At 35.8% G+C, this 72,089-nt stretch overlaps 2 protein-coding genes across 2 annotated transcripts; both read right to left on the minus strand.

Annotated features, from left to right (window-relative positions):
- Positions 1 to 1,498: 1,498 nt before the first annotated feature.
- Positions 1,499 to 10,413, minus strand: LOC110774931 (transcription factor UNE12). Its single transcript, XM_021979530.2, has 7 exons — positions 9,690 to 10,413; positions 6,481 to 6,579; positions 3,517 to 3,636; positions 3,173 to 3,238; positions 2,979 to 3,044; positions 2,224 to 2,301; positions 1,499 to 2,147 (listed from the first exon to the last, which is right to left on the minus strand). The coding sequence occupies exons 1-7, from the start codon at positions 10,026 to 10,028 to the stop codon at positions 1,917 to 1,919; spliced, it is 999 nt and encodes a 332-aa protein (XP_021835222.2). The 5' UTR covers positions 10,029 to 10,413; the 3' UTR covers positions 1,499 to 1,916.
- Positions 10,414 to 28,865: 18,452 nt separating this feature from the next.
- LOC110774930 (sec-independent protein translocase protein TATA, chloroplastic) lies at positions 28,866 to 34,333 on the minus strand. The gene is made up of 2 exons (XM_021979529.2): positions 33,903 to 34,333; positions 28,866 to 29,140 (listed from the first exon to the last, which is right to left on the minus strand). Exons 1-2 carry the CDS (start codon positions 34,224 to 34,226, stop codon positions 29,003 to 29,005), a joined length of 462 nt encoding a protein of 153 aa, XP_021835221.1. The 5' UTR covers positions 34,227 to 34,333; the 3' UTR covers positions 28,866 to 29,002.
- Between the last annotated feature and the right edge of the window lie 37,756 nt (positions 34,334 to 72,089).

Raw genomic sequence — 72,089 nt, forward strand, 5'->3', positions numbered from 1 at the left:
ACTGAGCCCTCTAACGATACACCATAACGCAACAATATCCGAGTTCATAAACATGCACCAATTATACATGCCTAAGGCCGGAGTTCATTTTTTTTGGGTGCAAAGCAAGGTGTTCCATCATGCAACATTGTATTATATATACAACATGTAGGCGTGTAGCTACCAGAAATTTTCAAGGACACATCTCAAGCCAGCTCAAATCCCTTTCCTTCATTCAACAATTTCATGAGTTGAGTATTCGGCCACACAAGGATTAGCCTTAGACATTTGCTATAATCTTGCAACTGTATTTTATAATGATCAACAGTGACGGTTGTGGAAGAGTGAGAACAACACACGATGATCGATTGACCGACTTTTTGACGTATAAAGATTAAAGAGCCAAATCTTGATACCATCGTAAACTGTTGTAATGAATTTGATCCCAAGTTTTAGAAATTCCCACCGCATTTTTTTATGAATCCTACACTACCATTTCCGGTCGTTCCCCCTACTTGCTTCATTATTTTTTTAGACTTAACTCTAATTTCTTAATATGTGTGCTGATCAACACGTGACTCCTAATAAAATACAGAGGGAGTACCACATTAAGACTTTATGAACTAAACAGTCACCCTAAAAAGAATAAAAAAGAAATTTGGTCCATATATATGATGTGGCCCAACAAGTTCTTCACGGAATTCATTGTGAACAATCATTGATCTCCTTTTTTCTCCCTCCCAAAATCAATCAAATTTCAGAGATATTTAAAAAAAAGAAAAAAGAAAAAACCAATCAACAAATTGACCCAAAAGCTCTTCGCAATTTTCAAAAGAAAAAAACACAGCTGCACAAGTTGCATCTTCCAGCTCATTTATTTATTTACTACTCTCTCAGTTTCTTTTTATTCTTTACGTTTTTCTTTTTTGGTGTCTTAAAATGTTTTTTACATTTTTTTTATAGTATCACATAAATGCTTTAATATTTTATCAAAATTTATGTCAAATGATTATTTTAACCAATTAAATTCATTTGGTCATTTAATCTCTCACACTTTTCTATTGGGACATAAATTTTTTCTCATTTTTCCAATATCATAATTTTCATAAAAGTGAAAACATTATAAATAAACGTAATTTTTTTTGTTTAAATAAAAAAATAGAGCAATCTCAATGCACATTATTAGTCGTTAGTAAACGTGTAAAATGCCGGAGGGAGTATTGTTTATGTATGTGTCATTTTATACCAATATTGTGATTTATAAAACAAAGGTATATAATGTATTAATGTGTATTGTAATCGGTTAGATGAATGGAGAAATAATATGTTTTTGTTTGAAATGGTATTTTAATATAAATAGATAATATTTAAAAAAAAAATAACAAACTTAATAGGAAGACCACATACTATAGTAAAATAAATCAAGAGTTCCTTTATGTATGACATTTATTTATTTATATATTTTTGTTAATGAAAAAACAAATAAAATTAAAATTGATACAAAAAGAAGCTTCCAAGGTTGCTTTCAAAAACAACAAACCATTATCAATTTATTTTTCATTTGAATTCTACTTAAACATGATACTATAAATTATGCTACAAATATTTTTCCAAAAGATTGGTCCCGCATATTTTTCCACTATACAGGAAAAACAAAAGAGCATTAGTCACAAATGTCTGGGTCATACCCCACTAATTTCCCCCCACCCATTGATTTAATGATTTACTTAGAAGATTTATAATGTCATCAAAAGATATATTTGACAAACTTTATACTTTATAGACTTGACCAACTTTTGCTTAGGAAAAACATGTTAGTGCCCACATTGCAGATCATCCCCTTGTTTGACAAAAACTGGGACAATGACTTGATCAAAAACGTACTAGTATCTCATCTTCGTCTACCAATGCCCTTGTTGATGATATCCTTATTGTTATTAGGGAGGCGGGTTTGCTTCGGGCTTAATCATTGATGGTGTATCCGGAGGTGGTGGATGTGACCGGAAAATAGCAGATGCGAGTGAGACAGGCATAATGCAAAGTGCCTTTGACTGAAGGAATTGCATAGCAGCTCCTATGTCTTGCTCCATCAGTTTAGCAACTTGCTGCTCTGTTCCATCACTTGACCATTTCTCCCATGCTGCTTGCGCCCCATCAACTGCTTCTCCCTTTGTATAATCATGTTAAATTTGTTTAGTCTATTTCATTAGAATGCATAATAACACTTTTAAGTTTTTATGTTACCTCAATAGATGATGGGGGCACATCGGCTACTAGTTGTGCCACAGCACCTGCTCCACCCAATCTACTCATGCTCAACACCTGATTCATGTCAATATCACATACGAAGTTTAGATGCTAGGAACTTGCAGGACAACAAAAGAATAGATACCAGCAAGAAAGCATATGATCTATGTTACTCCAACTCTTTATTTCCTTTGATGTACCCCATGTCAAGCTTGTTAGAATATGCTTTGAATCGGTCAAGCCCCTTACTGCAACGCCCCATCACGAGTTAGGGTATTCTGCACTAGGGTTATCTGTTTTGGGCCTATTTTTCTAGGTTTTTCCGCATTTGTCAAGAGAGTACTATACAAATTCTATAGGTCATAATCTAGTTGTGTTCTGTAATGTGTATTTCTCAAGATCAATAAAGTTTTCCTCTCCTCTGCCTATGGACGTAGCTAACACATTCTTAATGAACCACGTTAAATCTCTGTAAGGGTTGTCAGCTTATCGATAATCTAACACTTCATTTTGGATCAAAATAGTGAAATCTTTTTAGGTAAGCCCAACACTTGGACACGTTTCTGTATCCAACATGAGTACCTAAGTCTAACATAAAAATCATTGTTAATTGCCATTGAACGAGTAGCATGATAGCATCTGGATTATAAGAAGGATATATTTTAAAGCTCGATGTAGTTTCTATTGAATAGATAACAATATCCCTCAAATGTGGTGGAACCATCAACCATGATGAATATCAAAGAAGATACCTTGACTTGGAGCCTCAGAAATTTTACGTAATCAACAATTTCATCAAGCATAGCCGCCCTGTCTGTCTGTACAAGCAATAATATTATATAGAGAAAATACAACATCAGCTAACAGTCTTTGTTGGTTAAGAAACAGAGATAACAACAATTGACAAACAACATATCTGATTGAGGCCAAGAAACAAGATTCTGACCTTGTTACAGCTCGGAACCAGTTCTTGCAAAGCTTTCATTCTTTCAGCTATTCTTTCCCTACGCAACTACACGTGCAATGGACATGATCTCTATTAGTTTTGCAGATGTGAACAAACAGTATCCGTAAAAACAATAGTGCATCACCTAATTCAGTTTTAATCAGCAAAATATATATTTAATAATCTACAAAATCAGCTGTCCTCAGCTAAACCAGTACAGTCCAGCAGAAATCAGTTTGTGAGAACATAGGCTTAATTCCACTTCAAGATTCTTAGCGGTAACTTTAAAGCAAAAAGCATTCTCATAATGGAAAGAGCAAAGATTGGAGAAGTTAGGCTTTTACCCGTTCAGCAATACTGTGGGGATCAGTGGCTTGGCCACGCCTTGCTCGCACCCTTGGTCTGATTGCTGGAGGATGCGACATTGGTGGAGCTGGTCCTGGTGCTGAGTGACCCTGGAAAGTCTGCATAGCCATCCAGTAACTAGAATGAGTTTTATAACTGGAAAGTTTGCAAAAAGATTGATTAAGGAAAAACAGTAAATTTTCACCTACAATTTTTAACGTGTAATGTACAACAAGTATTTGCGCCAGGACAGACACAAATCGCTAGCTTCTCAGACTTACCAAGTGAAAAATGAATATATGGGGATACCAATTTCCATTATTTGTGCAAAAATTTCCAAATATATATGAAGATGAAGTAGGATGCAATAACAGAAAATAATCATGAAACATGCATAATGTTGCTTAGCCTAATTGCCTAAAATTATACACCATGTATGGAGTAATGAGTTTCCTACTGAAAAATATAAGCTATAATTAGACTTGCATACATTCAATCCTGGAGATCAAAGTATGGATTTCTCTTCATTATTCCTAGCTAGCAATATGAAGATAAGGGAGTATTGTGTTCTCTTCATTAGTTTAGGTATTGATAATCTCCTTTTATTTAACTCCCAATTACAAGACAATTTTACATGTACACAACACTTGTTTATAGGTTTAAAACATATTTCTTATGAAAGAATGGAATAGAATAACACAAGAAAATATATACCCCGTACACATATCTCTAAGAGTCGGTTTTTAGTCTACTCTCACAGGTATTTTGAAGTAATTTCTGGTATACTTAATGATGTTTTGTGTACACCCAGACTAAAATAGGGGGGGTTTTGTCTAGGAGGAAAAACCCCTAAGACTAATACAAGTGTTGTTATCATATATAGTCCACATTCCAATCTTTTTAAGACCATTGCAGAGGAAAAATAAGGGAAGAATATGCTTCTTTGACAATTTCCCCTAAACTTAAAATACAACCATTCGATGATTAACTTACGCCGCTAATCATGGACAAAAAGTTTTGGTTCTGCTTAATTAAGCAGCTAGAAATTCCTCATAAGAAACATGAAATAACAAAAAACTATGTCAAAAGAATAAGTATATAGAATAGATACATGAAACAATAAATGTATACTAAAAGGAATAAAGGGATCCTCCAAAACTTTTTTTATTTTATTTTCTAAGAAAGTTAAGATTGATATCAAAAAAAACAAAAGCATGAACTTTTTACTGAAAAAGCCATGGCTGTAAATTTGATATTCTTGAGACATTCCCAGTTTTTTCTTCTAACCTCAAATCTATCAATGTCAACTCTTGGGATACTGCTTAAAAAAACATGACTTTAAATTATTAATAATAAAAAAATAAAAATAAAGTAAGGAAAAAAAGAGATGAATTTTAGCACACGTGGGACCCACGCGCTTCTTTTGATGGGCTGAGTAGCGCGTCAAAGGAGGGGACAGTGGGATGAGTAGGATGCTTTTACTCCCTTCTTTGGTGACATCATTATTATCCCTGGAAAACGTTGGAAAGGACAATGTGGTCCCCACAATTTGTAAGGAAGTTGTTCTGCACGTGTGAAGGCCTACCACCTGTGTGAGGTTACAACTTACAAACATAGAACAACCCCACTCTCTTTCTTCACACGTGCAAGGAAGTCTCACAAAGTCATACGGAGTAACTATTTTCTTCATCATTTATGCTTAGAAATTGAGTATTTGATGATTTGATGTCTTAATCATCTCAGGTTCTATGTTAGTGGCCTACTTGGCCCTCTCTCAAGATTTAGTGAAGCACTCAATCATAGTTTCTTAACCAATTGGATAATATACCCTAATAATCATCATTCGGTATGCAATCCGTAATCAGAAAATAAGCTTTAGGTGAAACTGTTTGACACCATTTTACACACGATCTTGCTGGTTCACTCCCTAGTCGCCTTCAAACAAAGTTATCCTTGTGGCATTATGTCACACTAAGTTATTGTGAAGTCATTTCACACAATATTTTGGCGTACAAGAAAAAAAGAAATAGTTTTAGGAGAACAAAGATAAGGCAAGGTTGCAATGTCAACAACAATGAAAAGAGACCAAAATCGACAAAATTATACGGCTAAGAAAAACAGACGTGTTGGAGTAAAGCTATAGGACTTGTCACAAATGGAAACATAACAAGATGATAATTGACATTTAACCAATCTCAATAACTTTAATACATTTTCTACACATTAAACGACTTATAGCTAGTTTGTTTACTTTATTTTGGCTCAATTTAATACTTGATCTATTGCATCAATAATAGGCGACGTTTGATTTCAGATATTAAAATTTTAGAAATGCTCCGTATTTCTTGAAGTTTTATTGCAGTTCTTCTGTACTGATAATGTCATTTTTGTATTATTAGTAAAAACATATAATTAGATATAACATAAGAAAGTTTGAATTTTGATTAACTAAGGGTGACTTTATCTTTCAGACTCAACCCCAAATTCTGTCACATTTACTTTCAACTAACTTGTACTTACACAAGACTCCTCTATTTTATAACTTTATACCAGACTCACCTCAAACTCCTAAAAAAACAATTAAGTAGGATAAAGTGTAATGATGTGACATGATTTGATTTGGTTGGAGAAAAAAGTAGGTATTGAGTGAGCTTCAAACACACCCCAATAACATGTTGTAGTCTTTTACCACGTTATTCCAAGAATCTACCTTCAGTCTCCCCTCCAGACTAGGGATAAATTCACCCTAATCTAGAAAAAGGCATAAAATTTTGAGCCTCAGTGAAATGGAATTGACTTGTTATTTAGAAATGATCTAAGTAAAATTCTAACATGTAATCTGCAGATGTGGTGGCGTAATTTAACTAGCGACATAAAGTATAGGACTTATCCACTTACGAACAATAAACTCAAGTGATAGAAAGAAACGAAAACGAAGACAAAAGGATGCCGGAAAATGTAACCTGATGAACTTGAATCGAGGGAGGTGCAGGACGGAGTGATTGATGTTGTAACTGACCAAATGCTGGAAACAAATTTGTTAAGTGCATTGAGTCACTCTCCTGCAATAAAACCACGAAAACACTTGTTAAGATCCTTTCTACTTCCTTTCATCATATCTTAAGATGACAACAACCAAGGTATATAATCATAAATTCCCAAAAAATCCCCAATTTTATCCTTTCGTGCATTACCCGCCGTTGATCTAGAAAATGGAGAGGATCATAATTCGAAAACAGCTCAATAAAAACTTGAATAAATTTACAACAGATGAAAAGATGAGTTAAACTTTGACCACTTTCTGCAAACTATCTTTACTTGTATCAGCAAAATATGACACTGACAAAAAGCCACATCTATCACTTTTTGATTCACTTTGTAGATAGAAAATGATCTTGTGAGCCTTTAGTTTTGTTACGGAGTACTCCTTACTTCCTTAGTTGTTAGGACCTTGTTACCAACTAGACTATTCTTGGCACTCTTTAAAATGTAATCGGTAATTCTCTCTGAATAACAGAAACGTTGAAAGAAAAGCAAAGGAATCTTACTGGTTGTTTGGCTGACAAGAACGTCAAAAACCACGATAAAGTAAAAATTTCAAGGGGATTAACGTGAAGTTATTGGTAAGTGAAACTCTCCGAACTTGACATGGGAAATTCTAGTTCTAAATTTCAATCAAACAACAGCTTGCACTTCCACGAAAATTAAGCACCATACTCCGTACGATATATATTTCTTATGTTCAACCCATGAACGAGTACAAGTAATTTGAGGGTGTCTTAGCTTATGAACATGTGAAACAACAAAAAGAAAACGGCAGAAAGAGTAATATTTACTCAAATGTCTCCAAGATCATATGCAAAGGTTGCATAAAGGGTACATTGATGAGAATTTCAAATAATCCTTTATGTGATAAAAGAAGCACAAAAAAGATACCCTAGGATGAAGATGTAATTTTGTCAATGACCACTAACTCCAATCATCCAATAGCAAGGTTTTATTTATTACTGAGTACCTCATTGACTAATTTATCCTCATCAAGTACAACTTGTAAGTTGTAACAAGTTGAAAGTTGATCCTAAGTATTTCCTCATCTATTTGCAATTTTGCATTAGAATAAACAAATAAGCATTCCATCCAACTTTTAAATTATACGGTGTAATAAACTAAAAGAAAATACTGGCTGTATTTCTTGTGAAGTATTGTATGTAGTACTCCGTAGCAGATAATATTACAAGTACAATAAACATATCTTCTTGTTATTTTAAGTTGTAAAGTTGCAAACATTTGATCCTTCCTTAGTCTACACCCGTATAACAAGAGGGCCAGATGAGTAGGAGTGGAACATTTGGCTTTAGGAAGGTTATCATAATCCAACCAGGTGGACGTCCAAATTAAGGGTAGGGTAGTATAATATAATTAAGGCAAGAATGTCCAAATTAAAAAATTGATTCGGGACACATTTAGTTGAAACATTACCCTAGAATATAGAATTTATTTGTCCAAACTCCAAAGCTAGTTAGGTATATTTGGTTTTGGCGTTAGGAAACAAAGTTGGACCCCTTGGCCCTTAGAAGTTAGGGCACCCCTACTGCTAGGTTCAAATAACTACTCAAATAAACAATTCAAAACCAAAGAGTAAACACTACTATTATATAAATGGAAAATGGTACAACTTGGTTACTCTATAGTTTTAAGTAATGATTCTCAAGGACAGAATAATTCCCAACGCAAGCTGACAAATATTACCCTCATCCTTTATCAGATCCTAATTTACACATGCATTAAATAAATATAACAATTTGGATTAATGTAACTGGGTGCGCCTTATAAATAAAGGGCCTAAAGTTGCCTTTTATACTTTTTTTCGAGTAAATTTATCTAAACGTATCCGAACTTATTAAAAACTTATTTTAGTTAAACTTGGAAATAAGGTAATCACACGAGAGCTAACTATTAAAAAAGCTTATTTTATTTTACCTGAAATGTTATGAGAATAGGTTTTAATGTATATTTTAAAATAGTGTTTTTATAAACTTTTACTAATAGATAATTAAAGAAAGTAATGGTGAAAGATAAGCGTGCATCTATTGTGAAACAGGTGTAGTATTTTGCTTATGAGTATGGGAAATGATTTTGGCAACTCCCAATATGAGAGCACAATTTTCTTTGTCCTCTACAAGGAAGAGTGCCAAAATTGATTTCCATGAGGCCATGAGCACATGACAGTTTGGTTATTTACATATCTAATGAAAAATGTTATAAGTTCTAGGCTGATGATGCGAAATTTACTTATTTTTCATTTACAAATTATATCTAAGGGTACTTTTGTCACTTCATCACTTTATCATCAACTAAGAGTAATTTTCTAATGAGAAAAATTAAACTATTGGGTACATGAACAAGATAGAGGTTTGGTTCAAGTGGTTCAACAGGAACATTTTTCATTTTTCATATATTTTCGCACACAAATGAGAGTTTACGTTATTTAAAATAAAATAAAATTGTATTTTTTGGATAAAATAAGTTTAGATAAATTCAGATAATATATTTTAAATTTTAGATAAAATAATTCGAATTGGATGTGCCTAACTAAATAACTTCCTCACATTAAACACAAAAATGAAAAGAACTTCTAATGTAAAAATTATATTAGCTAAGTAAAATTAGCTTTAGAAGACCCTCCTAAGACGAGTGGACAACAAAAACACTACTACTCCCTCTGTCCCTTGATACTCGACCTGTTTTGATTTTTTGTCCTATTCACATAATTCACTTTGACCCTATTTTATTTCTAGTACATAAAAATTAATATTAGTATATAAAATACAGTTGGCTTCATCTTAACATATATTTTCAAAATATTAATATTTTTATAAGTTTTTATAATATTTAGTTAAATAAATTGGTAGTCAAAGTTGTCCATTGACACACATGTTCGGTCAAAACAGGTCGAGTATTAAGGGACGGGGGAGTATGACAGGAACATCTTGTAGTTGTACAAGTATACCTAGTACTCCGTGTAGTTGTATTTAATACCACAAGTAGTTTTTTTTTTTTTTTTTGATGGAATAATACCACAAGTAGTTTTCTAAGAAACATGTAATAAAAATACTTTGAACAAATTCCACACTTGAAAAAGAAAAAGAATAGTAATAAGATAAAGACTTACGTTAATTCTAGAAGATGAGGAAGCATTACCACCGTCACCGCCACCATGAGTGGAAGAACCACCATGATCCAAATTCAGACCCAAAGGCAAACCCAAGCCCATTCCACCTCTAAACCCACCAATACCAAGCCCAACATTGACACCTCCATGACCGGACCCATCTCCAGGGCCTAAACCCAACAAAATTGACGACCCATCACCACCGCCAGAACCACCACCTACATACCCACCGCCGTCACTTCCACCGCCAGTATTATAACCAGAAACTGATAATATTTGCTCAAAAAACTCATCTCCTAACCCTTCATGATGATGATGATGCGGTTGATTATTCGCCATTTTAACACCTTCAATTTCCAAGCCAAAAAAAACCGAAATTCTATTAATTTATTTAAATCAGTTGTAGGTACTTATTTTATATGAAAATTCTGATTTATTTATTTAATTACTATTATTACTATTTGAATAGCGGGTTTTAATTGTTGAAAATTGTATGTTTTGGTAATTTCGTGGGAGATTTTTGATGGGTTTATGGTTTATGAAGAGAAAAAAAAATGAGCAAATGTTGTGTTTGATGAATGATAGATATAGTGTTAGAAAAAGAGAGAAAAAGGGACAATTATTTTAATTTAATTTATTTTATATTTTTAAATATTTTATAATCAAGAAAAGGAGAGAATTATAGGAGCGTTTTCTGGATTTTTTTTAGGGGGGATTTAAAGAAAATGGTCTGACTTGTTCTAGTGAGTGGATTATTTTGGTGATTAGTATTATAATTAGTAGTATTAGTATAAAGTATGAGGAAGACCAAAAAGGAATAATACTAAAAAAAGGATTAATATTTTAATTGATTTGTGTGGGTGGTTGAAGGAATTTGTAGGGATACAAAACAAATTGCCTCATGGAAGGTGTTACACACTTCCCAATCATTCTCCTAATGATCCACCTCTTTCTTTAGTTAGCTACGGAGTACTTAATTACACCTTGGCTCCGTTTGGTAGGGCGTAAAACATTTTTCGGGAAAATAATTTTCTCTATTTTCAATTTTACGTTGTTTGGTTTGCAAAGGAGTGTAAAACTATTTTTCCTAAGAGTAAAATTGTTCTCCCAATGATGGAAAACCATTTTCCCTTCAAAATGAAGGGAAGACTGTTTTCCTTCCTTTTGCCTTACTTGCTTACTTTCCCTTTCATTTTCCTTTTGTTACTTCCTTTTTCTTACATGGAACCAAACAACGGAAAACTAATTTTGAAATTGTGTTTTCCGTTGTAACTTGTTTTCCATGAAATTCATTTTACACTAAGGCTCCGTTTGGTAGGGCGTAAAACGTTTTCATTGTAAAATGATTTTCCATGGAAAACATTTTTCAAGGGAAAACACAATTGCAAACTAGTTTTCTTTTGTTTGGTAACTTAAAGAAAAATGGGAGAAGTTGGTGAAGAATAAGGGGAAGAAAGGAGAGGGAGGTAAGGAGGAAATAAGGAAAAGTGGTTTCCCTCCCTTTCAAATGGAAAAGGGTTTTTCACCTTTGAGGGAGTCATGAAAAATTGTTTTACATCCCTTACCCAACCAAACAACGTAAAATGATTGAAAATGGGAAAATTGTTTTACATGAAAACGTTTTACGGCTTACCAAACAGAGCCTAAAAATGTTTTACACCCAACCAAACGGAACTCTTATGTTGAATTTAATTATTGTGGTTTGTTTGAGCAAGTGAGCAACCATAGGTGTTAAGTTTAGTTTAGCGGAGAAGGTACAAAAAGTATATTGAGAGGATTGATTGATTTCGTGTTAAGTTTAGTTTAGTTTAGTTTAGTTTAGTTGAGTTGAGAAGGTACATAAATATGTAGTGAAAGGTGTTTTCTCATAGTATTGCCATACAAAAACATCATTTTCAAATCTCGGTACATGTAGATATTGTTGTAAAAAAAATCTTGTACCTAAGAGCACATACAACCTTGACATGTAGCTTGGGTCAAGTGATAATTAACAGGACAAAATGACTACAATGTTGACAGTGTACAAGGGACAAATTTTAATTAACTTGACCCGGATCGCATATGTGACCCAAGGTCAAGTGCATTAAAATTGGAGGTGGGATCGACTTCAGCTCCACTTGCGTTGCATCGGTTGTTTGCATGCAAATATTTAATGCAATTTGTACCGTGATTATATTATTGTATGCATGCACAAATATTTCAAGTTGTTGGGCTCATGTGAACCTGTCACGCATGCAAGCATGTAATTAATTTGTTTTTTTTTTTTTTTTTTTCATTTTGCATGATAACAATCAAGTTATGTATCAATTTTACTTCATTGTGCTATATGTGTATGTTTAAGATTATACGTTACATTTTTTATTTATATGTAATGTTAATTTAATTTCATATTTTTTCATTTGTTAAAATTAATAATTGTGTTTGAAGGTGAACTTAAAGTGGAGTATATGTAAAAGTAAAAAAAGTAAGTGAGAGAAATTAATGACCTTGAGTCAAGATTGTAGAAGCAAAATGAGAGATTTAAGTAATTGGTATGTCAAGTAATTAGTGCAATATGAGGTGGAAGATAGAGAATGATGAGAGAGATTATTTTTCACTTGATCGAATATCAAGAATGCACATGGTCTAAGAGGGAGTGAAATTTAAAGCTCGATAATTGGGACAAGATTATGTTTGCCTGCATATAAGGTCGAAAGAAAGATCCTCCTTTGTTTCACGTACATGAGCTTTCCTCAAACCTTAGAATGTGTGATCTATTAGAAATTGAAATTATTTGTCAATATATAACAAACAACACATAATCAAAATTAAATGCGCATCCATGTTGATCATTTCATGATGCGGTCTCACTAAATGACAAGTGAAATATGAAAACAATTAGAGTAACAATAAGGGGAAATTCTTATTTAAGGGGCTCTTAATCTATTTCTTATGACACCTAAACACCAACTCCAAATAAGAGTCTCCTCTTAAAAATTATGGAAATGAACTGACTCTTAACACTAGCTCTTATTTTCTCTTGCCCTCTTTTTTTTTTTTTTTATATACAAAAATAATGATGTGGCACTAGCTCTTATTTTAGAAATTTCTTTTACAATCTCCAAATAAGAGACTTCCATTACACACCTAAGAGGAGGTTGTTTTTTCGCATATCAGATATGTGTGGAAACACACATATCAACTAAAAGACAAATAGCTAAAAGACATAAAAAGGAAGTACCATTCATGTTAAAAAAATACCATTCGCTAAAAAAAGTACCATTCTGTAAAAAAAAAGTACCATTTTTGTTTACAAAAGTACCATTTAATTTCATTTTTGTCATTTTTTCTATTTTGTCATTTATTCTGATATGTATTTGCCCATACATATCTGATATGCGCTTGTACTTCTTCTGCTCTTATTTTGTTTCTCTCTCTTTAAGAGTTATCTAAAAACTCCCCGCTATTGTTGTTGTTAGAGTTAGCTTGTTTTTCGAGATGGACTTGTCAATCGTCAATTGTCTAGTTGCTCCAAAATACTATAATGATCATGATATAGGTAATTATGCTAGATATCGCATGTGTATTCCATGATCCATATAATTATACACTTTGTACACATTTAACCTCCTACCATCACAACAACACACCATTGTAACAACCAACTTTGATACTTCTATATCGTCTAAAACTAGTCACCCTGACTATCTCTTTAAACTTTGTCATTGCAAAACTTCAAAAGTAAGAAAATTTGAGTTACAAAGAACCAGAAACAAGAATATTCAAACAAATGTAAGGATGAAAGATTGAGTTAGAAAGACCCAGAACCAGAAATATTCAAACAAATGTAAGGATGAACAGTACAAGGGACAATCATGCAAAATAAGAAGGGAAAACTACAAGATAATGACAATAGTGTACCACTTAGCATAGGTATGTCAAGTGCCAATTATCCAATTGGATAAGAGAGTAATAAGGTATATTAATTGCCAATTATCCAATTGGGTAAGAGAGTGTTATACATCGTTCGTGCACAAAATGTATGTAATAATCTATTTTCACCTATACCACCTCCTTACAACCAGTATCCCCTATCGCTTTCTACATCACCAATTCACCACCATCACTAAAAATTTAATGAGACAATTAGTATGGGAGAAAAAACTCATAGAATCAAGCTAAGGCCTTAAAAATCAATCAAATTTAAAGCAAATTGAAGAATATTTCAAAATAGTAGATGAAAAACGACGAAACAAATTCCAAGCCATAAACACGTTGAACTAAATAGAAGTAATAAAGCAAAGGAAAAGGGTTATTTCCATTCCTCCACCTTTTTTCAATCCACTCCATCATTGTTTTAGAATTTGAACCAAATGACACTTAATCCCAAAATCACAACAATAAATGAATGCAAATGCATATTGATCAAACTATTAAACTAAAGGCATCTACCATCAGAAGTTACTATTTCACGATAATAAAGAGGGTTTTGTCTTAATAACACACGGCAATAAACAGATTAGTTCATATTGGACATATTGAACATTATCGTTATGAGACACTCACGTATGACTCTTCGTAGCGCTAGATGTTTATGCAAAAACTCATCCAAAATTCTAAGGTGCACTATGAAACGTTTCTTGATGATAATAAAGCCACTAACAAATTGTAACGTTGGAGGCAAGAAACTCACCTAAAAAACGAATTGTAAAGACAAAGTTGAAGGAAAAACGGAGAAAAGGAGTCTTTTTTCTTAATTTCTATAATTTTTTAATTAATTAAGACAATCGCTTAAATTTGTGGTGCTAATCAAATTAGTTGCATATTACTTTTCATTTCTCAACCTTTTTTTTCCAAATTACATTGATTGTCAACATCATATCTATACTTTCTGAACTCTATTTGTATTTCTAAACACGCAAATTACGGCTCTCACATATTTTATACTAGTAAAATAATTATTAAAAAGTATGTATTAGGTGGAAAAGTCAGTGGTACCCCCCAATAAACAATTTTTATAATTTCCACTACTTTAGACATCAAATTGTAAATATCCTCTATTGCTGAACAGATGAATCGGTTTGATTGACATATTTGTCAATACACAACTTTAACTACTAATTTAACCCCCCCTCCCCCCCGGTTTCTTTTGAAGTACCCAATTTTTCTTATTTTGGAAAGAAGTGAGTGGATGTAAGACAAAGTAGAAAAAGAAAGAAAGAGGTATTGCATAATAAAGTAATTAGTTTAGGTCCCGTGCATGCATATATATTTCAAAATTATTTGGCCTATTTTTTTAATATTCTGTACCATACTCATTTAATCATCATACGGAGTACCCCGTACACTTTTTTTTCATACTATGTATTACATATTTTATATGCTAGATACCTTAATTTGGCAAAAATACTCAATGTATTAATATTCTTATTTGAACAAAATATTTAGTTAGTATAGTGTCATTTTTAATATAACAATTTCACTAAAATATTACCCAAAAAGGATTCTTAGCAAATTACTATTATGTGGCATATATTATTTTCATAATCTATAAATAAATATTTTTTCATACATATACAGTTAATAAAAAAAGGATACGGAGTAGAAAATAAAAATAAAATTAAAAAAAAAGATTTGTAGAAAAACATATTTTGGCGGGAAAATTTTACACCAGGAAGTAACACATGTCACTGTTGGGGTCTGTTTTAGTATAACTAGCTTTTGAGCCCGTTCTACGAACGGGTCGGGCTAGTCACATTGTGGTTTATTTTGTTCATTTCCTCTTTGATGACAACAAAATACGTGATATTTTTGTGTATCAATTGACGTTCGTGTCCTTATCCCTATTTGAATAAGAAAATAAAGGAACATTACACTCAATTTGGCGTTTGTACTACAGAAGTACATAGGGAAATCTTTTCTTTGGAGCTTAAATTATCAATATTTTTTGTGGTGAAGGAGGGTCAAGACCATAAAAGGAACCTAAAAAATAAGTATCTTTTACTTAGTTTCATGATCAAGCTTCTTTGTAATTACGTGACGGTTCGGTACTTTTATGCCTAATTATTAGGAAAAAAATCTAAATTATTTACGCACTCCTATATTTTTTTTTTTTATTGTCCTTAATTGCCATTGCCATTGTCCTGAACAATTGTATCATCAGGCTTAGGAAGTAAAAAAGTTGTCAAACCAAGTGCCCAGCCAACAATAGTAAACCAATACCGAAGAAGAGACTTAATAGTTGTTCTGAGTTTGAAATGCTCAATGGCAAAAGGAATGCAGATTTGAAATAGCAGTATGTCAGCAAGTACCTCAATAAACGGATCTGCTACATAAGTCGTAACATCATCCCCAACAACCCTACTATATGCCAAAAACGTTGATAAAATATTGCGTGTATACTGTTTGGATCGGGTGCTTTACAAATTGCAAAGGTGCATTTGTTGTAGACTTGTAGGGCCGAATATATCTCGCCTTTGAAAATGGACGTTGAATCTCAACATTAACTTAAGGGGAAATAACTTCTGTGACATGCTTTAGCACTTCCCGCGAATCATCATGGAACAATAGAGGTAAATAATTGCATATAAATTTTTGTTACAATACCCTCTAATTATCCTCCTCTGTTTTCCAATCGTCATCACCATCAAACAACCCTTTAATAGTATTCCAAGCCTTCCTTTGCGAAGTCTTGTGGTGAAATTAACTCGTGTCCATACCTCTATTTCGCAGCCCAAAAACTCAAGAGCATAGGTACCCGTACACGTATTTTATTTTGTGTTCAAGTGTTTTAAAATGCCGCTAACAGGACATCCATTCACGAAATTGCACCAATATGCACTTTTAAAATTTCCTTCTTGATTAGATGTAATAGCAAGAGTATACATTTCTAAAAACTCAATAAACAAAGAAGAGAAATGAGGTCATATTTTCCTAGGTGCTTCACAAATCCAACACACCCAATGACTTATATCCCATAATGAATAATTTTAAAAAGTAAAAGTAAAAAAAAAAAAACAGAGAGTAAATTATCCAGGAAAAAAGGAAAAAGAAATTCACTATGAGATTCATAAAAGAAAAGATGAAGACACAATGTATTAGCAAAGTTTCTGAAATAATATCACAATTAGACATGCATTTGAATTTATTCACCTGATCAAATACATTAAGTGGTAGTAGAAATCCCCATTCTTCAACCAATTATTATTGCAGAAGCTGCCAAAATTGTTTAAACTTCAACCAACATAAAAATCTCAAAATTGCAGAAATCACTTTTGTAAAAAATCATAAATCGACAATTGACAATATGAAGAAGAAACCCTGATAATTGGTTGATGGAAGAATGAGTAACTGATTAAATGATTAAAGAAGGTATTAAACCTTTTTTGAGGAATTTAATTTGCAAACTAAATAGAGGTTGAGTGGAACGTTTAGTGTGGCAATTTAATACAGTGCTTGGAAGTTAGAACGTTGAAATTGAACTTTATGAAATTGGAGGAATTAAAGAAATTATGGATTATGAATCAGTAATGGGAAGATGAAACGATATTAAAGAAAACAGGGGAGATGAAAATTTGCTAGGTTTTCATGTTTTTTTTTTTTAATGATTAAATGGGAGAGTATTAGAGTAAGACATGTGTCACTTGTGGAGTTGTGGTTATGTGTCAATTGTGGAGTTGTGGTTATACTTTTTAAATATAACTCGTGTCCATACCTCTATTTCGCACCCCAAAAACTCTAGAGCATAGGTACCAGTACACGTATTTTATTTTGAGTTCAAGTGTTTTAAAATGTCGCTAACAGAACATCCATTCACGAAATTGCACCAATATGCACTTTTAAATTTTCCTTCTTGATTAGATGTAATAGCAAGAGTATACATTTCTAAAAACTCAATAAACAAAGAAGAGAAATGAGGTCATATTTTCCTAGGTGCTTCACAAATCCAACACACCCAATGACTTATATCCCATAATAAATAGTTTTAAAAAGTAAAAGTAAAAAAAAAAACACAGAGAGTAAATTATCCAGGAAAAAAGGAAAAAGAAATTCACTATGAGATTCATAAAAGAAAAGATGAAGACACAATGTATTAGCAAAGTTGCTGAAATAATATCACAATTAGACATGCATTTGAATTTATTCACCTGATCAAATACATTAAGGGGTAGTAGAAATCCCCATTCTTCAACCAATTATTATTGCAGAAGCCGCCAAAATTGTTTAAACTTCAACCAACATAAAAATCTCAAAATTGCAGAAATCACTTTTGTAAGAAGTCGAAAATCGACAATTGACAATATGAAGAAGAAACCCTGATAATTGGTTGATGGAAGAATGAGTAACTGATGAAATGATTAAAGAAGGTATTAAACTTTTTTTGAGGAATTTAATTTGCAAACTAAATAGAGGTTGAATGGAACGTTTAGTGTGGCAATTTAATACAGTGCTTGGAAGTTAGAACGTTGAAATTGAACTTTATGAAATTGGAGGAATTAAAGAAATTATGGATTATGAATCAGTAATGGGAAGATGAAACGATATTAAAGAAAACAGGGGAGATGAAAATTTGCTAGGTTTTTATGTTTTTTTTAATAGTTAAAGGGGAGAGTATTAGAGTAAGACATGTGTCACTTGTGGAGTTGTGGTTATGTGTCAATTGTGGAGTTGTGGTTATACTTTTTAAATACTAGGTATAAATGTAATTGATAGAGGGATATATAATTGTTATGAGAAAAAAAAATGTAAGATTGTAAAATATGCATACCAAAATAGAATAAAGTAGAAGTTGGTGGATAAAAAAGTGGAGCGTTAAATTCCATCTCATTATTACTCATTCGCCGTATATAATTACTCAGATACCCTTAACAACATTATCTTCCTTTCTCGCACATCCTTACCCCCGCCTCACCCCTCATCTCTCCACCAAACACCTCCCCTTTGAATAATAAATTTACTAAATTTACTTTTTTTTAGAAAGTTAATGAATTTGGTTCATAAATTTTTTAAAAAAATTCAAAAAATAAAAAATTATTTAAAGAGACTTAGGCTATGTTCTGTTTACCTAATTTTCACTTATTTTAGAAAAAATAAGTTCAAATAACTTTAGTTAAAATCAAATAAGTTCATGTAATATAAGTTTAGGAAAATAAGGGTTATCCAAGTACAATTTACAACTAAAATAAATACTGATAAATTTTAATAAGTTCAGTTAAGTTTAAATAAGTTCAGTTAAGTTCAGGTAAGTTTAAGAAAAATAAGTGAAAATCAGGTGAATAGAATTCACCCTTAGACTTCTTCGTTTTGAGCTTGGTCCATGGTAGAGAGTTTTGCATTTTAAGCTTCATCCATGGTGAAAGCTTAAAAACCAGAAGCCTCTACCATAAAACACGATCAAATAATATTTAAAATATATAATAAAATTAATGTTTCAATTTTAAATATTATTTTATCAGTATTATATCTAATACACTAATTTTAATAGTAAACTTATGTCAATATATTCAAATGTTAGCTGAAAGATAAAGCAGTGACTTATTTGTCGAACATAGAGATGTCAGATTGTCAGTGGGACACAATTTTTTTGGAGACCCCCCCGGCATCTGCCCTAAGTGGGCGGGGTGGAGGAAAGTTTGGTGGGTGATGGAGTTAAAAAAAATGTATTCACCACAGGTTACACCTGATCAAGATGAGCCCGGCCCGTTGGCTCGGCCCGGCCCGCCCGAATTTTTTGCGGGTTTGGGCAGAACTTTTCGGACCCGGCCTGACCCGGCCCGAAAATTTTATTTTTTCGGGCGGGTTTGGGAAACACAAAAATACACTTTTTAGTTATAAATTTGGTCCGGCCCGAAAATGGCTCGAAAAGCCCGGTAGGCCCGGCCCGAAAATAACGGGTTTGGGCACAAAATCTTGGCCCGGCCCGGTCCGACATAACGGGCTGATTTTTTACGCTCAAGTCCAGCCCGAACCCAGCCCGACCCGCCATTTGATCAGGTCTACCACAGGTGTTGAGGCGAGGATGGATCTTAGTTTGTAACCGCCCGCCTCGCTTATCCTTCAACTAATTGATTATGAATATATCAATATTTTTCTACTACTAACCATATTATAATGTTTTGTTTATTTACTCAATTACTCTAATAAGACAATAAGTTAAAAAAAATTAGAATAGAGTTTTATAATTCAAAACTCTCTTACAAAAAAAAATGTTAAGTACAGGGGTGGGCTTGAGGGAGCTGTAATAATACACGAGTGCGTGATGGAGCGGAAATGATGTTTATTTTTCACCCCTCGGGGCGAGATTGGGAGGGGTGGGTACCGTTCATATCTTTGAGTGGCGAGGATGAGAATGAGAATCTTAATTAGGCGGGTCTGGGTGTGGGGCCCCACCCCACCTCAAAGGCATCTATAGTTGAATAAAGCAAATGGAAAAAGTAGGTGCTAAGTGGTCGGGTAATAAGGTAGATGGAGCGAGTATTAAGTTGGTATGGGTGTATGACAAGCTAAGTGAAGGGTGGATAACAATACATTTATGCTTGACAAAGTGGATCAAAATAATTTTTCTATGTAACCTAATTTGTTATAAAAAAAATTTCTAATAAATAAGATACGGAATTGGGAAATAACAAATTTATCCATCATTAATTTTAATTAGAAAAATATTTATAAGCTATATTTTGATGATAATTGTCTACCACTATAGTTTAAATTTCATATAATTTATATTAAGATCATAAATCGACTGTGCATCGCACGAATTCTATACTAGCTAGTTAAATTACTAAAAGACACATCCACACGTAACTTAAAAAAAGTTCATTGCTCTAGGGTTTGAGAACCCCCCCCCCCCCCCCCCGAGTTTCACAAGTATCTGCCCTGTCATCGGTGACCGTAGTTTTTGATCGACGGTTTAGACCTTGTTCCATTTGACTCTATTCGATAATGGAGGATAGATTGTTAGAAGATTGGACAAAGTTACAACTCACTGAGGAGGAGAGTACGGTTCTCGGTGGAAACTTTGAAGACATGAATGATGTTAGTATGAAGGTCCAGATTTCCCTCACTCTCATAGGGAAGATGCTCTTAGGGCGCCCCTTCAATTCTGAAACGCTGAAACGCACGCTTACGTCGATATGGAGGTTGAGAGAAAGGGTATCGATGTGAATGGTGGAGACTAATTTGTTTGTGTTTCAGTTCTTTTGTGAGGAAGATAAGGTTAGGGTTTTAGAAGGTCAACCTTGGTCCTTAGACAACCAAATTTTCTTGATGTAGGAGATGAATGGGAACGAGCACCCCTTCGAGGTCAAAGTTTGTAAGCTCTCCGTTCTGGGTTCATCTTCTGGACGTGCCTTTTGGTAAGAGAAATCACTCGTTTTCCTACGATATTGGTGAAGACTTAGGGGGTTTCCTGGACTATGATGACTATGAAGCCCTAGGTTGGGAGGAATATATGCGTAAAGATCATACCGGACATTGAAAAGCTACTTCGTCGTGGCTGCATAATTTCTAATGGCCACAACTCTACCTTGTGGCTCGGCCTGAAATAATCTAGGGCGACGGTTCACCACAAATGTAGACTGGGGATTGACGACAGACAATAATAAACAATTAATGACCATAACTAGGAAAACATGCATCTCTCGAATCTTATGGATTCCTTAGGAAATTACAACTAGCAGGCTCTCGCTATGTACTAGAAATAATCCTATCTATAGCCACAAATCATGAACATCAGATTTATACCTCTCGGCGCATAATCTAAGATTCATCAAATTCAATCAAAATAGTCCGGCCGAACAGAATTGACGAACAAACAAAACAAGCTATAGAAATTATGATTAAAAATCAAATATTTGAATCTAATACAATCTCCAATCATACATTTATGGATCCCCTAAACCCTAGAAATTAGACTACCCACTCATTAATAATAAACAAAGCAGTTAATACTATTGGAAACATAATTAAAACAAAATAATAAATCAAGGTAAGAAATAATACCTAAGGGAACGAAGAACAAATAATGAAAGCTTGAATTTTTAACTGAGAAATAAAACTAAGTGTTGAAAAATTGAGAGAATAAAACTAAGCAACGGAAATAAACTAAGTGTTTAAAACTAAGGAATAAGGTACCGAATTAAAACTTCTCTAAGAAACACTAAGTTTAATATAAATAGGCTCCCCCAAAAACATGCGGAGGAAACTGACTAAAACAGGGAACAACACCGAAAACCGGTCGGGTTCTGAAACCCGATCGGATTTCGGCGCATAATTCTGCTTCGGAATTTTGTCCAAAAAGCCTGTTGCACTCGTAACCGACCGGTTTTCGGAACCCGGTCGGTTTTCGGTGCAAAACTGCACAAAGTCTCTATCTTCAAATCGTCATCACTCCTTCGTTATTTATTATAATTAGGCAAATGACCAATTGTTGGAAAGATCTTGAAATTTAGAATCTAACCCAATTCAAATCACTGCATTTGGAGTTTTAGAACTTGAGTTATGATCAAAATAGTGGATACGAGTCGCTTTTCTACTTCTTTCACTATTCGTTTTGCTTCTAAACTCTTCCAACTCAATGTTCGTGCTTTCAAAAGTACATCATACCTTGTAGTGATTAAAATGAGTATGAAATGCACACAAATATGCTAATTCCTACAATGATGAACCTGAAACTACAAACACACTACAAAGAGCACATTAGTACTAAATATGGCTCCGAAGAGCGCAATTAAGATCGAAAAGTACTAAGGGACCGGGGTAAAAACACTATAAAATATGAGCATATCACTCTAGCAATTAGAGCTCTACTTAAACGACTCCATATGCTCGAGTTTGACCATTTTCCGTGGTGTAAGAACGTTGATACAGTCAACCATGCTCTCTTCCTATGTATTGATGTTCGAGACTTATGGAGGGAGTGTGACTGTGAGTGTGAGGAGATCCTTTGCGATGATGAAGCTACAGATTTCAAGGTTACCTTTGAGAGATGGTAGAAAGTGGACAAACAATAACAACTCAGGGGCATAGCCTTGATATGGTGGCTTTGGGGAGATGAAATGAGTAGGTCTTCCATGGCAAGGAGGTTTCCCACCTTCTGGTCCGTGAAAGTGTAATGATCCTTGTTGAGGATTTTGGTAAGTATGGTGTGAGCATTTATGGAGCAATCACGAAACCCATCGCTCGCACCTCTAAAGTGTGGCGTCCCCCGCCTACTGATGTGGTGAAGGTGAATTGCGATGCGTCTTTAAGCGAGGGAGGTGTGAGGGGGTCGGAAAAGACGGGCTTATGGTCTCTTCGTTCTCTTCCCTCGCGGATGTGTGGCAAGAAATATTAAGTAAAACATGACTAACTGTGGGCATTGGTCTCTTTTCACTAGACCTTGGAGTCGCGATTCAGTTTTCAACGCCAATGAGGAAAACTGACAAAACCCAGTTATTGTGATAAGAGAGTAGCATGCGAAACTCAGGATCACATATTTAAGCACAACTGCCTTAGGTTCCCTTGTGATCTTTGGTGTGGAGATCGCTCAACATACATCTAGGAAAGTAGAGATTAAAGGTCCGGGGGACATTTACTAATACGGGGAGTTCCCAACATTAGCCCATGTGACGGTCCTTACTAGTTCAATGTAACGATGACGGGACATGCGTTAAACTACATTACTAATCTGGATTGCTTTTAATGTACAAATATTAACTAACAGATGTCAAAAATATGATTTAGATTAATTTAAGGTACCTAACAATAATCTGGATTCTCCAAAGAATATTTTATTAGGCGTTATAAATAATCAGATTATGTTGACATATTTATAATGGTGATAAAAGCAATAAAACAGATTATGGCACGTTACAATATAGTTTTAGGCTATATTGCGGTTCTTAGAAAGCTAACCACTTGTCTTTACTCGTTTTCCTCTTACACAACGTACTTTCCTCGACTTGACTAGACTCTTAGGCAGGATACAGGCTTAGTTTGAGTGCTTTTAGGGGCATAGGTCCGATTAACAAGAGTTAATATAGCGGAATTACGATGTATACATAACGGTTATAGAGACGTACGAAAGGCTTAGACTTAGGCTTAACTTGGGTATAGTATAGAGATTCTGCTTTTGTGTCCTTTACTCGGCTGGTTTAAGGCCCTATTTATAGTGAAAAGGTGTCGTGGAAAATAGAGACGCTCGCAGTTTCAAAACTGCTGGAACGCTTTTGTGCGCAAGAAATTTCTCGCGCACAACACCTAGGCGCAAGAAATATCTCGCGCACAGGAGTATGCGCCAGATTTGTCAGGCTGGCGTCAGATTTTCTTTCACAGTTTGTATTTGGGTTAGACTGGAATAAGGGCGTGAGATAATATATTCTTGCGCGTGGATGTTGGCGCGAATATTTAGTTGCGCTAGACCTTGTGTGCAAGAAATTTCTTGCGCACGTTTCTTTTCCACGCGTTTTATCCAGCTTAATCCAGTTTTATTCTGTATTAAAACTCTTTTTTACGCTTTTCAATCTTATTTCAAGTTATTTCCAACTAAAACTCTTCTTATGCTTTTCAATATTTTTTAGGGGTTTAGTTGGAATGCAACTAAAACTCTCTTTATGCTTTTCATCCTATTTTAGGGGTTCAGTTGGAGTGCAACTCTGCCCCTTTGACGTAAATCTCTCTTGGATTGTTTACTATTTTTAGCATATACTTAGAATGGAAGCTACTATAAATAGCAGTTACTATAAATGAAAATATGGGCTTGGGGAATGAGTCAGTCAGTCCTAGAACGTTCATTGCTTGATTACGAATACAGTTGACAAGTGGATGTTTCGTTTCATCACTGAACTTATCGCTTCTAGCCTGGGGTCAAATGTAGGCGTCTAGAGGGGGATGGATCGGTTTGGGTGCAGTGGTCAGGGATGTGGATAAAACTTTCATTTTTGGGGGAACTCGACGGACGAGGGGAGAGTGGCCAACTGAGCTTGCACAGTGCAATGCTGAGCTCTTCACTGTGCGGTTGGCTAGGAAGCATAGGCTAAAAAAGTTTATTATTGAAGGGATTGCCAAGGTGTTTTCAACCGCCTCACAAGAATGACGACTTATATGATCCTTGTATTTTTATTTAGTTATAAATAAATTTATTATATTTATAAAACATTTTTATAGATTCTATAAATTAAAGTTGCATTTAAATATTTAATTAAATGTATTTTTATTAATTATAAATATTAATTATTTTAATTGGAGAGAAAATAATTTTATTTTCAGTTGGAGAATTTAAGTTGTTTTTAAGAAGTAAAACAATTTTTAATTCGAGCTAGCCCAGTCCAATTTCAATTACAACTCCAAACAAGTTAAGTAAGCCCAATTAGTATTCTTAATGAATCTCGAAAGGAAAGCCAAAGCCTAGCCCATATGGGATTTCCGAAACTTATAAATACTTGTTTACTCCCTCAGAAATCCCCACAAAAATCTAAGCCCTAAACCTCAAATTCTCTCCTCTCTCTTTTCCTCTCTTGCTCGCGGCTCTCTCCCTTCTTCTGTATTCCCGACTGTACAGCAGAGCCGCGCCCAACACTTATTCGCCGATCCCTCTCCTCTCGTGCGTCCCTTTCTGGCCACGCCCATTGCGCGCCCCTGCCTCCTCTGCCCTCTTGCATTGCCCGCACGAAACAGCAGCAGGAACATGCAGCGTGTGCCTGCCGCTGCGCCCCTTCTTCTCCTCTAGCTTGTCATCCGTTCGCTGCTGTCGTGAACCACCACCACGGTCCGCTTGTGTCATGCTCCTTTATTGTAGACAACGGTGTGTTTTCGTTCCTCCTAATGTTTCCTCTATTTTAAATTATCGTATTTTAATTATTTGTTTTGGGATTATGATTATGGATAATTAAATTGGTGATTTTGATGTTGAATGTTGGATATTTAAAGTACTTAATGGAGTTGGAATTTTCAGATTTGGTTTAATTAATAAATCATGGATTTTTAAGTATTTTAGTGGTTTTAGTCATGCTTATTGATTAGGATTTTAAATTAAAGACTAATGATTGATTAATTAGCATAATTAGATGTTAATTTTAATTATGATAATCAATCATAAATTTCAGATTTTTTTATGAACGTTATATTATTGATATTTAATGATTTTATGCATGAAATTAATTAATGTTCATGTTAGGGTTTCAAGTAACTAATTAGAAGTTTATTTACGTTAAAAACTATTTATTTCTAATTAATTAAGGTGATTTAAAGTTAAAATATGTTGCTGGAAATTTAATGAACATGGTAATTGATTAAGGGTTATTATTTTATAATAGGAGGAAGTTTATAGTTGATTGGGATTGAATCACAAGGTGGCTGTTAATTAAGTACGCAAGGTACGTACAAGTGTAGGGAAACCCAAATCGTTCATGTGATTACATGATATGTACTCCCTCCGTATTTATTTAAGGGATATACTTGTTTTTCCCGTCTGTGTTTATTTAAGAGATACACTTGCCATTTTTAGTAACTTATCAACCCCACCATCTAATTAAATAATACATCTAATTTACCATATGACCCACCATCCTATTATACAAATAATTTCATAAACACACCCACCTCCCACCCCCCCCAAAATGACATGGTTCCCACTTGTTTACTTATTAAAATATCTACCCAACTCCACTTATTTTATTATTTTATTTCATTCAATTCTTCTTCTTAATACCCGTGCCCGGCCAAGTGTATCCCTTAAATAAATACGGAGGGAGTATGTATTGTGGCGATTCATAATTACTTGGATTATTGATTCTTGTTTGATTGTATAGCAAGCATATTATTATGGCTTATGTTTGTTGAATTTAAATAACAAGGATGTAGTCTAAGTATGGTTTATGTATGTATGATTTTATATGCATGCAAGGAGGTTATTTATGTTTGTCCTTTAAGGTTTAGCATGTTAAGGAGGTTTATTTATGCTATGTACGTAAGGTCTAGCATTCAAGGAAAACCTAAGTTTATTCGTGCCTTGTTGCACAACCATCATGTTAACTAGGTCATGATGGGACTCACTTGTTAACTTGGTCATGTTGAGAAGGAAGGAAAAGGCTAGGAGATATTAGTGTTTTTCATGACACAACCCTCATGTTAACTTGGTCATGATGGGACTCACATGTTGATATAATCATGCTGAGAAAGAACAAGGTAGTTATTAATTGGAAGTCAATATTCTTTGATCACAAGTGCTAAAGGATTCTAAAGAAAGTAATGTTTGTTTGTAATGTTTGATTGTTTTATTTGATTGTGTCCCGAGTTTAAATTTAAATAAGATATTAATAAACGTAAAGTGAAAGTGAATAAGCCTCAAAACTCTTGGAATATATGCACCTTGAGTATGAACATATGGGGGAGTTCGTGGTAGGAGCTCGTGGATTATAATGGTGGTACAAGACGTTGTACTACCATTTTATGCACAGGGAATTCCGTCACATTAGGATGACACATGTTATTATTTTATTTAGTCTTAGGTAACTCCAACACTAGTCCACTTTGGACAAAGAGGAAGGAAACTCGTTCAATGCTTATTCTAATTAAATTGTAAAATCAAGAGTTGTGTCTAGAGTCGAGTCTTGTCTTTATGATTGAATGTTTATAAACGTGGCTTTTTACGTGGATTCAATTATTGTAATTTGGAATGAAGCTTGTTTAGCTTTAGGCATTGATTTAGCTTGTAGTACTCAGCTTTTGTTAATTACGTGATTTTATGTCTTTTGGTCATGGCCTTTGCCTTAATGAGCCTATGATGATCCATCAATTGCATTTGCATTGTTAGAAGTAGCATTTTCTAAGCAGGACTTCTCTAGGTGATTGCAAGTGAAGTATCATTCGGGATGGGAATGACGGGAGTGTTATTATACTTGCATTTATTTATATATTCTAATTTTAATAATGTCTAGACAAAGCTTAGTTAATGGATTATTATTTTAAAGTTGGATTTTGGTTTAGGTCTTTATGGTTCCAAGTTGTATTAAAGGTCATTAACTATATTATTTATGTTTTAAAGTTAGTTAATTCCCGCTGCGTAATTCTGGTACTAGCTTTAACCGTTATCACGGTGGCGGTAATATTCTAGTAATTCCTTTCTTTAAGTGAGAAAACAATTTTGTAAAAGCAAAGAATTATTAGGGTGTTACAACTTACTTCTCAGACTTGGATACAATTTTGGATGTTGTTTTATTCTTTAGCTCTAGTTTTAATTACGTTTCTTGGTCTCATGTTAAAAGGGATGGAATTGTTGCACATCGCCTTGCTAAGTTGGTTCCTTTTGATTTTGAACAAGTATTGGAGAATCACTGCCCTTCAAATATCTCCTCGCACTCATAGGCACTTTGTCTATTTATTATTGAAGGCACCTAACTTTTCCATCAAATAAAATTACTAAATGACACATGGAAAACTTGTCTGCATTTTTCTAAAAAGATAAGTTTATTACTTCAGAGATCTCCCCTTATGTACTCATACACACTTTGTCTATTAATTAATGATGGCACTTAACTTTTTCCTCAAAAAAAATTACTGAATGACACATGAAAAACTTGTCCGTAGTTTTTTAGTTGCACCATTTTCTTTTTTCAAAAGTCGCTTATTAGTTGCATCATTTCCTTTTATGGTATACATTATCATGTTTTTTTATGTGTTCACAGACCAAATCTCATTTTATCCGTGTACATATTTTATATTTATCATTAATACCTAATCTAATTTGTTTGTTATCACATGGACATCCTTGATACTACGTTTTTTTTTTTTTTAATATTTGTATCCAACCTACATGGTACAAGTAAAAAGAACAGAGGAAATATATTATGAATTTCTGATCCTACTCCATACACCTGGCCTTTTTATATTTTGTTTAAAATAAAGTGATGTAGTCAACTTTGATTATGAAAGGTTAGGATAGTGTAACAGTTAGTTCTGCCTTATGTCCCAAAAAAAATATACCCGGTTAGTTCTGGATGGATAGGGTAATTGCCGGAACTAGTGTCTCCGACCTGTTATTAATCTTGATTTATGCATTTGGTTTAAAGGTGGCACATTTGCACACCTACTCCGAGACTTGTGAACACATCCATAAACATACGAAGTGGTTTAACACATCTTTATTGTTGACTTGACGGCATGTCGATATACCATCTTCTTCAAAAATAAATTCTTCTAATACTGTTAATGCCTAATTGCTAATTTGCTAAATTGCGCTTGATATGAACGGAACTCTTACACAAGTATTCGATTATACATACCATCACATTGGCCGTCACGAATACAAGAAAAAAATTCGGATTAAATGAAGTGGAAGAAAAAATACATGAATAATCTCAAGAACTCTCTTTAGACGACGATGCAACATTTTCTTTTTCTTCTGAACTTTCTGATGCTGATTTTGCCTCAATCACCTTGTCAGAAGACTCAGAGTCTTCTGGTTTTGTAAGTTCCTGTTCGAACTCCTTTGCGGCCTGTAATATTTTGTATGTGAACAGAGGACTTAAAAGTGATCAGGGTTCAGAAACTCTTAACATGCACAATGAACAAAATGAAGAACAATTCATCCTATCAACTCAGCAATTGTTGGCACCATAGCATAAAAAACACCTCATACGAAAAAAGGGGGAGAAAGAAAGAAAAGGCAAGAAGCAAGAACCCTTTCAAATTGGTAACTGATATTCATTAGCTTTTGTTAGACGTACAAAAAAATACAAGAAACCAACAAGGCAGACACCAAATGATCAAAATCAATACACAGTGAACTCCGGCGTATTTGCATAGACTACCTCCCTAACATCTGTCAAGTCAACGGAAAAGAAACAAAAAGGTGGAAGTTTCAAGCTAAGCATCCTAGCATGTCAAATCAAAGCATGAGATGAAAATAGTAAATTCTTGCGAATGGAAAGGAAGCCAATTAACATATGGATGTTAGAATCATTGAAATAAAAAAAATAGCAATTTTGTAAAGGTATAACCGTGTAACCAAGGAGAAGGTCCTTAAACAATAAATGACTGCTTAGTATGCAAATAAAACAAACTTCAAATTAAGCCACAGACCTAACAACAACAATAAAGAGTTATATTCACATCCCCTTATTCCAACTCGCAAAAACCAGTAAATTATACTTGTATCTTACGGAGTATACCTGAGCATACAAATCAGTTTCCCAGTTTCACATACCTTGAACAGATTCTGGATAAGGTTAAACAACCTCAAAATTATCATTTTTACAGATTTTGGACAAAGATGGTGCGACTGCTATTTGCCCAATGCTTAATTCTAATCTGGTGATGGCCTGGAACCATTGAGCTGTAATACCAAATGCAGACTCAAAAAATAAATTTTCTTTGCTTCAACTGGAGGCAGTAATCAGCTGGGTTTAAGGACCAAGACAGGAAACAACCTTGCAAAGGGTCCTTGTGCCAAGACCCACCAATGCCTGAACTAGTGCAAAGGCTAAGTGCCCTTTAGCGAAAAAGAAAGAGAACAGGAAAATTTATATCTTTATCCAATCACAATAGCTACTCACGCTTAAAGAAACAAATGAAGCTAGTATGTATTTAAATACGTCATATCAAGACACAGTTAGGAAGATTTGATTCCTAGTTAGAATGTGATAACCTTTTCATCTTACTCTTAATGCCTACTTAGTGACAAATTGATCAGGTATCTGACAATATAGGACTAAAGGGATTTAAAAAGTGGCTTTCAAGATGAAAATAAGCTATTACTAAAAGGGAATACTTTAACTAGCATAGTGCAGGCATTTCAAGTCCTTGTTCACTATTCCGACCAGTGTCGCACACAAATTTGAGAGGACAGAAAAGCGACTTCCAAAGGGTAGCAAAGAGAAACAAAAGGGTTTCAGTTAGGTCTTATCCATACCAAAAATGGGAACTTCAAGCCAAGGTAGATATAGAGGTATGATAAGGAAGATTGGGTTGCCGGAGCACAAGATGCATTCTCATGGAATAAGCAGTTGGAAGTCAATCTTTGCAAAATAGGATAGGACGGTTTAAAGAAGAGGCTAAAAATGTTTTGAAAAAAATAAGAAAAAGAGAGAAGTTTTCAATTAAAATAGAAAAAGAGCAAGAGATGGAAAAGAAGTCATGTTGAGTCATCGGCATGTATTATCTCCTTCCACCCCGCCCTATCTAACGCCATATTTTCCTCAATCCCCAATGAACTCATATCACTCTCAATCACCCTCTTCCATTTTTGCTTTGGTCTTCCCCTACCCCTCACAATTCCATCCATTTGCTACTCTTCAATCGTTCTAACCAGCGCATCATTTGACTTTCGTCTTCCATTGCCAAACCACCTTAGTCGATTCTCCTTCATCTAGTTCTCAATCATTGTAACTCCCGCATTCTTCCTAATCACCTGATTCATCGCTCTCAAAAAAAAACCCTCCAGTTGGTGTTAATACTGCATGAAAAGCTGCTTTTCTTTTCATTTGTGAAAGAATGAAGTCCAAGAATACCTACTTCTGAATCTTAAATATTATAGATCTTATATGATGAAAACTTACACTATCGACAATATTCTCGATCACTAAAATAGGGTTTTCTTCCAGAATTTTAGACTTTAAGTGAGCCCAAGATATTGCCAACTTAAATAAGCCAAAAGATCATGGGTCTTGATCTAATCTGTGTCATGAATGCGGAACGCCCCACACTTTGAGAAGACTGTAGCAGTTTTCCCCCTTTTCACCGATCCAACACATATTTATCTTGACACACACTAGACTAGTTCAGCCATGTCCGGATATCCCTATACTATAATTTTGTTCCCAGTTTTTAACTAATCCCCCATGAGATGTTTACACTCTCAATACACAGAAATGTTTCCCAAGGCTACAATTTCTTAACTAACATGTCCGGATCCAGGTTATTTTCTCATATGGTTGAGTAACTTCATAACCCTTATAGCTGCTAGCCTGCAACCACTTTGAACTCCCCTCTTAATCTTGTATGAAGGAATTATAACGTAAAGCCGACGTATAATGTCAACCCTAAAATAATATTTTAAAGCTTTGTTGGCCATGTAATGCCTTCTTCACCTAATATTTCTATGGGTCTATCATTAGATCCTACTGACGTCCCACTTTGTTTAACTTCACCTTCTTTGACTTCTTTCCTCGTAGTATAAGGGAAAAAACTGTAGTTCCAGATTCATTGAGCTCTTCCAAGCAAATGTTTCTCTCCCTGATCCATCGGAAAGCTAATAAAAGTACATCTTTTTACTTTTCTTTGATAGTTGACCTCAATGGCTCATCCACAAGAATCTTCCTACTTCATTTTTTATACAACTTTACTTTATCAAAGTTCCTTGATTTTCACTCCCTAGCCCTTTGCACCCTATATAAGTTCTTTTATCCTTTTTGGTCTACTACTACGCTCTCTTTCAAGCTTTTACAACTGTTTCCTTTGCCTCGTTACCAAGAATAATTTTCTTAGTCCGTAACCTTTTCTACTTTTGCAACATTAGAAAACTGTAGAGTTCCCTTTTATCTCTCATGTTCATACCACCAATGATTCCCTATAAGTTCTCGAGCCTCTTTCTAATACTAAAAACTGTTGGGGGATAAACCAAAAAAATTATCCAAAAGAACGGCGAAGAATTAGAGAAGAGAAAGATAAGGGGTATCTGGTTCTTAGTTTTAAAAAGCGCGCTTAAAGTCCTGGAAGCTCGGAAGCTCACAAAAGAACGTTTCTGGCAGCAGAAGCTTAGCGACATACAGGAAGCAGCGCAAAGCTGCGCTTCCTGTAGTCTGGGCACAACAAACTCTTCTTTTTAATTAAAAAATAAAGCCAAGTAACTCTAATCTTCTTTTTTAAAGTATCACATGATTTCTTTTTTTTAAAAAGAGAATGTTTGGGGGGTTTTGAAAACTCTAGTGCAATTTTCTCCCGTAGCCAGATTTCTCTAGCCTTCTCGTTGGATTTCTCCAGTCAATTCTGAATTTTTCTTTCATCTTTTCGATTTTTTTTTTTTCATCTTTTCTTTCCATATTTTCTCCATGATTTCCGAAGTTTTGAAATTTTATTATTTCTTTCCGAGTGCGCTTCGCCTACGAAAAGCGTGCACTTTCGCTTTGCGCTTAAGCTCCCGGGCCCTTTTGCGCTTCGTTGCGCTTCGCGCTTTTTAAAACTAAGATCTGGTTTCATGAAAGGTAGATCCTATATGGAAGCCATACATTTCTGAAGAAGCATAACAGAAGTACAATAGGTATAAACACATCTACAAGTAGATTTAATTGATGCAAGGTATATCGTATATGGAAGTCATACATTTCTTAAGATGCTTTTAATGAAAGAACAAGGATAAACAAATGTACATGGTTTTATGACAATGGACCAAGAAAAATGTGAAGGTGTCTAGTGGCCAAGGGCATTCCAAATTTCCAACTGCATGTATTTGAGTTAACAGTGCCAAGAGTAGAATGAGAATGACATGTGGACATATCAAGCAAAAGCTCTATTGATATAGGGCTTCAACACGGATCAACTTCGGATCCCTTCCCCATAATATGTATGGACTTGCGAATACAATAAGAGAGGTTGTGCCCTAGTGTATACAAGTTTCTCAACCTCCAGAAATAAATTAAAAGAAGACAGATTTCTCTAACTAAACAGAAATTCAAATGCTCCCTCCCTACGTCTGTATTTAATTGTCATATTACTGATTCAAGTAAACGTACCATTAATTCGGCAACCAAGGATTACAATGCCTTCTCTATCTCTAATTTCTAATTATTCCCACAACACCAGTACCATTAATTTTGTACCAACTAGCTTCAAGAATGCTGCTTTCTCTGTCTCTAATTTTTCTAATTCTTCCTACAATGATTGACACATAGACACCTATCATAGCAATATTACAAAACTGATTAACCAAGCAGTTCAAGCACCAATATCCTACCTCTACCCAAACATTCCTAAATACCTCAAACAACTCCATCATAATAGAACTGATTTCGGTTTTCGGTAACATACCACATTCCGCATCCAAACTTTAGCTCACATCAAATTCGGGTCATCAATTTGGACACTATTAAATATTAATTCATCTCATTCATCAATTAGACAATTTCCAGAAGTCACTTCAAAAACACATCATAAACAATAAAACAATAGATTGAAAAATTATCAGCTACCTTAGAATTGAAGAATAAAATACTTTAGAAAAAAAAAAATTAAAAAAAACAAGTTGAAATGTGGTTGACTAACCTGTTGAAAACTTTTGATGGTTTTGCCGAAATTCCGGCCAATTTCCGGTAACTGTTTGGGGCCAAACACAAGAGCCGCAACACCGGCGATGACCGCGAGCTCCGGAACACCAAGCCCAAACAACGAGTTGCAACAGAACCCCCTCCGAGTTCGGTTAGTAGGACGGGTTCGGGCACTCAAGCCCAGGCCCGTTGTGTTGACGGATCTGAAGAACGCGGTGGTGGTGGTGTGATTGAGGAATAAGGAGGATTTAGAGGAAGAAAGGTGTGTGGGGTTTTGGGAGGAGGAGAGAGAAAGAGTAGCTGAGAGCGTTAAGATCTCCATTTTTGAGAAGGTTTTGGTGAGTTTTTGAGGTCTAGTAAAAAATACGATGATGATGGATAAGAGTCTATGGAGTTTATGGCTTCTTTTCTTGTTTTAGGAAGTGTTTGACTTGCTATCTCGAAATATCCGGGGAGGGGGAAAACATGATTTTTTTATGTTTTCCAAGACAATATTTTTTTAAAAAATTTCTCTAAATTATTGTTACTAGATTTTAGGCCCGTGCGATACACGAATTCTATTAAATTGTCAAGTTAAAATAAAACTCATATATATACCAACAGCTATATTTATATACTAGTTTTGAAGCCCGTGCGATGCACGGGTTTCGTTTTATTTTTTCTTTTTAGTAAAGGTTTTGTATTTATGTTATGAGGTTGCGTTACGGTGAATGGATGGTGTCGTTTTGTGGTTTTTTCTTAAGACAATTAATAACTATTAACAACTACACAGTAATAATTAAGTTAATTTGTAAATATTGCATTGGAGTTCGTGCAAATAGTAACTGTAATTTAAATCATGGATCAAAGAAGTAGCCGCCATTGATAACCAAACTTAAAAGTGAAAGATGTGACAAACTTGTAAGTGAAAGATGTGATTGTGTATGAGTTATGAATTGAACAATACGACCAATTTATAGGATTTAATCAATTATAAATTTGAATATGATTAGAACTTTCGATTCATATCTTGAAGAGTTGTAGTGCATTAGTATTAGTATTTAACTTGGAATCATTATTCGATTATAATTTTCAATTTATCTAATTTATCTTCATTATTTGATTAGAATTCTCAATTTATCTAATTTATCTAATAGGAGTTATGATATTTTTGGAGTTTTTCTGAAATTGTTTTCTTCGTGGGCAATTGATTGCTTGTTTGTGTTTTACCTTAATTCCAATTCATGTTTGCAATTTGCATTCTACATATTAGGATTGGCTTTATCTAACTCAATCAAAAAAGCTTACACGTAGCTCGATTTTACCTTAATTCCAATTCATGTTTGCAATTTGCATTCTACGTACATTAATTTATCTAATACTCCGTAGGAGTACCTCAATTTATATTCTACATTAATTTATCTAATAGGAGTAGCCCACAATAGGAGTAGTTTTCACGTAGTTTTCAATTATTTGATAAAATTCATTATATCATGTGCATGTATCAATGATAAACTTTAGGTTAGATCTAAGTTTTTTTTGTTTGCATTTAAATATATCCACATGTCATCTAATTATTTAATTATCTATGTGTCATCTAATTATCTAATTATCAACGTGTCATCTAATTAAATATATCCACGTGTCATTTAATTATCTACGTGGCACTTGAATATTTTTAATTCAAAAATAAATTAGAATTCTTATTTTTTATTGGCCGAAATCATTACTAATCCTACGTGGCGCTCTAATATTTCAGCAAATATGCCTCCTTTATATATGTATATTAGATTAGATTAGATTATTTTTTTATTTTATTTTGGATTGAATTTAATTTTTGTTTGATTTTGGATGAAATTGTATATGCGTAATATTAATAATTAACTGGATTTTTTCCCGTGCGATGCACGATTTCTATTAAATTATTACGTTAAAATAAAACTCCTACATATATCAACTGCTATATTTTATATATTAGATTAAATTGATGTTTTTATTTTGGATTGAATTTAATTTATATATGTATATATACCAAGAGCAAATATGCCTAATTTATATATGTATATTATATTAATAAACATATCTACGTGACGCCTAATTATTTATCTACGTGGCACTCGACTTCTTAATTCAAAATATTATTTTTCATTGGCCGAAAGAATTAGATTTCCTACGTGGCGCTCTAACATTATATATATATATAGGCTTAGGCTCAGGTGAGAAGTACATATTAGATGAGAAGCGTGAGAAACAATCTTAGCCATTAAATCAAACAGATCAAACGGCTCTCGTTACACGCGCCTCATTGGGCAAATTGGAAAATACATGAACTTTTCCTTATATCTAGCGGAATTAGATATTTTGAGATGCGTGCAAACAATGATTTACTCCCCATTCTACTCCACTGTTGCCCCGTATAATCTTTTTTCCTTAATTTCCAATTTCAATGGTTGTTGTTTCAATATCACCCTCCAAATTAATCAAAAACTCCTCCAATGGCCATGAATTCCCGTTGACAAATGTTGAATACGACCTTAAGTTTTTTATAAGCTTGTTTTATGATCTAAATATTTTGACTTATTGCCGTAATTCGCAGTGGCCAGTGGGAAACTGGGAACAATGGTGGGTAATAGTAACAGAGACATACAAAATTCTAGTAGGAAATTTATGTAATGTGGATAATTGTTTCATTTGCAGGTAGATGATAGAAGTTTTTGTCAATTTTTTAGGAACTTTGATCTTTCTATGTTCAGTTTAAGGGGTTGAGTGACGAACGAGATGAGGGGATTCATGTTTATATAATCAGGGAGCCAAAGGTTGAGTGTATGTGTTTAAATTTTTACCTCGTGCCCAATTTTAAAAGGAGATTGAAGTATTTGCAATTTATGTCCAGTGTATCTGTAATGTATCTCTAGCATCTATCCAATGTATCTGCAATTATGATGTATCTCAAATACATTTTAGATGTATCTCTAATGTAAATTAGATGTATCTGGCTTTTTTTTTTTATAATGTATTTGCATTTTTATGGACGGGATGAGAAAGATGAAGATGGAGGAGTTATTTTGGTCTGGTATGGCAAGATTGAGGAAGGGAGTAGCTGAAGTAGGAGACAACGATCATGGGAAACTTGCCAGTTGTAGACGGAGTATTACATTTAAGCCCAAACATTTAAAGCCAGCTGTACACGGAGTACTTCGTTAAAAGCCCAGACATTTAAATGCCCAGACATTTAAAGACGCACGATCTACTTGATCCGATGGCTGATACAACTTCTCACCCTTCTCATTTTAACTACTCTTCTCACCGGATCTCACCCCTATATATATATATATATATATATATATATATATATATATATATATATATATATATATATATATATATATATATATATATATATATATATATATATATATATATATATATATATATATATATATATATATATATATATATATATATATATACATAGATTTGCACTCAAATGAGAAGGGAGCTTATAATGAGAAGAATGAGAAGCGATCTCAGCCTTTCGAATCAGATCAATCCAACGTACCACGATTCACCCGACCAAATGAAACAATTAAGGGTAAATGGGTCATTTACCCGCGCTGAATGACTTCCTCTCCCAACATATGTTTTCATAATTCTTTCTCTCTCTTCTTTCAATTTTCTCTCTCTTCCTGCGATCTCTCTCTCGATCTCTCTCGAGATTTTCACCATTTATTTCTCTACTCTCATTGTTTGAAGATCCAATTCCTTCATTGGAAGTTAATTTTACTCGTTTTTATCTTGTTTTGTTCTTAATTTTGATTGACTTTTACGAATTAGGTTTTTTTTGTTTAGATCGACCTTTTCGTTATTTTTTTGTTTTATTTGTTTGATTTTTTTCTTGAATTATGTCTTTATTAGTTTCAATTTTGCTTGAATTAGTTTCGTTGGGTCATTAATTGATTTTTGCTCATTAATTTGGTCTGAAAAACGTGCTCATTTGTGAAAATGAGCACATTTCATATTTTCCTCAAAATTTTGCTTATTTGTTTGGTCTGGAAAATTTGCTCATTATTTTGTCTGGAACTTTGTTGATATGTTATAGTTTTAATTTGCTCATTATTTGATTTTTGCTCATTAATTGGTCTGAAAAACGTGCTCATTAATTAGCTCATTATTTGATTTTTGCTCATTAATTTGGTCTGAAAAACGTGCTCATTAATTTCATATTTTCCTGAAAATTTTGCTCATTTGTTTGGTCTGGAAAATTTGCTCATTATTTTGTCTGGAAGTTTGTTGATATGTTATAGTTTTAATTTGCTCATTTTTTCTAAATGAGTAAATATTATACTTTCAATCCAAAATATTTGCTCATTTGTTTCTAATGGGCAAATATTAAGGATCAGATCTCAATTTTTGCTCATTGTTTCAAAATGAGCAAATAATTACTAACTAAATTCCATTTTGCTCATTTCTGAATCAACTAGTTACTCATTTGCTTTTGCTTTTGCTCATTTCAGAATCAACTACTATGTTTACTCATTTGATTCCATTTTATTGACTGTTTTCTTATTTTTCTTATCAGTGTACATGTAAATGGCTGGCACTCCTTCAAAACCGAAGTTACCTAAAGTTGAAAATGTCACTGCTTCCAAAGCTGCTCAACCAAGGTATCAAACATTCCATATTTTTTATTTATTTCACTTCTTTACGATTTTGTCAAGTACATGTTGTACATGGTCCAATTGCGTTGTAATCACGTGCCATTCTACACTGCTCTGACTGACTTGTTATTTAATTTATAGTTGCTTAGTTGCATACATCTATTTTTGTGATTTAAGCACATTCCAATGTTTGTAGAATGACATGTAAAATTGTGATGGATGAATCACATGTTGAACATACGTGGTGCTTGTGCCAAAATTAATTTGCTCATTTGACCAAATGAGCAAAATTACATGTTCCAGGCAGTTACTGCTTGTGGCAAAATTTGCTCATTTGACCAAATGAGCAAAATAATTTCTTCCACACAGTTACTGATTTTTTCCATATTTGCTCATTTGAGCAAATGAGTAAATAATTTCCCAAAAAATCTGTTCTGCTTCTGTTCAATTTGCTCATGTTTGTGCTCATCCCCTTCCCCATCTTTTCCTATTTCCTTCACCACCTTTTCTTGTTTCGTGTATATCAATTGATTATGAATGTGCTTTTTATTTTCTTTTAATGTAGCTTGTAAAAAGTATCAATTAAACGTATTGCAAGCAAACCTACGAAGAAAGAATTGGGTGCACAAATTGCAAACTTACCTACAAAGAAAGATCTGCCCAAGTTGTTGACAAGGATGTCCCCAAATAGTATTGCTCAACTGAACAGGACGATTTCTGCTTCTCAACAAAGTGCAATCGAGAATATAGGATTTGGGACCATTTATCTTTGAGAATATCTAAACTTCCGTTACATCTAGGCTTGTTTCTGGTTGAGAGTTTTGATGCTAATACATGTTGCTTAAGAATTCATGGAAACGGATTCTTTATTACTGACAAGGATGTGCATGAGGTGTTGGGGCTTCCTTTGGGTGGTGAAGAGATTAATTTAGAGAATGATTGTAAGGACATAGAACTGTTGGGTAGTTGGAAGAAACAGTTCAAGAAGTTTATGAAGGAGAAAGCAGCCAAGGTAGTTAAAGGTGAATCTGTGAGGGTGAAGGAGAGTTTCACCCAACTGATTCCTGTTGTGGTACTTACCGATTATTTGAAGTCAAGTAAATCATCGTCTGATATGTGGTGGAGGAATTACATAATACTTGTTACCTCGATTCTTATTCATGGAGGGCAAAACACATTTGTTAACTGCTGGATTCTGCGTTATTTGAAGGAAATTAGTCAAGTTAAAAAATTGAATTGGTGTAACTATGTTCTTCGATGCTTGGTTAACAGTAAGAGGTACTGGGAAGAGGTAGAGGGAAGATGGTTTGCTGGATCCTTGATATTTCTGATTGTAAATCCTTTTTTTTTTGTTTTTTTTATAATGTCATTCACATTTCCTTATTAATCATTTACTTTGGTGTTTTTTTTTTGTAGCTCTTCTATGTGGATAAAGTTGCTATAGAGGAAGTGCGTGTTGAAAGATCATTGCCTATAATAAAAGGATGGAATTGTAATATGCTATCCACACGAGAAAAACTTGAGATCAAATTGGGTAGGATTGCATTGGGTGGGACGAATGATGCAGTAGATAAGGCTGAATCATCTGGAACTCGAAAGGTATTCCATTCAATACCCTAGTTTTATTTTGTATTTCTCTTGATTTTGTGGTTTTCAATGTTAATTATCATTCCGAGTTTGAATAGCATTAACTTTTTTTATCATTTTTTTAGCAACAAGAAGAGCTTAATGATGATGAGAATCCCGAACAAAATATAGACAGTGAACAAGAAGTTCCTCAAGATCAACCAAAGGTTAATATTTGTATATTTTTATTTCATATTTTTATAGCGCTTTATACAACTATATTAACACGCATTCGCTTTTATTTTTATTTTTTTTGAAGGAAAATGCTTCTGTTTGTCCTGAACAGAATGAGGTCCCTCAATTTGAAGGAAATGTCGACCCTCCTGTTGAGACACTAGAGGAAAAATCCTTATAGGTTGCTAATCAAAGGTTGCCCTTATTAAAAAAGTGCAACTTTTAAGAAAAAAAAATTAAAAAAAAAGATAATTAAAATCTGAAAAGTTAGCAAAAATACAAGCGCAGCCTTTGACCTAAGAACTAAAAAGAAAAACGACATTGCTCTCTCCTCCCACACCCAACGTCTCTCACAGCTCCTGCAACCATCTCCGCACAATCCTTCTCAGGTGACCGGCGAAACCACAATCACACAATCGCACCCTCTATCCTCCTTCTCAGGCGACAACAGAAATTCAGAACGCCGGTGAAGAGAGATCGAATTTGTAGGCAATCAACGGAAAAATTGACAAGATGTCTCAGCAAAATTTTGAGCTTCTTTCCACTCTCCTCAACGAGGTAACCTGTCATTACCCTTTTCCCTCTCTCAATTTCATGTTAGGTTATGATACATATGAATAAACATAAATCATGCGGAAAAACCATAAAGCCAGGAAACATATTATTTACACATAATCATATAGCATAATTTAGGTGCATACACTTTGTAGCGTGCCCTCCCTAGCTGCGCCCGAACCGAACAAGAACAAGTCTTTAGGACTCCAAGTGTCGTCCCTCCGTAGATAGTCCACAGCACGTCCGGATCCGCCTTAAGATTGACCAACTAGAATCGCCCTTAAGGTACTATAATTTTCGGCAATTATGGGCAAGAATGTGACTGAATTTTTGTTCTCAAAAATCACTTTGAATACTTCAAAACTCATTATAAATTGTGAACCCAGGTCACATATTTATAGGGGTATGGAAAGAGAATTGGAATCCTACTAGGATACGAATTAATTAAATTAGAATCCTAGTAGAACTCTTATGTAATTAATTTATCTTTTAGGATTAGGAATTTAATCATTTAAATGAATCCTATACGCTTTAGGTTTCGTATGTGAACACAAAAACACACACGCACGCACAGCAGCCCACGAGGGGCGCCATGCGCGCGCGCACAGCCCACGAGCACTCGCAGCCCACTGCCACGAAGCCCACACGCTGCCGCACCCTTGGCGCGCGCTGGGCCTGCCTTGCGGTGGGCCTGGCGCAGCCTTGGCTGGTACGTTGTGGCGCGCTTTTCTCTTGCTGGACGTGGGCCTGGCTTCGTGCTGGGCCTTCGTCTAGCAAGCTCGTCCGATGCTAATTCGTACGACGCGCTTCCGATTAATTTCCCGATTCCGGATTTCATTTCTGATACGAACAATATTTAATATTTCCGATTCCGGAATTAATTTCCGTTTCGAACAAATATTTAATATTTCTGTTTCCGGAATTATTTTCCGATTCCGATAATATTTCCGATTCAGACAATATTTCCGTTTCCGGCAATAATTCCGATTCCGACAATATTTCCATTTCCATTAATATTTTCCGATACGTACCATGTTTCCGTTTCCGGCAACATCTATGACTTGGATAATATTTATATTTCCGATACGATCCATATTTCCGTTTCCGGCAATATCATCGTTTCCGGAGTATTCATTTCTTGCTTGTGACGATCTCAGCTCCCACTGAAACCAAGATCCGTCGATTCCGAATATCCATAGATGGAGTATTTAATGCCATTAAATACTTGATCCGTTTACGTACTATTTGTGTGACCCTACGGGTTCAGTCAAGAGTAAGCTGTGGATTAATATAATTAATTCCACTTGAACTGAAGCGGCCTCTAGCTAGACATTCAGCTCACTTGATCTCACTGAATTATTAACTTGTTAATTAATACTGAACCGCATTTATTAGACTTAATATTATATGCATACTTGGACCAAGGGCACTATTTTCTTCAGTCTCCCACTTGTCCTTAGGGACAAGTGTGCATTTCCTAATTCCTTTGTCTCTTGATGCTTGCTCTTGAACATAAGGTAAGAGTTGTCATCCTTATTATGTCCAGAGGTGTTTTCTCGGTTTCAGAGTTCAACTGATCAAATAAACAGATAATCATAGCCTATGATTCATCCGAGCACGGCCATGCATTTTACAGTTTCTAGCTCTCCGAGTGGCCTTGTACAACTTTTAAGCATCTCATCCCGATTTATTGGAGGACAATCCCAATCTTGCGATCTTGAGATTAGACTTCATTTGATAGGTGATTACCTGAGCGTTGCCTTTATAGCCTCCTTTTACGGTGCGGCGGTTGGTCAACGTCAAAGTAACCAGTTCTCAAACAAGTAATCTCAAATCACTCAGATATTGAGGATTTAGTGTCTAATAATTTTAATGAAATTTACTTATGACAGATTTTCATCTCTTACAGTAAAGTTTCATAGGTCTGTCCGATACTAGTCTTCCCAAAGTAATTATCTATGCAAATGATTACGACATTGCCATGTCCACATAGTTCAAGAAACAGAACTACTAGTCATCTTGCATTCTAGTCGTCTAACGTTTTCTATGCGTCCAATTTTGTAGAAAACTCCGACCAGGGACCATTTTCAACTTTTGACATTCAAGTTCACTTGATAGACATTTCTTAGTCACAAGACTGGTCCTGACAGTCTATCTTGAATATTTCGTCAAATTGAAGGGACTCATCATTTAATAAACCACAAATTAAATGGAAAAATGAATTCTATTCATTTATTGTGAATGATTAACCAATAATGTTTTACAAAGTATTAAACTCTAAAACTTTAAAACATCAAACAAGGACATCAAAGCCATTCTCCAATATGCTTGATTCCCATAGCTGCAGTGTGCGAGTTGTGCTTCGCCTGCGGCAGAGGTTTAGTCAATGGATCTGATATGTTGTCATCACTTCCAATCTTTCTTATCTCGACTTCTTTTCTTTCAACGAACTCTCGTAGAAGGTGAAATCTACGAAGTATATGCTTGACTCTTTGGTGGTGTCTAGGCTCCTTTGCCTGTGCAATAGCTCCGTTATTATCACAATACAGGGCTATTGGTCCTTTAATGGAGGGGACTACACCAAGTTCACCTATGAACTTCCTTAGCCATATAGCTTCCTTTGCTGCTTCATGTGCAGCAATGTACTCCGCTTCAGTTGTAGAATCCGCAATGGTGCTTTGCTTAGCACTTTTCCAGCTTACTGCACCTCCGTTGAGGCATAAGACAAACCCAGACTGTGATCTGAAATCATCTTTGTCGGTTTGAAAACTTGCGTCCGTATAGCCTTTAACAATTAATTCATCATCTCCACCATAAACCAGGAAGTCATCTTTGTGCCTTTTCAGGTACTTCAGAATATTCTTGGCAGCAGTCCAATGTGCCTCTCCTGGGTCTGACTGGTATCTGCTCGTAGCACTGAGTGCATACGCAATATATGGGAGTGTACATATCATAGCATACATTATTGAACCAATCAATGATGCATACGGAATCCCATTCATTCGTCTACGCTCATCAAGTGTTTTTGGGCACTGAGTCTTGCTTAGAGTCATTCCATGAGACATGGGTAGGTAGCCTCGCTTGGAGTCTGCCATCTTGAACCTATCAAGTACTTTATTGATATAAGTGCTTTGACTAAGTCCAATCATCCTTTTAGATCTATCTCTGTAAATTTTGATGCCCAATATGTACTGTGCTTCTCCTAGATCCTTCATCGAAAAACATTTCCCAAGCCAAATCTTGACAGAGTTCAACATAGGAATGTCATTTCCGATAAGTAATATGTCGTCGACATATAATACTAGAAAAGAAATTTTGCTCCCACTGACCTTCTTGTATACACAAGATTCGTCTGCGTTCTTGATGAATCCAAAGTCACTGACTGCTTCATCAAAACGTATATTCCAGCTCCTGGATGCCTGCTTCAATCCGTAGATTGATTTCTTTAGCTTGCATACCTTTTTAGCATTCTTTGGATCCTCAAAACCCTCAGGTTGTTTCATAAAAACAGTTTCTGTTAAAACGCCGTTTAAGAAAGCGGTTTTGACATCCATCTGCCATATTTCGTAATCGTAATATGCAGCGATTGCTAACATTATCCGAATAGACTTTAGCATTGCAACTGGTGAAAAGGTTTTATCGTAATCCACACCGTGGACTTGCTTGTAACCTTTTGCAACCAATCTAGCTTTGAAAACTTCAAGTTTCCCATCCTTCTCCTTTTTCAGTTTGAAAACCCATTTGCTTCCAATGGCTTGGTAGCCATCTGGCAAATCGACCAAATCCCATACTTGGTTTTCAGACATGGAGTCTAATTCAGATTGCATGGCTTCATGCCATTGCTTGGAGCTAGGGCTCGTCATAGCTTGTTTGTAAGTCGCAGGTTCATCACTTTCAAGTAATAGAATATCATAGCTCTCGTTTGTCAAAATACCTATGTACCTTTCCGGTTTAGATCTATATCTCTGCGATCTACGCGGGGTTACATCTCTAGATTGACCATGATTCTCACCAGATACTTCTAAAGATCTCTGAGTTTCATCCTGAATGTCATTTTGAGCATTCTCTAGAGTTTGTTGTTCGACTCGACTTTCTTCGAGGTCTACTTTTCTCCCACTTGTCATTTTGGAAATGTGATCCTTTTCCAAAAAGATACCATCTCGAGCAACAAACACCTTGTTCTCAGATGTATTGTAGAAGTAATACCCCTTTGTTTCCTTTGGATAGCCCACAAGGATACATTTGTCAGATTTTGGATGAAGTTTGTCTGAAATTAATCGTTTGACGTATACTTCACATCCCCAAATCTTAAGAAAAGACACTTTTGGAGGTTTTCCAAACCATAACTCATATGGAGTCTTTTCAACAGCTTTAGACGAAGCTCTATTTATAGTGAGTGCAGCTGTATTTAGTGCATGTCCCCAAAATTCTATTGGAAGTTCGGCCTGACCCATCATTGATCTAACCATGTCTAGCAAGGTTCTGTTCCTCCGTTCCGACACACCGTTCCATTGTGGTGTTCCAGGAGGAGTCAATTCTGATAAAATTCCACATTCTTTCAGATGGTCATCAAATTCATAGCTCAGATATTCACCGCCTCTATTAGACCGCAATGCCTTAATCTTCTTGCCTAATTGATTCTCTACTTCACTCTGAAATTCCTTGAATTTGTCAAAGGATTCAGACTTATGCTTCATTAGGTAGACATAACCATATCTACTGAAGTCATCAGTGAAAGTGATAAAGTAGCTGAAACCACCCCTAGCATTTGTACTCATTGGCCCACATACATCTGTATGGATTAAACCCAATAGTTCAGTTGCTCTTTCTCCAACTTTAGAGAAAGGTTGCTTTGTCATTTTGCCAAGTAAACATGATTCACACTTACCATAATTCCTTCTTTTTGAAGTCTTTCCATGCGTTTCAAATTAATATGGCCTAATCGACAATGCCACAGATAGGTGAGATCTGAATCATCCTTTTTGGCATTTTTGGTATTTATGTTATAAACTTGTTTGTCGTGATCTAATAAATAAAGTCCATTGACTAATCTAGCAGATCCATAAAACATCTCTTTAAAAAACGAACAACTATTGTCTTTTATTAAAAAGGAAAATCCCTTAGCATCTAAGCAAGAAACAGAAATGATGTTTTTAGTAAGACTTGGAACATGGAAACATTCTTCCAGTTCCAAAACTAGCCCAGAGGGCAACGACAAATAATAAGTTCCTACAGCTAATGCAGCAATCCGTGCTCCATTTCCCACTCGTAGGTCGACTTCACCCTTGCTTAACTTTCTACTTATTCTTAGTCCCTGTGAATTGGAACATAAGTGTGAGCCACAACCTGTATCTAATACCTAAGAAGTTGAATTAACAAGTGTACAGTCTATAACGAAAATACCTGAAGATGGAACGACTGTTCCGTTCTTCTGATCTTCCTTTAGCTTCAAGCAATCTCTCTTCCAATGCCCCTTCTTCTTGCAGTAGAAGCATTCAGATTCAGAAGTGGGTTGACTGACCTTCCTCTTTTCAGACTTGGCGCCAGTTTGCTTAGTTGGGCTGGCCTTGTTGCCACCTTTCTTAGCATTCCTCTTCTTTCCGAATTTCTTGAACTTGCCCCCACGCACCATAAGCACATCTTGCTTATCACTTTTGAGCGTCTTTTCAGCGGTCTTCAGCATACCGTGAAGCTCAGTGAGCGTTTTGTCCAGACTATTCATACTGTAGTTCAGTTTGAACTGATCATACCCGTTATGAAGAGAATGGAGGATGGTGTCTACAGCCATTTCCTGAGAGAATTGCTGATCCAGCCGACTCATATTCTCAATGAGTCCAATCATTTTGAGAACATGTGGACTTACGGGCTTGCCTTTGTTAAGCTTGGTCTCAAGAATTTGCCTATGAGTCTCGAATCTTTCGACTCGAGCCAGATCTTGGAACATGTTCTTTAACTCACTGATGATCGTGAAAGCATCTGAGTTGATGAACGTTTTCTGTAGATCTTCACTCATGGTTGCAAGCATTAGACATTTCACATCCTTGTTGGCATCAATCCAACGATTGAGGGCTGCCTGAGTGACCCCTTCACCTGCGGCTTCGGGCATCGCCTCTTCCAGGACATACTCCTTTTCTTCCTGCATAAGAACTATTTGCAAGTTCCTTTGCCAGCCAAGGAAGTTTTTCCCGCTCAACTTCTCCTTTTCGAGAATTGATCGAATGTTGAATGAATTGTTGTTTACCATAATTAAAACTACAATTGAAAAAGAATAAACAAATAAATAATCATTCACAGTTTCTCTTAATAAACTTAAATTCTAGCATACATGCATAATTCAATGTTCATTAAGCATTTTATTCAAGTTATGTGTTCCGGCAGGTGTGAATAAAATGATTCCAAGATCCTAAAAACCATTGAAGAATTAAGCACATTATGTATTTCGACTCAATTCTAAAATCTTTTAGGTAAGCAAAAGCCTTTTGCTAATAGTCTAGAAACTACTCTTGGTTGATAGGAACGTCTAAGAACTTATTAGGTAAACCTATCGATTTGGCCACGACATAAAAGGACTCCTTACTTATATCGTTGAGTTTCACCAAAACTGTAATACCCCGAATTTTTAAAACTTGATTAATTATGCTTAATTATTTTTATTTAACTTAAAATCGTTTTAAATCCTGATTTCGAAATTTATTTTTAAATTAACGAAGTTTTATTTCGCTTAAATTTTTAATATTGCTACACGATTTATTTTTCAGTTTATAATTTAATTTCATATTTACGAGCTTAACGACCTTTTTTTTTAATTTTAATTATTTTCGGATTTTTTTTAATAATTTCGGAACGTTCTTATTTTATTCGAAAACTAAATTTATTTTTCGTTAACGATATTTTTATAAAGGATTATTTTAAAACTTCATTTTTATTAAACATTTCTATTCAAATTAATTTCCTAAAAATAGAAATCAATTTTTCTGAATTTGTGCCTAACTAAAGTGAAATGACAAAAGAAAATAAAACAAAATGCCTTAAAAGAACCAAAACTTCATTTTCTTTCTCTTTCTTTGCTCTTCACGTGTACCAGGAAGAAGGAAGCAACTCCTTCCTTCCTCTCTTTCCCTCAATTCAGTCCAAGTTCACCCCTTGGACCCCAATCAAACTTTTCAATACAAATATACAAATTGCATTTCCATTTCAGGAAATTCAACATCAGACAATCAAAAACAAATTCCGATTTTCAATTCTTCTCTTCCTCCCTGCTTCGAACCATCACCACCATCAACGACCACTGCAACCACCATCAACCACCATCGTGACCACCTTGACCACCTCATCCAACCACCCAGCCGCACCGTCGGGCTGTTTCTGTCAACCACCACCACCGCACTCACCCCACCGTCCCCCCTGCTCCCTCTTTCCTGCTCGCAACTCCCCTACCCTCCTCTGCTTTCCATTCTCTTTTCCCCCTCGCTGCGCCACCACACCACCACCACGTTATCACCCCTCAAATCCATCTCCGCCCCACACTCTCCGGCGAGCCGCCGCTCCCAGAACCGGCCCGAAAACCTCCCCTCAAACTCCCCTGTTTCGTCTCCTCTGCTCGCCCCTTTCCCCTCTTCTTCGTTAATCATGCCGTCGTGAACCACCCTCACCGTTGCATTACCGGCGCTTCCTTGCGCCGCCATTCCACCCAGGTGTCGGCCACCTTCAGCCGACCACCACCCCGCAACCCTCGCCTTTCCCTCCTTTGCTCGACCACCCTCTCCCCTTCCGTGATGTTCCGCGCCGCCACAAACAACCACCAACATCATCGTCACCTCTGGTCGCAGTTCCCGGCGGCACCGAGCCACCCAGACCCCAGCCTCCTTCCTCCCTCCTCTCTCCCTCCTCTTCGTCCGTTTCCCCTGTTCTTGGTGCCCTGCTTCGTGCCCAGCTTCCCAAAGAAACGAGTTCCAGTTTATTGAAACTTTGTACCCTTTTCTTTTTTTACTCAAATTAAAGCCCAAATGTGTTGGCCCAAAATCCCAAAGTGAGTATTACCATTTAATTTAATTCCTAAATAACTGTTATGTTAATAATAAAGATTTTAAATGAAAATTACTTATATAAATATATTTCGACAGAAATTTGAGTTAATTAATATTTTCGTAATATTTTCATTAAAATCGGCTTAGGAAATTTAAAATATATTTCGATTGAAATTTCGATTAATAATATTTTCATTAAATTTCGAAAATATACTTTTTATTAAAATTCGTTAATTATAAATTCTTTACTTATAAAATTTATCATTTATAAAATATCGATTTTAGGTTATTTATCGTTGTAGTACTAATTCAATAAATTAATATTTTGAAAGAAATCGGACTTGGAGCTCAGGAAGAACGATCCATCAGACGGGAAGTATAAAACGACGGTTGAGGTAACGGCTATTGCTAGTACCCGCAATCCCCTTATAAATATGATTTATGAAAATATGACGATATGATTGAATTTATGAATTAAATGTTTTGATGTGTTTTATGGATTGTGGGATGAAATATGATTTGATTGAATTGTTTCCTATAATATGATTTGATTGAGTTTTCTCATAAAATGATGTTTATATGATGCGTTGAATGAAATGATGTTTTATGGATCCCAGGATCTAAATGATGTTTTATGATATAAAATGAGTTATGTTATTTCAACTGAAATACAAGCCAAGACTTGGTAAAATTACATAAAACATGATAATTGAAAGTGAAAGACCTGGTTTGTCTGGCGGTATATAAACTACCATCTTCCTATCTACCGGTCATGCATGCACCACGGACACCTGTCCAACCATGGATTACGAGCCCAGGCTCCCATGGTTTATGAGCCCAGGCTCAGGGCCCAGGCCCCATGTTACGATGAGCCCAGGCTCTTATGGGCCCAGGCCTAGTGGAGAATTCCTTCATGGTTCGTACTTGCCAACAACTAGCATGTTAATTAAAAGTTTATGAATGATGTTTTCATTAAAAGATTATGAATGAATTGAATATGATGTTTTATTAAATGTTTTACTTATTATATTCTCCCTGTGTTATTAAATAAAATGAGTTGAAATGAATTTACGTTGCTAGGGTAGTCGTTACTGAGTCTTCGGCTCACCGTTTTGTTTTTCATTTTAGGTACTGCGGGGATCGATGGAAACGAGTAGAGGCGAGGAATTTCACTTTAATAAAATTCACCTAGTTTATGCTTAAAGTAATAATAGTTTAATTAAAGACTTTTAGTAAGTTATGTACTTTTATTTTGAGAATATAGAGGATTATTATATTAAATTGGAGGTTTTTATGGCTTATGTATGATGTTGCCTTGTAATTTCCAAGACGGAATTATGGCAGGTAATGTCCCGACCAAATTAGGTTAATTCCGCTGCTTATTATGCTTTAATAAGTGATTTAGAGGTCGGGGCGTTACAGTTTGGTATTCAGAGCAAAGGTTCTGGACCATAAGTGCTAAACCTTACGGGTTTTGCGCATAGTAGAACTCAATAGGCTTTAAGCAAAGAGTTTTAAGGAATAAGTTAAAAAGAATATGTTAAAATGAAGTCAAGTTAAAATGAAATGAGTGTGAGCGTAGGAACGCACGGAATAAAATGGATTCATTTCTTATGTTATCGATGTTTTCTTGATTGAATATGTTATGCGAAATATCGATTATCGAACTTACCAACGATGCCACGAACGGAGCTCACATCAAAGCGCAACATTCACAATGACGTCTCCCACAATGATGTTTCCTATGATGATTTCTATGACGACCAACCTATAAAAGACCCCAAGGAGATGATGGAACGATTAAGAAACTGCACGTACGTTGTCAACTGAATTTGTCAAAGATTCTCGGCAAACGAAAGTTACTAATGCGAACGGAAAAGCGTCACTATTTAAGAAGTTTTCACCTCCGAATCCACCAATCTATGATTGCAAGCCAATTCGATGGAATTTAAAAGACTAGATAAATCATATGGATCAACTATTCGAAACTTTCGACATGCTCTAACGAATGGAAGAGAATATCGTGCGAAAAACGAATACTTGTTATTTATGTCGAGGAAAAGATCATTTCGTTAAAGATTGTCCTAAACCACCTCCAACGAATACCGGAACATCAACCTCGACCAATCATGAACGAAACAACAACAATGCTAAATCCATCACGCCCGTCAACATACGTAAGAGATTACATGATAAAGGACAAGATGACGCCAACGTTGATATTATTTTGATTTAGCTCTCTCTCGCTTTAGAATCGAACTTCCTTTGATTTTATGCTTATCGTCACATGTCATGTTATGAGTTTTCTACCCTTTTCTTTTTTTACTCAAATTAAAGCCCAAATGTGTTGGCCCAAAATCCCAAAGTGAGTGTTACCATTTAATTTAAGTCCTAAATAACTTTTATGTTAATAATAAAGATTTTAAATGATAATTACTTATATAAATATATTTCGACAGAAATTTGAGTTAATTAATATTTTCGTAATATTTTCATTAAAATCGGCTTAGGAAATTTAAAATATATTTCGATTGAAATTTCGATTAATAATATTTTCATTAAATTTCGAAAATATACTTTTTATTAAAATTCGTTAATTATAAATTCTTTACTTATAAAATTTATCATTTATAAAATATCGATTTTAGGTTATTTATCGTTGTAGTACTAATTCAATAAATTAATATTTTGAAAGAAATCGGACTTGGAGCTCAGGAAGAACGATCCATCAGACGGGAAGTATAAAACGACGGTTGAGGTAACGGCTATTGCTAGTACCCGCAATCCCCTTATAAATATGATTTATGAAAATATGACGATATGATTGAATTTATGAATTAAATGTTTTGATGTGTTTTATGGATTGTGGGATGAAATATGATTTGATTGAATTGTTTCCTATAATATGATTTGATTGAGTTTTCTCATAAAATGATGTTTATATGATGCGTTGAATGAAATTATGTTTTATGGATCCCAGGATCTAAATGATGTTTTATGATATAAAATGAGTTATGTTATTTCAACTGAAATACAAGCCAAGGCTTGGTAAAATTACATAAAACATGATAATTGAAAGTGAAAGACCTAGTTTGTCTGGCGGTATATAAACTACCATCTTCCTATCTACCGGTCATGCATGCACCACGGACACCTGTCCACCCATGGATTACGAGCCCAGGCTCCCATGGTTTATGAGCCTAGGCTCAGGGCCCAGGCCCCATGTTACGATGAGCCCAGGCCCAGTGGAGAATTCCTTCACGGTTCGTACTTGCTGACAACTAGCATGTTAATTAAAAGTTTATGAATGATGTTTTCATTAAAAGATTATGAATGAATTGAATATGATGTTTTATTAAATGTTTTACTTATTCTATTCTCCCTGTGTTATTAAATAAAATGAGTTGAAATGAATTTACGTTGCTAGGGTAGTCGTTACTAAGTCTTCGGCTCACCGTTTTATTTTCCATTTTAGGTACTGCGGGGATCGATGGAAACGAGTAGAGGCGAGGAATTTCACTTTAATAAAATTCACCTAGTTTATGCTTAAAGTTATAATAGTTTAATTAAAGACTTTTAGTAAGTTATGTACTTTTATTTTGAGAATATAGAGGATTATTATATTAAATTGGAGGTTTTTATGGCTTATGTATGATGTTGCCTTGTAATTTCCAAGACGGAATTACGGCAGGTAAAGTCCCGACCAAATTAAGTTAATTCCGCTGCTTATTATGCTTTAATAAGTGATTTAGAGGTCGGGGCGTTACAGTTTGGTATTCAGAGCAAAGGTTCTGGACCATAAGTGCTAAACCTTACGGGTTTTGCGCATAGTAGAACTCAATAGGCTTTAAGCAAAGAGTTTTAAGGAATAAGTTAAAAAGAATATGTTAAAATCAAGTCAAGTTAAAATGAAATGAGTGTGAGCGTAGGAACGCACGGGATAAAATGGATTCATTTCTTATGTTATCGATGTTTTCTTGATTGAATATGTTATGCGAAATATCGATTATCGAACTTACCAACGATGCCACAAACGGAGCTCACATCAAAGCGCAACATTCACAATGACGTCTCCCACAATGATGTTTCCTATGATGATTTCTATGACGACCAACCTATAAAAGACCCCAAGGAGATGATGGAACGATTAAGAAACTGCACGTACGTTGTCAACTGAATTTGTCAAAGATTCTCGGCAAACGAAAGTTACTAATGCGAACGGAAAAGCGTCACTATTTAAGAAGTTTTCACCTCCGAATCCACCAATCTATGATTGCAAGCCAATTCGATGGAATTTAAAAGACTAGATAAATCATATGGATCAACTATTCGAAACTTTCGACATGCTCTAACGAATGGAAGAGAATATCGTGCGAAAAACGAATACTTGTTATTTATGTCGAGGAAAAGATCATTTCGTTAAAGATTGTCCTAAACCACCTCCAACGAATACCGGAACATCAACCTCGACCAATCATGAACGAAACAACAACAATGCTAAATCCATCACGCCCGTCAACATACGTAAGAGATTACATGATAAAGGACAAGATGACGCCAACGTTGATATTATTTTGATTTAGCTCTCTCTCGCTTTAGAATCGAACTTCCTTTGATTTTATGCTTATCGTCACATGTCATGTTATGAGTTTTCTACCCTTTTCTTTTTTTACTCAAATTAAAGCCCAAATGTGTTGGCCCAAAATCCCAAAGTGAGTGTTACCATTTAATTTAAGTCCTAAATAACTTTTATGTTAATAATAAAGATTTTAAATGATAATTACTTATATAAATATATTTCGACAGAAATTTGAGTTAATTAATATTTTCGTAATATTTTCATTAAAATCGGCTTAGGAAATTTAAAATATATTTCGATTGAAATTCCGATTAATAATATTTTCATTAAATTTCGAAAATATACTTTTTATTAAAATTCGTTAATTATAAATTCTTTACTTATAAAATTTATCATTTATAAAATATCGATTTTAGGTTATTTATCGTTGTAGTACTAATTCAATAAATTAATATTTTGAAAGAAATCGGACTTGGAGCTCAGGAAGAACGATCCATCAGACGGGAAGTATAAAACGACGGTTGAGGTAACGGCTATTGCTAGTACCCGCAATCCCCTTATAAATATGATTTATGAAAATATGACGATATGATTGAATTTATGAATTAAATGTTTTGATGTGTTTTATGGATTGTGGGATGAAATATGATTTGATTGAATTGTTTCCTATAATATGATTTGATTGAGTTTTCTCATAAAATGATGTTTATATGATGCGTTGAATGAAATTATGTTTTATGGATCCCAGGATCTAAATGATGTTTTATGATATAAAATGAGTTATGTTATTTCAACTGAAATACAAGCCAAGGCTTGGTAAAATTACATAAAACATGATAATTGAAAGTGAAAGACCTAGTTTGTCTGGCGGTATATAAACTACCATCTTCCTATCTACCGGTCATGCATGCACCACGGACACCTGTCCACCCATGGATTACGAGCCCAGGCTCCCATAGTTTATGAGCCTAGGCTCAGGGCCCAGGCCCCATGTTACGATGAGCCCAGGCCCAGTGGAGAATTCCTTCACGGTTCGTACTTGCTGACAACTAGCATGTTAATTAAAAGTTTATGAATGATGTTTTCATTAAAAGATTATGAATGAATTGAATATGATGTTTTATTAAATGTTTTACTTATTCTATTCTCCCTGTGTTATTAAATAAAATGAGTTGAAATGAATTTACGTTGCTAGGGTAGTCGTTACTAAGTCTTCGGCTCACCGTTTTATTTTCCATTTTAGGTACTGCGGGGATCGATGGAAACGAGTAGAGGCGAGGAATTTCACTTTAATAAAATTCACCTAGTTTATGCTTAAAGTTATAATAGTTTAATTAAAGACTTTTAGTAAGTTATGTACTTTTATTTTGAGAATATAGAGGATTATTATATTAAATTGGAGGTTTTTATGGCTTATGTATGATGTTGCCTTCTAATTTCCAAGACGGAATTACGGCAGGTAATGTCCCGACCAAATTAGGTTAATTCCGCTGCTTATTATGCTTTAATAAGTGATTTAGAGGTCGGGGCGTTACAGTTTGGTATTCAGAGCAAAGGTTCTGGACCATAAGTGCTAAACCTTACGGGTTTTGCGCATAGTAGAACTCAATAGGCTTTAAGCAAAGAGTTTTAAGGAATAAGTTAAAAAGAATATGTTAAAATGAAGTCAAGTTAAAATGAAATGAGTGTGAGCGTAGGAACGCACGGGATAAAATGGATTCATTTCTTATGTTATCGATGTTTTCTTGATTGAATATGTTATGCGAAATATCGATTATCGAACTTACCAACGATGCCACGAACGGAGCTCACATCAAAGCGCAACATTCACAATGACGTCTCCCACAATGATGTTTCCTATGATGATTTCTATGACGACCAACCTATAAAAGACCCCAAGGAGATGATGGAACGATTAAGAAACTGCACGTACGTTGTCAACTGAATTTGTCAAAGATTCTCGGCAAACGAAAGTTACTAATGCGAACGGAAAAGCGTCACTATTTAAGAAGTTTTCACCTCCGAATCCACCAATCTATGATTGCAAGCCAATTCGATGGAATTTAAAAGACTAGATAAATCATATGGATCAACTATTCGAAACTTTCGACATGCTCTAACGAATGGAAGAGAATATCGTGCGAAAAACGAATACTTGTTATTTATGTCGAGGAAAAGATCATTTCGTTAAAGATTGTCCTAAACCACCTCCAACGAATACCGGAACATCAACCTCGACCAATCATGAACGAAACAACAACAATGCTAAATCCATCACGCCCGTCAACATACGTAAGAGATTACATGATAAAGGACAAGATGACGCCAACGTTGATATTATTTTGATTTAGCTCTCTCTCGCTTTAGAATCGAACTTCCTTTGATTTTATGCTTATCGTCACATGTCATGTTATGAGTTTTCTACCCTTTTCTTTTTTTACTCAAATTAAAGCCCAAATGTGTTGGCCCAAAATCCCAAAGTGAGTGTTACCATTTAATTTAAGTCCTAAATAACTGTTATGTTAATAATAAAGATTTTAAATGATAATTACTTATATAAATATATTTCGACAGAAATTTGAGTTAATTAATATTTTCGTAATATTTTCATTAAAATCGGCTTAGGAAATTTAAAATATATTTCGATTGAAATTTCGATTAATAATATTTTCATTAAATTTCGAAAATATACTTTTTATTAAAATTCGTTAATTATAAATTCTTTACTTATAAAATTTATCATTTATAAAATATCGATTTTAGGTTATTTATCGTTGTAGTACTAATTCAATAAATTAATATTTTGAAAGAAATCGGACTTGGAGCTCAGGAAGAACGATCCATCAGACGGGAAGTATAAAACGACGGTTGAGGTAACGGCTATTGCTAGTACCCGCAATCCCCTTATAAATATGATTTATGAAAATATGACGATATGATTGAATTTATGAATTAAATGTTTTGATGTGTTTTATGGATTGTGGGATGAAATATGATTTGATTGAATTGTTTCCTATAATATGATTTGATTGAGTTTTCTCATAAAATGATGTTTATATGATGCGTTGAATGAAATTATGTTTTATGGATCCCAGGATCTAAATGATGTTTTATGATATAAAATGAGTTATGTTATTTCAACTGAAATACAAGCCAAGGCTTGGTAAAATTACATAAAACATGATAATTGAAAGTGAAAGACCTAGTTTGTCTGGCGGTATATAAACTACCATCTTCCTATCTACCGGTCATGCATGCACCACGGACACCTGTCCACCCATGGATTACGAGCCCAGGCTCCCATGGTTTATGAGCCTAGGCTCAGGGCCCAGGCCCCATGTTACGATGAGCCCAGGCCCAGTGGAGAATTCCTTCACGGTTCGTACTTGCTGACAACTAGCATGTTAATTAAAAGTTTATGAATGATGTTTTCATTAAAAGATTATGAATGAATTGAATATGATGTTTTATTAAATGTTTTACTTATTCTATTCTCCCTGTGTTATTAAATAAAATGAGTTGAAATGAATTTACGTTGCTAGGGTAGTCGTTACTAAGTCTTCGGCTCACCGTTTTATTTTCCATTTTAGGTACTGCGGGGATCGATGGAAACGAGTAGAGGCGAGGAATTTCACTTTAATAAAATTCACCTAGTTTATGCTTAAAGTTATAATAGTTTAATTAAAGACTTTTAGTAAGTTATGTACTTTTATTTTGAGAATATAGAGGATTATTATATTAAATTGGAGGTTTTTATGGCTTATGTATGATGTTGCCTTGTAATTTCCAAGACGGAACTACGGCAGGTAATGTCCTGACCAAATTAGGTTAATTCCGCTGCTTATTATGCTTTAATAAGTGATTTAGAGGTCGGGGCGTTACAAAAACTAACATGTACTCACAATTATTTGTGTACCTTACCCCTTTAGTATCGATAAGTAACACCTCACTATGGTGGAAAACTATTACTAAGATCGATGAAAAAAGGATATCCAAGTAAGTGTTATTTTGGCATGGCACCTTTTAACTCAATTTTTAAGTTTGGAACTTAAGGCTCTTACTATGTTGGTTAGATTTTAAGTGAACTAAAATCCTTAATCATGCAACATAATCAAGCTTTGATCTCATGCATATTTAAGACATATTTAAAAGAAATAAAATAACTTAAAACATGCATAAGATAAATGTGATCTAGTATGGCCCGACTTCATCTTGAAGCTTCAAGAGTTTAAGACTAAAATTGCTCCCACTTAAACCAATAAATTCATATGCTTTACTAATTTTAAACATAAAATTGTATTTCTAGTCTAACCGGAAACATACAAATTTAATTAAAATTTAAAGCTCATATAAATTTATAATTGAATCCACTTATTTAATTTATTTTTCAGTTGGATTTAAATTAAATCAAGGTTTTTAATTTTAGTAAAATAATTAGAATATATTAAAATTTATAATAATTATAATATTCAAAATTAAAATCCAAGAAAACAATTTAAATTATTAATTTTAAAATTAATTAAAATTACATGAACTGAAAATCTCAAATTAAAATTTAAAACGCGACAATAGTAACAAGACGAGCACTTGGGCTTGCGCCCAAGCCCCGTCGAGTGCACGACCAATCGCTGGCCCATGGTACACCGCAGCAGCAGCCACGCGCAAACGCAGCAAGCCAAGACACGCTTGCGCGTAGCCTGCTTGCCTGCATGCATCGCAGCAGCTACGATAGGAGCGCTCGCTCGCTCGCGCGCAAGCAAGCCCTCGAGGCCACGCGTGTTGGTGCGCGGAGCAGCGATCGCTGGGCGACCCATCTCTCGCCCTCGCGCGCGCTGGGCGACCCAGCTCTTGCCCTCGCGCGCGCTGGGCGACCCAGCTCTCGCCCTCGCGCGCGCGCCTCTCCTCGTGCCACGCCATCGCCCTTCGCCCATCGCCCATAGCACACAGCACACACGCACAGGCTCCCTTGCCTCGTGCGCGCGCCATGCGCTAGGTTGCTCGCTGCATTCGTACCGCACGGGCGACGACCTCCCTTGCCCGTCGTCGCGTGCCCGCACTATACAACACCCCTTAAGGGTAACACGTAGCTTCCATTGCTTTGTGCGTGCAACATTCATGAGCGTTTTCATAAAAATTTAAAATTTTTAATTCAATATTAATGACAAATTAATAAAACATATTAATTTCATAATTTTAGGGCGAAAAATCGAAAATTTATTAATCAATTACTTTCCGATTAACTTGGATTCAAATCTAGGTCATAAAAATTAAAAATTTAACATAAATTAACAATTTTTATGGTGGATTTTAATCATGGATACCTAATTAAATTATTAATTAATTATGAAAAACAAATCAATTCTAAATTATTCGAATTTCAACAAATTAATCATAATTACAAATTAGGTTGTATAATTAACAAGTCTAGGCATTCATAATTGTTAAACATATACTGTAGGTCAATCAAAAACTCAAGATTTATCAACAAGAATCGCAAATACTTAATTTAACATCTTAAATTTACAAACTTTTGCGTTCGAAAAACTAAAACCTCCGAAAATTCATAGTTAGGCTTCGAATTTGGGAATTCTGGGTTCGGCCGAAAAATACTGTTTTCGTGAAAATTGTAGAATGCCTTTTACATGCGGAATTGACACAAAAATCACTCGATTTGGATGAGTAACGAAGAAACTGCCGAAAAACTGCGTACATATAATTAAATAAATGCAATTTGCTATTAATTACGAAAATTAATCACCCCTTTAATTCTTTGCAAATTTGTAAAATTTAACCATGTTCATGCAATTTAGATTATGAAAATAATAAGAGGCTCTGATACCACTATTAGGTTATGATACATATGAATAAACATAAATCATACGTACCATGTTTCCGTTTCCGGCAACATCTACGACTTGGATAATATTTATATTTCCGATACGATCCATATTTTCGTTTCCGGCAATATCATCGTTTCCGGAGTATTAATTTCTTGCTTGTGACGATCTCAGCTCCCACTGAAACCAAGATCCGTCGATTCCGAATATCCATAGATGGAGTATTTAATGCCATTAAATACTTGATCCGTTTACGTACTATTTGTGTGACCCTACGGGTTTAGTCAAGAGTAAGCTGTGGATTAATATAATTAATTCCACTTGAACTGAAGCGGCCTCTAGCTAGACATTCAGCTCACTTGATCTCACTGAATTATTAACTTGTTAATTAATACTGAACCGTATTTATTAGACTTAATATTATATGCATACTTGGACCAAGGGCCCTATTTCCTTAAGTTCATACTTCCACAACTCTTGAATGTCTAAAACCAACCATTTTTTATGTTTAAAATCACTAAATTTTGATTTTGGTATAAATCAAAATTGTTGTTTTACTTGGTGCTCCTTATTTTTATCTGGGTATATAAAATTTGTAGAATTTCGTTGTTATAATTTTGTCAATTTACAAAGACAATGCAATTGGAGAAACTTTGATTGTCTAATTTCATGCTCAATTATTTGAGTTTGATTGTAGATAATTTTTAGGGTGATTGAGATGGTAGAACATGTAGGATGTAGATATCGTAGAAGGGTTAAATACCTTATTGATGTTTTGATAGAGCAAATTAGCCAGATGTAAATAATCGATGCAGCTAGTAAGGGGAGAAATAATTACTGGGTTTTGTTTGATCTATTGGCTGAGAATTGAGAGTGCAGTATGAGTAGCTAAGCTTTGAAGGACAATAATTATCATATGAACTCAAAACTGTTTTGGGAAACAACCCCGGGATCTTACTTGTATTGTTAAACTGCTCTTGGGGAGGTCATACAACCAGTGAATTTGTCTGGTAATGCAGCATGGTGGGTCGAGGCCTGGTAATAATTTTTCGGAACTTACTTTGGGGTTGTACCGAAAATTATGGTTTATGGTCTACAGAATTATCTTATCTTGGTTTCTTATCCATCAATATCAGCTTTAGTGATGTGTAGCCTATATGGCTGTATCTCGTTAATAACATTATGACTGCAAATGGACACAATATTACGTTTGGGTAATTTCCGGGTAAGGGGAGGTAGAATTGAAGGAATCTTGTATATAGGCTTTTTGTGTCTTTTTGTAACTTCTATGTCCTCAGAAGCCATTGCTGCACCTTTACTACTTTCTTCAAAACTTAAGGAACTCGTATCCAAACCAAATTGAATCAAAGCAACTAGTGTAGGCCTGTTACAAAAGAATTCCAGCTTGGACATACATATATTATTCTACAAATATTGGATAGTGTAGATTAGAAGGCCCATAGAAGTTGTTATTTGTAAAACAAAAGAATATTTCTACTTATTTAGCTCTTCCCTCACAAGAATATGGAAAAGTAGCTGAGATGAGTTACATGAGTACCTGTGTGTCTATACCATCGTCATCCTTGCTGATGAGGTTAAGATAACACTGTATTTAGTTTGTGAATATTAAGCTTTTGTCACTTGATTGCCTGAAACTCTAGAAGCTTTCAATTTTGTTTAGAGTCATTGGTCTTGGTCCCCATGTAATATGGTACTCAGTCTAATTAGCTTGTAGTCAAACAAAAGCAATCCTTAACTGTTGCTGCACCCTGCAGCAGGAGATGATTTGTTTGATTATTGTCCCTACCCTCAGTTGGGGGTTTGGATGAGCGGGTTGCTTGTTGCATATTCAAGCTTCTTCCCCTAATTTACTTAATCACTATAGTAGCAAGACATGCATCTTCTCAACATACTTAAGCCAATTTATCTCACAAAATTATCATTGGATTTGTTCAGCAACTGATCTGTTCAGCAGCTGATCTGCAGCTGAACAGATCAGTTTCTGGTCTGTTCAACAGCAGATCAGCAGCAGCTGATCTGCTGCTGCTTATTTTGGCTTTTTATTTTATTATGTTGATTAATTTCTAGTGTTAATATTGATACAGATAGATCAAACATATCTGCTAATTGTGATTTACTTAATTGTGATTGCGTATTCCATTGCTTGAAGCCCATTGCTTGTGAAATACAGATCTGCTACTAATCTGCCGTGTTCTTGTTACTGATCTACTACTGATCAGCAAGCAGAAAAATAACACTGCCACAGCAGAGCCAACAACAGCAGCAGAGCCATGGCAGAGCACAACACAGCCACAACAGTTAGCAGTCGTTGTTGTTGTTGTTGTTGTTGCATGTTGTTGCAGCTTTTGTGCTGCTGTTGCTGCATGCAGTTGTTGTTGTGCTGTTGTTGCTGCATGCTTTAGCAGTTAGCAAGCCCCAAATCCTAGAGCTATATAGAAGAAAAATAGAATAAAATGGGAGAATATACTGAAACTAAGCCTAGAGCTAGATAAACTAAAATAAGGGCAAGCAAGATTTCCTAGAGAATACGAATGGAAAGGCTAAAACTTCAAGCAAGCTAGTGACTCAATAACTTATCATCTCCTTAAATATATGATCAAATGAAATTTCTTGAATAAAAAAATTGCTTACATTGTATTCATCCCCCAATGTTTTCTAAAGTAGCAGATCAGTATTTCGTATTTTCACTTAAATGGTTGTTTTAGCTCCCAGCTATAAACTAATGAACCAAAATAGGTATAATAAATTCTTTACATGTTTAATATACATAGTATTAGGTTTTCAATTCTCATTATCATCTACTTTGGTCAATTTTTGCACATTTAAGGCTAAGATGAGTTTCGACCCAAATGACCCATAGGCGTGCATAACGAACATGAAATGAGTTTCATAAATATATAAATAATCATATGAATCATTAAAAAGGTTAAGATTTGAATATAAGTTCGTTTGTTGGTAGTTGGGATCGAAAATGCCATTTTTGGCCATAAATGACCTATATCGACTCAAATGACCCATAGGCGTGCATAACGAACTTGAAATGAATTTCATAATCATATAACTAATAATATGAATCATTAAAAAGATTTAGAATGTGGAAATAGGTTCGTTTGTTGGTAGTTGGTATCGAAAATGCCATTTTTGGCCATAAATGACCTATATCGACTCAAATGACCCATAGGCATGCATAAAGAAATTGAAATGAGTCTTATAAACATATAATTAATCATAGGAATCATAAAAAAAGTTTAGAATTTGAATATAAGTTCTTTTGTTGATAGTTGAGATCGAAAATGCCATTTTGTCCATAAATGACCTATATCGACCCAAATGAACCATAGGCGTGCATAACAAACTTGAAATGAGTTTCATAAATATATAACTAATCATATGAATCATGAAAAAGGAAAGAATGTGGAAATAGGTTCGTTTGTTGGTAGTTGGGATCGAAAATGCCATTTTTGGGCATAAATGACCTATATTGACCCAAATAACCCATAGGCGTGCATAACGAACTTGAAATGAGTCTTATAATCATATAACTAATCATATAAATCATGAAAAAGGTTTAGAATGTGGTTATAGGTTCGTTGGTTGGTAGATGGGATCGAAAATGCCATTTTTGGCCATAAATGACCTCTATCGACCTAAATGACCCATAGGCGTGCATAACGAACTTGAAATGAGTCTTATAAACATATAACTAATCATATGAATCATGAAAAACGTTTAGAATATGGAAATAGGTTCGTTTGTTGGTAGTTGGGATCGAAAATGCCATTTTTGGCCATAAATGACCTATATCGACCCAAATGACCCATAGGCGTGCATAATGAACTTAAAATGAGTCTTATAAACATATAACTAATAATATGAATCATGAAAAACGTTTAGAATATGGAAATAGGTTCGTTTGTTGGTAGTAGGGATCGAAAATGCCATTATTGGCCATAAATGACCTATATCGACCCAAATGACCCATAGGCATGCATAACGAATTTAAAATGAGTCTTATAAACATATAATTAATCATATGAATCATGAAAAACATTTAGAATATGGAAATAGGTTCGTTTGTTGGTAGTTAAGATCGAAAATGACATTTTTGACCATAAATGGCCTATATCGACCCAAATGACCCTTAGGCTTGCATAACGAATTTGAAATGAGCTTCATAAACATATAACTAATCATATGAATCATGAAAAAGGGTTAGAATGTGGAAATAGGTTCGTTTGTTGGTAGTTGGGATCGAAAATGTCATTTTTGGCCATAAATGACCTATATCGACCCAAATGACCCATAAGCGTGCATAACGAACTTGAAACGAGTCTTATAAACATATAACTAATCATATGAATCATGAAAAATATTTAGAAAGTGTATTTAGGTTCATTTGTTGATATTTGGGATCGAAAATGTCATTTTTTGCCAAATATGATCTATATCGAGCTAAGTGAGCCTTAGATGTGCGTAAAGAACTTGAAATGAATCTTAGTACACTCAGAAAGTTGTTTCCGTGACCAATATAATTTATGTTTTCGCATATGAGACTTAATTTAATTTATTGGTTTGAATGTAAGTTGTTCTTTTAAAGGTTTTCACAACTCAAAGGGAGGTGCCCTTTACCAAAGAGGAGTTGGATGAAGTTCGAGACAAGTGGGCTACTTACTTCAAAGATTGTGAACAACCCTCAGTGTAATAAATAGAGCAGGCTTGTAGTTATTGGTGACTCTTACATTATTTTGTTATTTATCGATTTAATTAATTACATTTGAATTAATTCGGTAATATTATTGGAAATTTGAAATTTATATCATTTTTGAGGAATGTCAAGCTGATGTTTGGTGAAACAGTATTCTATAAATTATAATGCAGAATTTTATATTGCAAAATATCAGGAATTATATTGCAGATTTTTTTTTAAAAAAAAAAAAAAAAACTTAAAAGTTGCCCTTGTTTGCAACAAGAGCAACTTATGTGAAGCTTATAAGTTGCCCTTGTTTCTAACAAGAGCAACTTATGTGAAGCTTATAAGTTGCCCTTGTATGCAACAAGGGCAACTTGGCAACTTATAAGTTTCACATAAGTTGCCCTTGTTGCAAACTGTGAGGGGGTCGAAAAAGCACGAGGCTCATGCGTGACCTCGTCCCTCGTGGGCGTGACGTTTCTTTTTGTCAAATCAAGTGTAATTGGATTTCCTGTGAGTTTACACCCAATTGACTAGTAATATAGGAGTCGCCATTCAGTTTTTAATGACAATGAGAAAAACTGACAAAACCCGGTTATCGTGACATAAAGGGAGTGCAATTATGTTTGACCACGACGGCCATAGGTTCCCTTGTGATCCCTGGTGTGGGGATCGCTCAACGTACACCCGCAGGGTAGAGATTGAGGGTTCGGGGGACTGTAACTACCGAGAGGAGTACTCGCTCTTGGATAACTCCAGAGGCAGGATATCCTTACTAGCTCAGCATAAATAATTGAAGGGACATGCGTTAATTATTAAACTAATCTGAATTGATTTTAACAATATGCGACACATAATACTAGATCGATCGTGATTATCTTCTTTAGATTGGTTTAAGGGACCTAGCATGATAGTTCAATTTCCCAAGATATTATCTTTATTAGGCGTGATAGAACAATCAGATTTACTAGTTTAACAGTTTTATAAAAGGGCGAGGAAAGCGATTAAATCATGCGAAGGGACACATTACGACGCACCCTTGAGAGGTGCGTCACGGTTCTCAGAAAACTAACCACTTTGGCTTTGCTATTTCTCCTTTTATTTAACGAATCTCAAGTTTCCGGGCTTAATTCTTCAGCTACAAGGGACATGATACGTTCTGTTCGATTTTTGGATCGATTGCGACAGAACGCGGGATCAATTTCGCAACGTGAGGCTTAGGCTTAGGGGTTGGAGTCAATACTCAGAATATGAATTGTGTGTTGTGTCGGTTTCACGTCTAATTTGGGGCTGTATTTATAGAAAAGAGTTCGTGGAATGATAGAATTTTAGAGCTCTAATCCAAGAAGAATTAAGAGAGAACACGCACCCAGGTAATTTCAGCGCCCAGAGCCAGGCGTTGAAAATAGGGTCTGGGCCGTATTTCCTTGTCAGATTTGGACTCTTAGAATCCGGAGTGTTTGAGACTTATCCGAGTCTTATAGTGCGTATTAACTTTATGACGGAATGCGTCTGTGCCCGTTACGAACTCTAGGTTCGTTAGGATTTTAATTAATACGTAACTCTTTATTTTCGAGCTATACTAGGAACATGATTCCTCTTGCAAATTATATCTCTCTTAGGATTTATGTTGGAGTGCAACACCTAATTCTGACAGGTTTCTATCTTTTATGTCTTGCCACTTTTAGCAACTACCCGTTACGGCAGTTACTATTTTTAGCAGGTTTCTATAAATAGCAGGTTCGGGTGAAATGAAAAGGGTGATCGAGATTCGTTATTTTATAGGAGATGCGTTGCCAAGTGGAGATTTATGTTCTCATCATCGAACCTTCCCTTTCGGGAATGGGGACAAAAGTAGGTGTCTACAGTTAGCCCCCACTTTGAGTGAGTCTCGGGATGAGACGATGGTCAAAGTACTGGACGGAGTGCGTCACACAAGCCATAGTGTATGTGACTTGTTTTGCGAGGGTCTCACGAGCCCCCGAGTGATAACATTTGACTTAAGGGTCATCACTTGAAGTGTCGACATATCCCTCACATGTCATTGGGATTTGTCAACGGATAGTATAGAAACTCCCTCACTTTGTCATTGGAAGTATCTAAAGATGTGTAGAAACTCCCTCACTTTGTCATTGGAAGTAGCTACAGATGTTTTCGAAATCAAAGATATAAAGTGTAATTGGGCCTGGCCAAGCCCAATCACGAGGTAAAATGTTTTTGAAGATTCTCATTTTCAGGGTTAGCTAAGCGAGAAAACCCCCTTGTTTTTATAGGACGTAAAACGAAGGAAAATCCAGCACATCGCTCTTTTTTGGAAAAACGGAAAACCAATCCTTTAATTTTTGGAAAAAGGGGAAACCAGTCCTTTAATTTTTGGAAAAAGGGAAAACCAGAAAAAGTTATCGCTGCAGCGACTAAGGACCTGCGCGGTTAGTGGCGCAGACCCCGCCGGCTAAAGATGGCGAGCCTGTCCGCTAAGGGTGGACACCCCGTCCGATAGAAGTGGACGAATCTATTTCGAAATTCATTTATGTTTTTTTTGAAAATAAGGACCTACGCGGTTTGTGACGTAGACCCCGCCGGCTAAAGATGGCGAGCCTGTCCGCTAAGGGTGGACACCACGTCTAATAGAAGTGGACGAATCTGTTTTGAAGTTTTGAAAATAAGGATCTACGCGGTTAGTGACGTAGACCCCGCCGGCTGAAGATGGCGAGCCTGTTTTTTGCTTTATTTTGAAGATTCTATTTTCTTTTCATTTTCGAAGACTGAGGACCTGCGCGGTTAGTGACGCAGACCCCGCCCGCTGAAGGTGGGCGAGCCCTGTCCGCTAAGGGTGGATGCCCCGCTCGCTGGAGGTGAGCGAACCTGAATTCGTTTTTTCGATTTGGGACTCGCGTGCCGCGATCTTGCCTGATTGAGGTGGGCAAGTCCCTATTTCATTTTTTTCTTGTGATTTCTTTTGAGAATTTCTTTTTATTCATTCTTGTAGGAGCGAATTCTTCCGAGGGATGCTCGGATTTAGTTGCAACCTGAATGTGGGTTGACAATGTGTTTAGATGGACCATAGTCTCGTGGTCATCACCTTTTCATGGTTTTGAGCTAGTCTTTTCGGCTCAATTTTTCCACTACCTGGGTCCTTGATTAGGGGACTATGTATAAGTATCAACGACGACCTTTGTCTTGAGGTCGTAAACCGGTTTTATTTTTTGAGACATCCAAACACGGGACTTCGTACAGCGTAGTCTGGGAATATTGTTTTAACTTTGCATAATATATATTTTCCTTCGAGCCCCCAAGCACTCGTGCTTGACGGTCATCTTTTGTCAAAGAGGTTCCTTGGGGATAAGCATTTTGTAATGTCCTTGATCGTGTTTGGGATCGTGCTCGTAAGTGCGAGCGATCTTTGTAGTGGCTTGCTACTCTTAACAAAGCCGTGAGGTGCGACTTTCAGTAAAGAAATCGGTAATTTTTGAGTCGAATGGATACGGCAGGGCCCTATAGAAGTCAGGGGCCTTTTTGGGTTTGGGATCATTTTTCGGCGCCCATGCCTGGGTGTTAATGATTTCAGCGCCCAGCGCTGGGCGCTGAAAATGATTTCTGGCGAGGTTTCTTGATGACACAGTTGGCCTCTTGTTCGTTCGTTTTCTTTTTTTTTCTTTTCGTCTAGAGATTCTTTTTTTGGAACGAACCCTTCATTTGAGATCACCGTTGATTAGTGAATAATTATTTCTCGAGAAACCGTAGCCTAATAGTGGACCAACGGTGTTTATTATTTCCTTATTCGTTCGCCATTTCTTAGCTTAGAACGATTGTGGGATTAATCTTCAACGCCCAAAGTCAGGCGTGGGATTTGGCTTCGGAGTTGATTATTGGGCAGATCTGCCTCTTTTCCGTTCGCTTATTTCACTTGGAGATTCTACGTATTCTCTTCTCTTTTGTTTTTCTTTATTTTTGGAACGTAGAATTTTATTAGAGATCACAATGAGCTGAGTGATCGTGATGATTTCTCGAGAAGCCGTAGCCGATTGGTGAACTACAGTGTTTGTCGCTTTGGGGCGCTTATTTAAAGGAACTGTCGCTCTTAAGGCGTGCAGTTATTGCAATAGTTGGGTGAGTCTATATGGCCCGAGGAACATACCTTGAGGCGTATATTTTTGATCGCTCGTATATATTTTTTCTTTTGAACGCGTTCGTGAATGTTCGATACTTAGAATGATGATATGTATGTGCGAACGAGCGTTCATAGAATGGCCGCTGTGTGCGGTCCATTAATCAGTTTGCTTGAATCATTTTTTTTGAGCAATGACTGATTTTGAATAGTTTGCTTAGAAGCTTGATAGGGTTCAGGCCCATTCATGAAGTGGGCTCAAACATCGTGCCCTTTCTATTGTTCAAACATTTGCTTCGAGATTTTTTTATTTTTCTATGGTTGTTTCGCAGCTTGGAGCCCCCAAGTATGCATGTTGGGATGCTTTCTTTAGGCGTACGTATAAATAGGCCCCTAAATTCGACGTGAAAGCACACACAACGACACACAATTATATTCAGAGTATTGACTCCAACCCTTAGCCTAAGCCTCTCGCTGCGAAACTGTTCACGCGTTCTGTCGCAATCGATCCATAAATCGAACAGAACGTATCCTGTCCCATAATTGAGATTCGTTAAATAAAAAGGAGAAATAGCAAAGTCAAAGTGGTTAGTTTTCTGAGAACCGTGACGCACCTCTCAAGGGTGCGTCGTAATGTGTCCCTTTTCGATGATTTAACTGCTTTCCTCGCCCTTTTTATGAACTGTTAAACTAACCTAATCTGATTGTTCTATCACGCCTAAGAAATATAATATTTTTGGGAAATCGGATTATCATGCTAGGTCCCTTAATGCTATTTAAATCAGATAATCACGATCGAATTAGTGTTATATGTTGCATATTGCTAAAATCAACTCAGATTAGTTTAATAGTTAACGCATGTCCCTTCAATTATTTATGCTGAGCTAGTAAGGATATCCTGCCTCTGGAGTTATCGACGAGCGAAGTACTCCTCTCGGTAGTTACAGTCCCCCGAACCCTCAATCTCTACCTTGCGGGTGTATATTGAGAGATCCCCACACCAAGGATCACAAGGGAACCTACGGCCGTCGTGGTCAAACATAATTGCACTCCCTTTATGTCACGATAACCGGGTTTTGTCAGTTTTTCTCATTGTCGTTAAAAAATGAATGGCGACTCCTATATTACTAGTCAATTGGGTGTATACTCACAGGAAATCCAATTACACTTGATTGAATAAAAAGAATCGTCACACCCACGAGGGACAAGGTTACGCATTAGCCTCGCGCTTTTTCGACCCCTCACAGTGGCGACTCCACTGGGGATAGTGAAGGAAATACTCGTGCTTGTAGGTAATCAAAATAGCCGAAGGGTGAAACGATCCTACCCCGCGTTTATTTCACCATCAAGTTGGGACGACCTGAAAATCAGCATATTAATGTGAACGGGCAGAACATCATAACGAATCTCGGCTCCCTCGGGAGTTAGGACTAAGGATACCTTTTTTCGCCAATAGGGGGGTGCATACGCCGCGCATGTTTCCCACTCGTTACTTGTGCAGGTAGTACACCTATCCCGAACCCAATCGCTCGCTCATTAGGTCCCTCTCGCCTGCATGCCCCCTTGGCTTGCACTTGCGGGTTGGCCTCTTGAGCGAAATTCGTCTGTTGAAGATACTACCTCGACCGGGGCATGTGTTGGATCTACGATAGAAGCGGTACCAAGCCAGGCGCAGATAAACTACCCATAGAAGCCTATCATAAACTACATGACATATTTTCAAATCCATGTTTGTAATGTAGTTATGTGTAGCGAAATATGTGATTGTGTGTGACAAACTATCCTAACCAACGACCTTAAAAATTGCCCAAACATTCGTAGACTAATTTGCCAAAGAGTTATACCGAAACACGTGTTCCGCAAACCCGAATGATCGCCTCAAAATAAGCGACGCTCGGTATGGCCTGTAACGAATCCCACAAACGCTGCTACGCGTAAAGGACGTTACTAGGCAAGCACGCAAGTCGAAGTCGCATAAACAGAAGACAGAAAACGAGACCCAGCCAGGGACGCATTTTCAACGCCCCTGGCTGGGCGCCAGAATTTCTCACGCCCCTAGCTGGGCGCTGAAGTTGCTGCTTGGCCTTCTGGTCAGGCGCAGCAGCCTCGGTGCCCGAGCGAAAGGAAAATACGTAGCACAAAAAATGTTCATCAAAAGAATTGCTACGAGGGCGTAAGAAAAGCATTCGATTTCAAAAAAAGCGACTCGTGAAAAATTAATAACTCTTTGTGTCGTTGTCTACGACGGCAATTCTCGGCACCAAAACCGAACATGCTAACAACTATGAATGTCACACGGGCAAGTGTTTCGAAAATCCAAAGAATGACCAAAATAAAATAAAAACCAAAAAGTGTACCGACAAAAGAAAGAGTGAAAAACCAATTTAGAGAGTCGAAGTCTAGACTAAGTAATGCTTGAAACTTTGGGAACCTAAACTTTAGCTTATCTTATGCCTAGGACTGGTCCTGCCACGTGGTGCCGATCAGGGAATCAACGGTTAGTGCGTCTCGAAGATACATCACCAACAGCAGGTTTAGTAGCCCCAAGCTCCGTCCGTCGTCCCTCATTTCAAGGATCTCCGCTTCCCCAACCTCGATTCGCACCTTCAAACATGTCCATCGAAGATTTGCGAGACCAGATGGTCCAAATGACCCAACTTATGGGCCAGCTGAAGATGGAAAATGAAGCTTTAGCGGCTGCGCAAGCCCAAAATGACCTCGAAAACGAGAAGAGGATTGAAAAAATGGTCCTACAACAAACCATGGGGGAGCAAATACTTCTCCCTCGATCCTGAACCTTTTCCTGGCAAATTACCAGAAAAGTTCAGTTCATCTGACTTACCAAAGTTCAAGGCCACGGACAACCCCCGTGATCATCTACTGAGCTTTGTGAATACCATGAACTTGAAAGGCGTGGACAAGTCCATGTACTTACCTGCCTTTCCTTTGTCCTTTGAACCTGTGCCGCTCAAATGGTACTATCACCAGGACCCTAAGCTCTTCCCCACTTGGGAAGACTTTGTCAATGTCTTCATCAAGCAATACTCGTCGAACATGGATTTCCAAGTCACCATGCGCGAGCTGGAAGTTCTCTTCCAAAAGAAAAATGAGGGTTTCACAACCTACTTTGCTAGATGGAGGGACCAGGCGGCCCAGCTAATCAATAGGCCTCCCGAAACAGAATTGGTCCAAAAATTCATTGACAACCTGGACCCGGCTTACAGACAACACCTTAGGTACCTGGGACTCGACACTTTCAAAAGAGTTTATGATGTGGGAATAAAGATCGAGGACGACCTCGCCAAAACCATACAGAGCAAACCCACATATAAGACCAACACCTATAATCGGGGTAACACATCCCAAGCCCGAGAAATCCATGCTGTAGAAGAGGCTCCCGCCCGAAGAAACCCTGTAAGATGGATCCGAGACCGAAAGTTTGCCCCACTCGGGTCAACTTTGGTACAAGCCTTTGAAAGACTAACCAATCAAGGAAAGTTGAGACCTATAGGCCCCACCTGTGACCCTCCTGTCAAAAACAAATATTGGGTCGAAGGTACTTACTGCAAATTCCATCAAGGAAATGGGCATGACACTGAAAACTGCTGGACTCTAAAACATACGATCCAGGACATGATAGAGGATGAAGTAATACCTCTCCCTAACGTTGGCAAACCCAACAACAATAAGAGCCCACTCGTCTCTTGTCACATCTCTCTCGACCAACCAGAGAATTTCGACCCCACGGTGTATATTACACCTCAAGGTGCACCACTCGCTGTGGTCCCTATGGATCGAATCGAGAGGGAAGTGTGCGGTGTGTGGAACGATGATGCTGAAGATATTTACCTATCTCAAGTCTCGGGCCAGGACTTCTTCACTGAAACTTGGCCCGGGTATGCTCTCATTGACACCACCCCTCAGGAGCCCG

This window comes from Spinacia oleracea, chromosome 4 (genome assembly GCF_020520425.1).
Source record: "Spinacia oleracea cultivar Varoflay chromosome 4, BTI_SOV_V1, whole genome shotgun sequence".
NCBI classification, from domain to species: Eukaryota; Viridiplantae; Streptophyta; class Magnoliopsida; order Caryophyllales; family Amaranthaceae; genus Spinacia; species Spinacia oleracea.

Bases quoted from the DNA above. Each gene is read 5' to 3' on its own strand.
- LOC110774931 (XM_021979530.2), bottom strand. From the start codon at position 10,028: ATGGCGAATAATCAACCGCATCATCATCATCATGAAGGGTTAGGAGAT. The intron at 3,637-6,480 runs GTTACATTTTCC...ATGGCTATGCAG, and splicing joins CCTCGATTCAAGTTCATCAG to ACTTTCCAGGGTCACTCAGC. The intron at 2,302-2,978 runs GTATCTTCTTTG...GACATGAATCAG, and splicing joins TTCTGAGGCTCCAAGTCAAG to GTGTTGAGCATGAGTAGATT.
- LOC110774930 (XM_021979529.2), bottom strand. From the start codon at position 34,226: ATGGAGATCTTAACGCTCTCAGCTACTCTTTCTCTCTCCTCCTCCCAA. The intron at 29,141-33,902 runs GTTAGTCAACCA...AAAATATTACAG, and splicing joins CCATCAAAAGTTTTCAACAG to GCCGCAAAGGAGTTCGAACA.